Source organism: Zingiber officinale, chromosome 4B (genome assembly GCF_018446385.1).
Source record: "Zingiber officinale cultivar Zhangliang chromosome 4B, Zo_v1.1, whole genome shotgun sequence".
Lineage (NCBI taxonomy): Eukaryota > Viridiplantae > Streptophyta > Magnoliopsida > Zingiberales > Zingiberaceae > Zingiber > Zingiber officinale.
In genome coordinates this window covers 127231003-127303091 of record NC_055993.1, presented here as the reverse complement: position 1 = coordinate 127303091, position 72089 = coordinate 127231003, and the positions used below count along the sequence as shown (strand labels likewise).

General features: G+C 37.2%; 2 protein-coding genes and 1 long non-coding RNA gene across 4 annotated transcripts; 2 read left to right on the top strand and 1 right to left on the bottom strand.

Annotated features, from left to right (window-relative positions):
- The first annotated feature begins 38130 nt into the window (after nt 1–38130).
- LOC121976577 (probable pre-mRNA-splicing factor ATP-dependent RNA helicase DEAH5) lies at nt 38131–42563 on the top strand. Its single transcript, XM_042528788.1, has 2 exons — nt 38131–41361; nt 41929–42563. Exons 1-2 carry the CDS (start codon nt 38312–38314, stop codon nt 42320–42322), a joined length of 3444 nt encoding a protein of 1147 aa, XP_042384722.1. The 5' UTR covers nt 38131–38311; the 3' UTR covers nt 42323–42563.
- A 15608-nt stretch (nt 42564–58171) lies between these two features.
- LOC121976571 (BUD13 homolog) lies at nt 58172–60648 on the bottom strand. 2 transcript variants are annotated; one of them, XM_042528779.1, is made up of 7 exons: nt 59981–60648; nt 59775–59839; nt 59589–59644; nt 58968–59071; nt 58811–58883; nt 58533–58713; nt 58172–58368 (listed from the first exon to the last, which is right to left on the bottom strand). In XM_042528779.1, the coding sequence occupies exons 1-7, from the start codon at nt 60439–60441 to the stop codon at nt 58283–58285; spliced, it is 1026 nt and encodes a 341-aa protein (XP_042384713.1). In that variant the 5' UTR covers nt 60442–60648; the 3' UTR covers nt 58172–58282. The 2 variants fall into 2 exon arrangements, with proteins under 2 accessions (XP_042384713.1, XP_042384714.1); XM_042528780.1 differs by having other exon boundaries at nt 58533–58710.
- A 7166-nt stretch (nt 60649–67814) lies between these two features.
- LOC121976576 lies at nt 67815–69422 on the top strand. The gene is made up of 3 exons (XR_006110656.1): nt 67815–68281; nt 68369–68430; nt 69259–69422. It is a non-coding gene; the product is annotated as an uncharacterized LOC121976576 (long non-coding RNA).
- Nucleotides 69423–72089: the final 2667 nt, after the last annotated feature.

Genomic DNA, 72089 nt, shown 5'->3' with positions numbered 1-72089 from the left:
TCATCGATCTCAGTTTTTTTTAAAAAAATATCAATTATATTGATTAATTCAATTTGATTTCGATTTTAAAATTTTTTATTTGGTTAAACCGAATTAATCAAATCGATAAATTCGTGAGTAGTTGAACTTATAAATTTTAACGTATCGATAAATCTCATGTAAATTTGGTTAATTTGATTAATTACAAATTATTTATATTTTATTGATTCAGTTTTTTAATTTTTATTAAAAAATTTGATCTGTTTAGTTAGTTTGAAAAAAGTCTATAGTTAATTAGGTTTAATTTTACCCAAGTACTCGGTCTTTAATTCCATTGGTGTATCGTAGGCCTAATCCCTACTGTCCAAACCCTCGATCTGTCATCCTCGAGGGCTATATATTATTTTCACCCGTGCAAGGCAACTACACTACAAGTTGATGACTTTTTATCTACCGCCACAACCAGGGGTGAATTCAGCGACAGGTTTATTGAACGCGCCCCGCCTAATTTTTCAACGCGCCCCAGTCCGACCCCGTTCAAAATCCAATGGATTAGATCTGCTAACCCACTAAGCTTAAAAAACAAACATACAAGTCAATACTAAGTTATTATTATTGTATACACACACGAGACAGGTTTATTGAAACTCGTAACTCACCCTGAACCCGCTTCTAAATCCAATCAGCAGATTTAGATCACCCTGCAACCCATTTGGCATTTTGATAGTCATGTCTTTACAGTTGATCTACAGGTGTTACAGATGACTAAATTTGATATTATAAGATTGGTTGTTCGAGCATCATACCAACGTTGATTGTCGAGAAAAGGTGGTGGCTTTAAAATCTTCAAATCAATCTTCATGGGAATTTGTTAGGATAAGTAATTGAGAATAATTCTGTACAACTTTTTGATGTCCACATAATTCATAAATATCCTAATGTATTTTTAGAAAAACTTCCTGACTTGCCACCTCAATGATAAGAAGAGTTTGTGATTGAGTTGTTGACTGACTCAGCTTAAATACATAAAGCTCTATATTATATGACACCAAGAGAACTGAAAGAGCTAAAGTCTAGCTTAAATAGTTGTTGGACAAAAGTTTCATTCATCTTAGTGTTTCAGCATGGAGTGTTCTAGTTCTTTTTGTTAAGAGAAAAGATGACACTTTGAAGCTATATATTAATTATAGCAATTAAACTCTTTAACTATCAGGAGCAATGTAGGACTCTTTAAGACTATACATTGTTTAATTCTTCTATTTCTCTGTTTTTTATTTTCCTTAATATTTTATTTCTTTTTCATTGAACTGTCCATGACAACGTTTTGTTGGGATTATCCTTGATAATTTTGATTATCATCTAATATTATTAATGAAAATCATGTTTGGTTTGGTAATCAGCGATTCTCGAGTAATGATACGTATTCGACATGTGAAAATCACATAAAAGTAAGGGGAGTGTTTGGTTTGTGTGTTTTTCATTTTCATTTTCAAGAAAAAGCACATTTTTTAAAAAATAAAAAATGATTTTTTTGATATTTTCTATTTTTCTAAAACAAATGATATCTATTTTAAAAAAAAACAGACATGGAAAATACAAACCAAACATCATTTTTCAGAAACACGCGTTTTTCAGAAAATGAAAAATACACAAACTAAATACACCTTAAATTTTTTCTTGATTCGAGGTTAATAAAATATTTTTGTTAAAAATATCCTTAGTCTAAATAAAAAAATTAAAAATATGTAATATTTTATTTTAAAAATAAAGTTATATTTTTAAAAATATTATATATATATATATATATATATACACACAAAAGCGTTAGGCTGCGGTACTTATGTTGTGGTTTCGCGTGGTTTCGTCCACGTCATCCGCGTGAAAAAAAAAACACGTTTTGTTTACCTCAAACCTCTCCTGTGAGCCCTTGTAGAAGCGGCGCTCAACCCTTGCATATCGCGAGCCATCTCCTGCCGCGAGCTGCGAGCTCTCCCACTCTTCGCACACATTCCTCTCTGCGAACCCTAGCAGAAGCGGCGACGAGCTCTCCCACGCTTCGCACACCTTCCTCTCGGTGAACCCTAGCAGAAGCGGCGGCGAGCTCTCCGACGCTTCGCACACCTTCCTCTCCGCAACCCCTAGCATAAGCGACGACGAGCTCTCCCACTCTTCGCACACCTTCCTCTCCGCGAACCCTAGCAGAAGCGTGGACACTTGCCCATTACCGGCGGCCTTCGGCCACTTACCCTGATCCAAACTATAACATGAGGACGGTAAACACAGAAAGGGATCGTAACAATTGCAGCTGGATCGCAACTGTAAACTAATTGTAATTATAAGTAGTTTATCTCCTAATCTATTTTTTTTTTATAGACAAGGAGATTAACTCCCTTTAGGAAGAGGAAAGGCCCAGGGATGTGATCACTCGCTTTGGGATCGTTGAGATACTGAGGGAGGAGCTTGAAGCCAAGGTTTGCCTTCAATCGATTTAAGCTAAGCCATTCTTTTCTCATCCATTATTATATCATTGTGATATTCTCTGTAAGAGTTTGTATGTCTATGTAAAAGTCGGTGTTTTTGTAGTTCAGATCCTCTATCCCCATTTCTCTCTGTCCCCGTATCCCACTGTTGATCAGACGGACCAGATTACATCTCAATGTATCATGATATTTTTAAGATATGTGCAGTATCCTCATGATGTGTAAGGCATCCTTGAGATATAATCTAGTCCGTTCGATCGACAGTGGGACATGAGGACAAAAAAAAAATAGAGACAGAGGATCCGAACTGGTGTTTTTGTACATGCAAAGTCAGTAATTGATGATTCTTGGATTTTTATTTTAAAAATTTATTCTAATTATATGTGCTATTTGTATTAATTTGTTGCATTATACTGGTTTGCTTGGTTGAGATAACATCCAACAGATTCGATGCCGAATGGAAAGTTGGGGTGGTGAAATGGATGTGAATGACGGCTATGACTATTAGTAGTTCAGATTCTCTGTCTCTATTTTTTTCTATCCCTATGTTTCATTGTCGATTGAATGGATCAGATTACATTTCAATGCATCATGACATCTTTAAGATGTGTGCAATATCCTCGTAATGTGTAAGACATCCTTGAGATGTAATCTGACCCGTCCGATCGATAGTGGGACACGGGGACAGAAAGAAATGGGGACAAAGGATCTGAACTGGACTATTAGGGACTTTGTATTAGGTTTAAGCAAATGGAAATTGAAGGACCAGGATATGAAGATTTAGTCATGCTTAATTAATTGCTATGACCTATGCAGGGATGAACTTAGAAATTTTATATCAAAGGGATGAAAAGTACGTCGTTTTGCATTGCCTCTCTTTCACCCCGTATTTCTATACTCCATACAACTCTTACACTAAAAAATTAGGATGGCTCCGTCCTGGGACAATGAGATTATTGAAAAAAAATTAGTTGACACTAGTTATCTAACTTTGCTAATTAATCATGGGAGTGATCAGTCTATCCCTACAAAAATTTTCCATGACCACCAAAATAAATTGAAAAGTATTTATCAATCCAACGATTTTAGATTGATTGTCTATTAAAAAAATTTATCCGTTAACTTACCAATTGAAAAGTCGTCTTACTATTGCACCATTGCCCTAAGATAATGAAATTATTACTTTTGAACCTTAACAAATGAGAGGACAACATTTTATAAAGTATAATGTGTTTTTACTGGAGTACAGATCATCTGGTTCGTAATTTACATATCATCATCTATTTTATGGATTTGTTTATTTTGATAGACCCTATCACTTAAATAGATGATGCCCATTATAATCCACCAATCACAATTAACAAATTATCCTTTTATTTATAATTTATGAACTAGAGGATCGTTTTCATTTTTACTTATGTCATAAATTCCACTGCCTTTGTCACATCTTGTGCTGATAATCTTTGTTACTTAGGACTTGAAATACCCATTATCACAATTTATATGAGTAGATATGAACATAATAATGTTAACATAGAAAAAAAGGAAACATATACATGAAAACAATTATAACTTAAAATTTGAACAAAGTCAAGGGAGAAAATACTTGCAACCTGGCCATGGAGTTTGTAAAATATAGTGTCTCTTGATTTCAAAATTTTATTTTAAAATAGTTTTTACTTGTGAATGGCCAAATTGGTTTAAATCACATCGTTCGCCTCATTGTTTTGTTTATTTTCATATTGAAATTGGGCACCACCTAGGTAAATGACATATTTTGAAAATAAGATGATGAACTTCACCTAATTAATTAAGCTAGTAATGATGTGTCAAGGGGCAATATCGGGCTTCTTGTGTTCCGCTATACTTCTCAATTAGTTCACCAATTTGAATTTGATTTTGATACGCACAGGGCATCCTAACCATTATTTTTTTTAAGGCCTAAATATTTTCTTAAAAAATAAATATTAAAATATTATTAAAGACATTCTTATTAATAAAATTAAAAAAATAATTTTATAACATACAAAAGTTTATTTTCAAACTGTATCTTTTTCCAATCCCACTTTTTTTATTATTAAATTTTTTAAAATAAAAATTTATGCTAAATTTCAAGCATAATTTATTAAAATATAATATATATTGTCTAATGAATATTTTAATTAAATAAATAAAGTTAAAATATTGAAAATACTAACTTTGGCAAGGAGTAATAAATTATTACTATACTATTAATTATATTTTAATTAGTATTTTAAAAAAAATTATCATCAATTTTAAATGAAAAGAAGTCTTGACACAACGATAAAATTATTATTGCATAACTAAGAAGCTGATATAGCCACTACGTACAATAGATTTTTTCTCAAGATCATACATTAACAAAAGCTAACCATCGATAATGAATTATTTTTTAAAAAAAAATTATGCATAATAACTAGTATAGGATGAGAAAAAGAAAAATATAAAATTTTGAGATAAATAATAATATAATATTAAATATAATTTTGATTTTATAAAGTATTTTTTAAAAATAATATTAGTATAAGCAATAAATAATTTTATTTTATTAACCAAACTTAATTTTAATTTGTAAATTAATTTTTTATTAATAAAAATAAAAAATTATAAGGTAAATTTTAATAAAAAAATTATCAATCAAATATAACTTTAATGGTAAAAAATTAACCCTCTCGCTATAAAGGGTCACTATACTAAGATAAATCTCCCTCGCGATTTACATTTTTTTTATAGAGTGTGGGGTTACCCTAAAAAGACTGTTAAAATGATAACTTTATCTTTTTACTCTTACAATAAAAAAAATAATTAAAATTATCAATCAAATTATAAAAAATAAATCTGGACTAAAACTTATTCTCATTGTATTTTAAATACAGTGACATTAATATGTTGAGTTGACTTGATAGATATGATAGGCCACACCAACCTTGTAGGAAAGACCTAGTCATGTGATTCAGACATGAGTGCAACCTAACCCATGTCCTAAGGTATTAGGCATGATCAACTTTGGGCAAAGGATAAATTTTTACGAATGTATCATGTATAATTTTAGAAAAAAAAAATTCTCTCATCTCTTAATCAATTTAACGACCGACTATAAATTAATTTTATTATTTATCTCTCTTCATATAATCTAATAAGGGATGTCTCTAGTCTAATAATATTTTATTAAGAAGGAATGTATCATGTATAATTTTAGAAAAAAAAAATTCTCTCATCTCTTAATCAATTTAACGACCGACTATAAATTAATTTTATTATTTATCTCTCTTCATATAATCTAATAAGGGACGTCTCTAGTCTAATAATATTTTATTAAGAAGGTATGATCAACTTCAACCCCATAAATAATTACACACCACTAAAAAAATATTATTTAATTTTTTTTAAGGAGGATTCAAATATTATTGTGTCGTTGTTTTAGGATATTGATATATAAATCTTTAGTTGATTGAAATTATGACATTATATTTTATTTTAAATCAATTTTATTCGATTAAATCGAGAAAACATCGGGAATTTCTAAACTTTTCTTAAAATTTTAGTAAAAATCAATCTCCAAAAACAATGTTATTTTATCTTGCGTCAATAACGTATATTCTCGAATAGACTTTGTTAGCATGCAATAGACTTTGAGAAAGGAAATAATGGAGAGGGGTTTGGCAATTAGATTTAAGTGGGCAAAGATTCTCTTCGAATTGATCCCATCTCTTTTATAGTTGCTATATGAAAAAAAAACATAACAATTAGGATTCAATCAAAATTTTATATTAGCAAGATTTAAAAAAAATCATGAGTTTAAAAGAATGTAAAATATCTCTATTAGTATGAGGTCTTTTATGTAGAACCCAAGAATAAAATTATCAAGGGTTAGGCCTAAAGTAGACAATATTATGTCATTATGGAGATATACCAACATCCTTCGGTCCCAACTATTGGTGCAATTTGTATTAATGATTTAACTCAAGTTTTGATGAATGACAAGTGAATTAAAGTTAAAGTATTTGTTGTCTAATTACTTTACCAAATGTGCATAAGTTGAAGAATTTGAAGGACTTGACATCAAGCTGAAATTTAGCTAGGTCCGCGAGACCTGATATTTGACGGGAAGTTCGGTTGGGTCCACGGGACCTGACAATCGGTCAAAATCCAGTTGGGTCTTCGGACCTGACAATTGGCAGGAAGATATGGTAGGTCAAAGGTAAGTCAAACGACTGCGGTTGATAAGTAAGAGGTAAACAATTAGAGGAGAGATCCAGTGAGGACGCGTTCCCGGTTGAGGGAACTGTAGTCGAAGGTTCAACTTAGGTCTATCTGGGAAACCTAAGTTAAGACCTTAACTAAATTCCGGTCTCAAAGAGACAGGATCTAATTACTACTACTATCTTGTTGTATTGTGCTAACTTTGTTTTGCATAATAAATATATTTTTTGTTGCCTAGATTAACTTTTTTTGTACAGAAAAAGAAGAGGTTGAAAAAAAGTATCTGGGTGCCCGAACCAGCTTTGTCGGGCGAGTGCCTGGCCAGGCACTGGGGCGGTCCAAGTGCCCGGAGCTAGTCCAAGCGCTTGTACCAAAAATTTCATCCAGAAGTTAAGTTAGAGCGCGACGACTAGCTAAATCCACGTCAACGGTCTAGGCGCCCAGAGGGCACTTAGTGGTGGATAAACTTAACGGATCAAGTTTTGACGAGAGATTGCCATGTCAGCAACGGTCCAAGCACCTAGAGGGGTTCCGGGCGCCTGAAATGGGCTTATATAAAGTCCTTCGACTAGTAGCTTCAGAACAACATTTGCTACAACTTTCATTCCTTCGTGCTACTCCGAGAAAGCTCCTACAACGCTGTAACGCTCCACCAACAATCAGACATCAAGCTCTACTTACAGGGGTGTATTCAATCAAGAGATTGAATGACTTTTATGGACTTTTTTAATGATAGACTTTTGTGGAGTTGATAGATTTTTATTGACTTTTATAGAATATCATAGAGTTGTGAAAAGAATTCTATGGAGTCCTATAGACTTATTTGCAAGACTTTCAAGATATTTATAAATTTCATGGAAACTTGTAGATTTAAGGGTTTACATTCAATCTTAGAAAAGTGTAGGCGGTCATGATCTAGCACGATATTTATTTTCAAACAAAATCTAAAATTCTTAATTAAATTTATTTTTTAATAAAATAATGAATAACATACTTGTCCATAAAAAACTTTTTTCAACTTTTTATATTTTTATCTTATTTTAGCTAAAAATAAAGAGAACATAACGTCTCACTTTTAAAAAAACTTTAATAATATAATTTTAAATCCAATAATATTATAATAATTTTAAATATTTTTATTTTTAATAAATCCAACCCTTTAATTTGGTCAAACTTTTAATAAAATGTTGAATTGATAAATTTGATTAGTAATAAAATTAATAATAATATTATTAATTTGATTAGTAATAATATTATTAAAATAAATAGATATAAATATATAAAATTTATTTAGAAAATTTTAAAATTTAATAAATTTTATAGAATATTTTTAGGTTGCATTTCATTAGATTTTATTAAATTATCTATTAATTAAGTTGAGAATTAATTTAATTTATTAATATATATTTTATATTAAAACCTAATGTCTCAAGTTTCTCTTCCCTCTATGTATAGCGCCGTCGTCCAAATCGACTTTGACTTCGACTTGCTCGCAAGTAGTCGACGGAAGCATCACCGATCGCCTCAAATAATTTTTCTATTTGTTTTCCTCCTTTTCGGCACACCGCAGACTTCACCGGATGACACTCATTGTTTCCCATCACAGGCAACCAGAGAAAAAATCTCCGCCTGTAGCCTGCCGCCGTGAGCCGTTGCCGGAGAAAAGGCTGCAAGCGACTGTTGTTGCGTTCCAATCGTTCTAATCCATTCTTTTATCGTTATAACGTCGAAGAACAACATTTCAGAGGACTCTCATCTTCGCATAAAATGCATGCTGAGAGGTTGATGCAGGGCAATGAGAGGTTGAACAAGGACAGAGCCTTTAAGATCAAAGAAATAATCAAAATCGAGAAGCAGGAAGAGAAATGACTTATTTGTAAAATATTAAAGCGATTTAAAGTCTATAGAAATCTCAAGGATGAGGAGAAGACTTTTTATTTTATTTTTAAAATTGTTCCTAGTGTTTTAGAGAGCTCTTATTGATTGAAATTTATATCCAAGGATTTCTAAAAGAATCTATGAAAATCTATTGAAACTTTGGATACCAAAAGATTTTCATAGAGTTTTAAAAAGTCAAGTTTGCATACCACATGATTTTTTAAAATTCTATAAAAATCTAATTTGGATACTACTAGATTTCTATAAAGTTTATAAAAGTCTAGATTGAATATACCTAGACTTTTAAAATTCACAAAAGTCATTCAAAGTAATTAAAAGCCCAATATTGAATACACCCCTGTTATTTTTTTCTGTTGTCGGTAACCTTTCATTATAGTTCTTATACTTTATTATTGTAACTTTTAGAACTACTACTGAATTGCCCAACGAAAGTACTCAACAAGTATGAGCCATTGAAGACTCTGAACGAAATAAAAAATTACTTTGTGTTAGCGCATGTTTGTCTTCTTCTTTCTAGCTTCTTTCTCATTATCTTTTTATCCGCTGCGTATTCTCGATTTTCTAAAAAAGCAATGATCACTATTCAACTCCTCCTCTAACGTCTTTAAGATCCAACACCAACAAATGGTATCAGAACCATAGTCCAGACCAGATGTCATGTGGGACGGTCTTGAACGAAGTTGAGGGTAGGTCCGGAGCAGGTCAGGATGACCGGATGTTGTGGGCCTCGGCCTCGGAGCAGGCCAGCATGATCGGATGTTCACGGGGAGGCCCCGGAGCAAGTCAAGGTGACCGGATGTTCACGGGGAGGCCTCAGAGCAGGTCAAGGTGACCGGATATTCGTGGGGAGGCCCGGAGCATGTTAGAGCGACAGGATGTTAACGGGGAGGGTCGGAGTATCAGGGTAACCGGATATTTGTGGAGAGACCCGGAGCAGGTCAAGATCGTCGGATGTTCGCGGAGAGGCTCGGAGCAGGTCAAGAGTGACCGAATGCAAATGCTTGTGGGGAGGCCTGGAACAGATTAGGGTAATCGAATGCTAACGGAAAAGCCTGAAGCAGGTTAAAAATGATCGGATGCTTGCAGGGAGACCCCGACCACGAGAGTAATTATGGTCCTTGTTTAAGGAGAGGATTGTTGGGATTCAACCAAAGTCTCACAATGGAAAGATTTGTAAAAGATTATGGGTTTAAAAAGATGTAAGATATTTTCATTAGAATGAGACATTTTGAGAAGAGTCCAAGAACAAGTCATGAGAACCTAGGTCCAAAGTGCATGGATAATATCACACTATTTGTGGAGATGTGTGAATATCCTTTAGGCACAATATTCTTATTATAAATGTAACTTTTAGTTTGTTTGTTTTCTAACATAGGATAAGACAAAGATTGAAAGAAGGAGAAGGAAGTATTCGTCAAGTATAAGAGGATGATGATTACTATTTGTATATTTCCGTCCTTTTGATATCGTTTGGTACAATGAAATTAAATTTGTTGAACCATGAACTTTGTATATTTATGAGTATGATGGGTTGACTTGTATGAATATGTCTGTTTTGATTTGTTTATGTCATGGTCATTTGGGATATTTTATTTGGATTTGTTTGAAATGTTGAATATGTGACGTTAAATTTTGTATATAGGATGAATTGAAATGTTTAATTGTTGTGTATGTGATGCGTTGGATTTGTATATAGGATGTGTTGATGTTTAATTGTTGGGTATAAACTGATATGAAGATATTTGTAAACACGATAAAATGTTTAAATGGGAAGTTCTGAGAAAAAAAACTTGAGTTTGCTATGAATTTCATGACGAAAAATGGATTTATTGTAGATTTACAATAAATCTAAATTTGTTGTAAATCTGTGATGAATTTAGATTCGTTATAGATTTCGGATGAATAAGTTATTTGTCGCAAAATAGGTATTCCTTGTAAATTCGAGATACTTTTTCTTCGCAATTTTACAATGATGTTGACGACAAAAAAATAATTTGTCGTAGATTCTGCAATGAACCCTAATTCGTCGCAGATTTGTGACGAATTCGGATTCGTCGTAATTTTGCGACGAATTCAGATTCGTCGTAGTTTTGTGACGAATTCGGATTCGTCGTAGTTTTGCGACAAATATGTTTTTCGTCATGGATTTGAGATCATGAAATTATGCGCTGAATACATTTTTCATTGTAAACTTACAACGATTTTGGCGAAAAAAATATTCATCACAAAATTTGTGACGAATTTACATTATTTCGTTGCAGAATTTGGTGATGACTTATTCGCAACGAAAATAGTTTCATCATAGAATTCGTATTGTAACGATTTTTTTTTTTTTATTTTGTCACCAAATTTGTCTTAAAATGTCCTTTTTTTAGTTGTTCAATCTCATTGCCCTTAGGACAATAGTATGGTAAGACGTCTTTTCAGTTATCCAGACATTTAATAATCGAGTCTTCATTTCGATGAATTAATTGATAATTTTTTTTAATAGACGGTTGATCTAAAAATGCTAAGATGATGGACCGTCAACTACATGTACTTCTCGATTTATCCTGGTGGTTGATGGAAAATTTTTATGGATCGAGAAGACCGATCACTTTTAGGATTAATCAGCATATTTTTTTTAACAATCTCATAGGTCCATAGCAACTAATTAAGCATGACTAAATCTTATCATCGTCATTCTCCAATTTACATTTGCTTAAACCTAAAAGAAAGTCCCCAATGTAATAGTCATTGCATCATTCACATCATCAACCATTGCATCACCCCAACTTTCGGATTTCACAATTCCTTTCATCGAATCTGTTGGATGATATCTCGACCAAGGAAACTAGTTTAATGCAACAAATTAATACAAATAGTGCATGTAATTAGAATAAATTTTTAAAATAAAAATCCAAGAAGCATCAATTAACTAAACATCAACTAAATAAAAAACATCAACTTTTACAAAAAACATCAACTATTTAAACTTCGATTCGAACATAGCAGTTAATTGATATAATAAATTGTTATACTTAGGGCTATAAATAACTAAACATTCGTGAATAAATTTAGTGTTCAGCTTGATAAAGCAGTTAATTGATATAATAAATTGTTATACTTAGGGCTATAAATAATTAAACATTCGTGAATAAATTTAATGTTCAGCTTGATAAAAATTTATTTATATTCATTCAATATACAAAAATCAATTAAATAAATAAGTTTAAATACATATGTTTACTTCGTTAATATTCATGAATAACGTTTATAAATAATGTTCGTGAACAACACTCGTGAACTATGTTAGGACCAAAAGTAGCTAGAGGGGGGGGGGGGGGGGAATAGCTCGTCGCGTGCCCGGTATTCGGCGTTGCTTGTTTTTTCGAAGATGTGCAGCGGAAAATACAGAAACAAATCACACAACGCTAACACGGTTAGTTTACTTGGTATCCACCTCACAAGAGGTGACTAGTCCAAGGATCCACACAACGCACACACCCTCCACTAATGAAACTCTCCTTTATGGTAACTACCAAGGGCGGAGAAGCCCTACAAGACTCAATACAAGAAGAAGAAAGGGTAGTAAAGAAATACAAGCTTACAATGAGTGCACAAACCCTAACCCTAGTTTCTTCTTCTTGCTTTGATCCGCCTCTTGACTTGGAAGAGCCTCCAAGAACCTTTAAGAACTGGCGATCTCGAGCTTGAGAAGAGCTGTGGAGGAGCTGGTGAAGATCTGAAATGAATCTGTGAAGAGATGCCGAAGACAACGCTCGCCTGCGGCTCAAATATGACGCAACGGTCGGATCCCAATCGATTCGATTATTCCCAATCGATCGGGGAGGCTTTGGATCGATCCACGGATCGATCCAGAGCGCCTCTGTGCTCTGGATCGATCCACGGATCGATCCAGCGCTTATCGCGCGAGCAATAGCGTCCCAATCGATCCACCGATCGATTGGGACCTCTGGATCGATCCAGAGGCTTTCTGTTCGCTGGGAAAGGTCTGGATCGATCCACTGATCGATCCAGCACTTCGTTTTTGCCCAAAACCAAGTCCCAAACCTCCCAAACCAACATCCGGTCAACCTTAACCTGTTGGTACGTCATGCCTAGCATCTAGTCACTCCCTTGACCTGCTAGAACTCCCTCACCAAGTGTCCGGTCAATCCCTTTGACCCACTTGGGCTTTTCTTTCATGCCAAATATCCGGTCACTCTCTTGACCTACTTGGACTTTCACCTACCTTCACTCACTAGGGTTTTCAATCTGCCTAGCTTCACTCACTAAGTCTTTCACCTGGCTTCACTCACCAGGATTTTCCTTCTGCCTGGCTTCACTCACCAGGACTTCCATACTGCCTAGCTTCACTCACTAGGACTTTCACCTGGCTTCACTCACCAGGGTTTTCAATCTGCCTAGCTTCACTCACTAAAGTCCAGCTTCACTCACTAGGACTTTCACCTGGCTTCACTTACCAGGGTTTCTATCTGCCTAGCTTCACTCACTAGGACTTTCACCTGGCTTCACTCACCAGGGTTTCCTTCCAGTCAAGTATACCTACTTGACTCTTCTTCAATCACACTGATCAGTCCCTGATCAGAATCTCCCCATATGAACAACTGCACCTGCATTGTCCATGTGTCTACATGTATTGTCAAACATCGAAACTATGACCAAGACTCAAGCTTGGTCAAACCAGTCAACCTTGACCTAAGGGATATTGCACCAACAATCTTCCCCTTTTTGATGTTTGACAATACCTTTAAGTTTGGACCATTCTGAGTTAAGCTAATCTCATAGCCTTAACTCCATTCATGCCAAAGTATGAATGTTGGTTCCCTTCATTTTCCCCCTATGACCTCCCCCATAGGTAATGAAGGCCTAACTTAAACCACACATTCTCCCCCTATTGGCACACATCAACCCATCTTTGAGCACACATCAACCCGTGCCTCAATTTTGGGCACACTTCAACAAATGCCCCATTGTTGAAAAACTCTCCCCCTGAAGAGTTGCTCATCGTTGTTCACAACTTCACTCGTTGTGATCAACAAGATAATGAAGGACTCATTCCCTTCATTTTCAAATAATGCCCGCTCTGGAGCATTAACATGGTCTAATAACCCAAATGAAGGTCCCATACCCTTCATTTATCCTAAAATCTACATTCTCCCCAATGTAGTCAAATGCCCATCCTTGAGCATTTTGAACGTATCACAACTTGTAACCACTTGAACAATGAGGATATGCACTCCCCATTAAAGTTCCAACGCTCAACCTTGAGCATATTTTTAAAAGAAGGTTAACCACCTTCCAAGGTTCATGAAAAATAGGTTTCATGCCCTTAGTGAGTAACTCCCCCTAAAGACATGGTGGTAACTTCTGTCATTGCACCAACAATGACTTGGAATCCCTAAACCTTTAGGAAACCCAAAATTAGAAGTTTCGATATTCAAATATTCAAAATTTGAAACAACCTCAGCCTAAACTTCTTCTTAGTCTCACTTAGCCAATCCATCCTTGTTTTCAACATGAAAACACCCTTTTTATGTATACAAATGTATTTAGAGGGTTTGAAAAGGTTCCCTAGACTAAACATGGTTCAAAAGTGCTAAAATTAGGCTTTCCCAGCCAAAATCAGCAACTTGGATCGATTGGTGTTGGGTTCCAATCGATTGGACCACGCTGAATCGATTCATTGATCGATTCAGGCTTCCTGGATCGATCGACTGATCGATCCAGTGAGCTTCTGCTCGCGTAAACTGCCTTCTCAATCGATCCACTGATCGATTGAGGCACTCCAATCGATCGGGTGATCGATTGAAGCCCTGATATTTCTGAAATTCACTTTCAGTGAATTTCAGAAACCCCTAGAAAAATCTACAAAATTCCAAAAATCGTAAAAATTTGTGTAGACATTATTTAGGGTATAATTTATCATGGAAAAATAGTTTTCTAAGAAAATACTTCATATTTTCAAAGATTGACACAAACTTGAAAACTTGAAAAAACTTTAGTGTTTTCTTCAAGTTTGTGTCTAATTATTCAATGATGATTACTATCAAAAGATAGCCTTCACCAATGTTTTCCAAAAGCATTTTAAAAACATTTTCAAAACCAATATCCCACCATGTTCCTTGGGCTTAATGCACATGACTTGTACATTAGCTTTCCCAATGACGGGAAAACACATAACTATGTGTTTTGATGAACCTAAAACTAAAAAAAAATGCACTAAATCAACATCTTGAGTTTTATTCATCTTCCTAACATCTCACTTGTATCTAATGTGCACTAAAACACATACAAGTCTGTTGGTGCAACATCCCTCAGGTCAAGGTTGACCTGGTTGACCAAGCTGAGTCTTGGTTTGGGTTTAGATGTTTGACAATAAGATATTGATTGAAGAAGAGTCAAGTAGGTCAAGGATGACCGGATACTTGACTGGGAAGTCCTAACTGGGATGTTAGGCAGGAGGAAAATCCTGGTGAGTGAAGCCAGGTGAAAGACCTAGTGAGTGAAGCTAGGCAATTGGGAAGTCCTAGTGAGTGAAGCTAGGCATGAGAAAAATCCTGGTGAGTGAAGCCAGGTGAAAGACCTAGTGAGTGAATCTAGGCAATTGGGAAAGTCCTGGTGAGTGAAGCCAGGCAAGAGAAATACAGATGGGTCAAGGTTGACCAGACATCTGGTGAGAGTTCAAGTAGGTCAAAGGGATTGACCGGATACTTGGCACGAGGAAGAAAAGTCCAAGTAGGTCTTAGGGAGTGACCGGATACTTGGCAAGAAGAGAAAAGTCCAAGTGGGTCAAAGGGATTGACCAGACACTTTGTGAGAGAATCCTAGCTGGCCAAGGGTGACCGGATGCTAGGTCTTATGTACCAACAAGTCATGGTTGACTAGATGTTGGTTTAGGGGGTTTTGGGCTTGGTTTTAGGCAAAAACCAAGGTTTGGATTGATCCGTGGATTGATCCAGCAGGTTTGGATTGATCCGTGGATTGATCCAGCAGGTTTGGATCGATCAGTGGATCGATCCAGAAGATCTGGATCGATCCACCGATCGATCCGGTGAGTCCTCGCAGAATCTCGGATCGATCCGTGGATCGATCAGAGGTCCCAATCGATCGTGGATCGATTGGGACGCCGCTGCTATGGTCGGATCGATCCGTGGATCGATCCAAGTTTTTCCCAGCGCAGGCGCTCGGATCGATCCGTGGATCGATCCAAGCCTCAATCGATTGGGAGCAATCCAATCGATTGGGATTCGACCGTTGGCTGGTTATAGTCGTTGGCGTGCGATTTCTTCAGCAGAACTTCACCGATTCATTCCAGTTCAACACTCCTCCCCAAGACTCTCTAAGCTCCTCACCGCCAGTTCTTGAAGGTTCTTGGAGGTTCATCCAAGTCAAGAGGCGAGTTGCAACGAGAAGAAGAAGAAGCTAGGATTTTTACTGCATTTCTTGTAAGCTTTTGCTTATTCTTTACTACCTTTTCTTCTTCTTGTACTGAGAGTCTTGTAGGGCTTCTCCGCCCTCGGTAGTTACCGAAAAGGAGTGTTTTCATAGTGGAGGGTGCGTGCGTGGTGTGGATCCTTGGATTAGTCATCTCCGTTGGAGGTGGATACCAAGTAAACTCCTAGTGTTAGCGTGTTTGTGTTTGTTTATGTATTTTCCGCTGCGCATCACTTTGAAGAAACAAGCAACGAAGCACGACGAGCACACGCGAAGCTATTCACCCCCCCTCTAGCTACTTTTTGGTCCTAACAAGTGGTATCAGAGCGAGGCCGCTCTTCACCGGAATCATCGCCGGAAGGGTCAAGCATATCAAGAAAAGCTAGAGGGTGAAGAAGTTGGAGCAAATTCTTCAAGTTCAAGACTTTATCAAGCTCAACTTCAAGATGCAATTCCAAGATGGGCTTGGATTTGACACAAGGGTGGCTCCACCATACACTTCTACGAGTTTCGATTCTTGGAAATCAAGAATCGAAAATTTTCTTATGATGGAGATAGAGCAATGGTTTGCTCTAATGGAAGGCTTCAAGGCTCCAAGAAATTCAAAGGGCAAAGTTCTAAAGAAAAGCAAATGGAGCCCGGAGCAAGTCCAAAGGTGCGAGGCAAATGACAAAGTGACCAAGCTTTTGGTCAATTTATTGCCAAGTACCATCCTTTGCAAAATTGGAGAGTTTGAAGATGCAAAGGAGCTATGGAGCAAATTGGCCAAGCTTCATAAAGAGATCCCCTCCACTGTACAAGATCATGAAGAATCCAGAGAGGGTGACTCTTTGGAGCAAGACCAAGAGGAGGACTCCGAGGTTGAGAGATGCTCAACCTCCGAAGAAGAGGAAATCCAAGAAGCTTCATCCTCAAGGGAATGCAACGAAGGGAACAAGGAGGGAGCATACTCCTTGTTTCATGTTCAAGATGATGAAGCCTCCACCTCTAGGATTGAGAGGGAGCAATCCTTGGTGACTCCGGATCAAGAAGAAGGAGAAGCTTCTACATCCGGGTCAAGTGAAGAAGAAGAAGATGGTGCCACCTCCGAAATTCAAGAAATAGCAAATAGAGGAGCAAGTGCCATCCCTACACAAGAAGGTATAAATGTTTCAATTAAAAATAAAAATCATATAATATGTTTTGAGTGTAGGGAAAGTGGGCACTACAAGAGCAAGTGTCCCAACTTGGCCAAGAAGAAGGGCAAGGAGAAGCCCGAGGAGACCATTCCCGGAACAAAGAAGAGCAAGGAGCATATCATATGCTTCTCTTGCAATCAAAAGGGGCATTACCGGAGTCAATGCCTCAAGGGGAAGAAGATGGTCAAGGCTCAAGGAGGCATTAGTCAAGGGGGAGCCTCCAAGGTAAAGAAGAAGGTAATATTTATTGAGCCTACTCCTTTACATTATGGTAAAAAGCATGATAGTTCTAATTTTTATCATTTTAATGCGATTTACCATAAGAATAGGAAGCATGAGGGCTTTAAGGAAAAGCATGTGGCCCTACATGCCAAAACTACTACACCTAAGGCTAGGAATGTAGGTAAAAGTCTAGGCAAGAACTCTAAGGATTGTAGCTACAAGCCTAGAAACAAAAATGCTCATGGACTTAATGGAAAACCAAAAACTAAGGACTTAGTGATGGAAAATCAAGTCTTGAGGTCAAGACTTGATAAAATGGAAAAGACCCTAAGAAGGATGGAAAATATCTTATTAGGCCAAAATGAGCATAGCCTAGGTCTAGGAGCACAAAGGTCATCCAATGGTCATAGAGGTTTGGGATACAAACCCAAAGCTAAAAAGGATGTGCCTAGTTATCATAGGGTTCCATATAGCTATGGAACAAACCCTAAGTCTAGAGGTCAAGTCCAAGATACAAGGGAAGATATCCCTAGAAGTATCTTTGCAACCAAAGTGACTAAGACTTCTAAGAAGTCTAAGAAAGTCACTAACAAGGTCACAAGAGAGGCTATCCCTAGAGTTGACCTAGAAAATGTGACCAAGGCTTCTAAGAAGCTCAACAAGGTTACTAGGAAGGTATCTAGGGAAGTTATCCCTAGTGAGTACCTAGAGCATCCAAGGAGCACCAATAGGTGTTGGGTTCCTAGGAGCATCTTCTCTACCCCATAGATGGGTTAGAGAGTGTCAACTCCGATTAGAAGGGTAGTTAACCCAACTTTGAGGAAATTGACACTCAATGAGCATTTTCAAGGTTTTTGTTAACCTTTGAAAATGAAATGGAATTATTATTTACTCCTTGAAAGAGTAAAATGTGCCTAATGGTGGAAAATTGATTTTATCTTAAAAAGGCATAAATTGGGAAAATCTAGAGAAATACCAAGTTGGGATTTTGGTATTCTCTTATAAATTTTAAGGCACTCCGGGCCTTGATTTATGTGATTACTCTTGAGGAAAAATGGAATATGCCAACATTTGAGGATAAGCTTAATTTCAATTGGCATAAATTAATCAAGAGAATTAGAAATGCCCATTTAGGTTTTGGCACTCTCTTGAAGCACTTTGGGCAATCTAGGGTTTAAGTTTTAGGATTAGCTAAGATTAACGATACTTAGATAGGTAATCTAGGTATATTTTATTTATGCTAAACCTTGCCATGATTGTTTGCTCATAATATGCCATGACATCATATTTTATCTTATTTGTATTTTGCATTCATGACTTATCATGAAAAATACAAAAATACCATGTCATGCCATACATACATCATGTAGTTATAGGAATCTTTCTTTTGAAAGCTATTTTATTTTGATGTATGCCATAACATTATCATGCATTATGTTTATTTCCTTAAAAATTAAGGACATATGGCATTAGTTAAACAAGTGGCATTTATTTACAACAAGTGGGATAAACAAGTGACATTTGTTTAACAAGTAAATCAACAAGTAACATCCTTTGTGGATGTCTACCTCTCAAAATGCCTAGATAGATATGCATGATCCCTAGAATAGGGCAAAACCAAAATCTTACATCTCACAAAGACCTATAAGATGACTTGTATGTGTTTCAGTGCACATTAGATACAAGTGAGATGTTAGGATGATGAACAAAACTCAAGATATTGATTTAGTGCATTCTTTTGAGTTTTAAGTTCATCAAAACACATAGTTATGTGTTTTCCCATCATTGGGAAAGCTAATGTACAAGTCATGTGCATTATGCCCAAGGAACATGATGGGATATTGGTTTTGAAAATGTTTTTAAAATGTTTTTGGAAAACTTTGGTGAAGGCTATCTTTTGATAGTAATCACCATTGAATAGTTAGACACAAACTTGAAGAAAACGCTAAAGTTTTTGCAAGTTTTCAAGTTTGTGTCAATCTTTGAAAATATAAAGTATTTTCGTAGAAAGCTATTTTTCCATGATTAAGTATGCCCTAAATAATGTCTACACGAAATATCATGATTTTTGGATTTTTGTAGAATTTTCTAGGGGTTTCTGAAGTTGACTGAAATGGAATTTCAGCAACTATCAGAACTCCGATCGATCCATGGATCGATTGGAGTTCCTGAATCGATCCGTGGATCGATTCAGAAGGTAAATCTCGCAAGCAGAAGCTCGCTGGATCGATCAGTGGATCGATCCACACATACTGAATCGATCAGTGGATCGATTCGGTTGGTTCAATCGATTGGATCCCAACTCCAATCGATCCAAGTTGCTGATTTTGGCTGGGAAGGCCTGACTTCAGCATCTTTGAACCATGGTTAGTCTATGTAACCATTCCAAACCCTTAAAATACATTTGTATACATAAAAAGGGTGTTTTCGTGTTGAAAACAAGGATGGAATGGTTAAGGAAGACTTCATTGAAGTTTAGGTTGAGGTTTGTTTCAAATTTTGAACATTTGAACCTCAAAACTTCTAAATCTGGGTTTCCTAAAGGTTTAGGGATTCCAAGTCATTGTTGGTGCAATGACAGAAGTTACCACCATGTCTTTAGGGGGAGGGACTCTTTAAAGGCATGAAAATTATTTTTCATGAACCTTGGAAGGTGGTTAACCTTCTTTAAAGAAAATGCTCATGGACGAGCTTTTGAACTTGAAATGGGGAGTGGATATCCTCATTATTTCAAGTGGGAACTCAAGATGTTAGAAAATGCTCAAGGTTGGGTATTTGTCTACATTGAGGAAGAAGTTAAGGATAAATGAAGGGTATGGGACCTTCATTATCGTGTTGGTTCAACGAGTGAAGTTGTAACCAATGATGAGCAACTCTTCAGGGGGAGAGTTTTCAACAAAAGGATTTGTTGAAGTGTGCCCAAAGAGGGGGCATAGGTTGATGTGTGCCAATAGGGGAGAATGAAAGGACGTGTGAAAGGGAGTAAGTTAGGCTTTCATTATCTAAGAGGAGTTTTCCCTCTTAGGGAGAATGAAAAGCAACTTATGCTTTCATTACCTAGTGGCATGAAGAATGAGGCTATGGGATTAGCCTAACTTACATGTGGCATTGTAAGTGTTATTGTGGTATTGTCAAACATCAAAAAGGGGGAGATTGTTGGTGCAACATCCCTCAGGTCAAGGTTGACCTGGTTGACCAAGCTGAGTCTTGGTTTGGGTTTAGATGTTTGACAATAAGATATTGATTGAAGAAGAGTCAAGTAGGTCAAGGATGACCGGATACTTGACTGGGAAGTCCTAACTGGGATGTTAGGCAGGAGGAAAATCCTGGTGAGTGAAGCCAGGTGAAAGACCTAGTGAGTGAAGCTAGGCAATTGGGAAGTCCTAGTGAGTGAAGCTAGGCAGGAGAAAAATCCTGGTGAGTGAAGCCAGGTGAAAGACCTAGTGAGTGAATCTAGGCAATTGGGAAAGTCCTGGTGAGTGAAGCCAGGCAAGAGAAATCCAGATGGGTCAAGGTGTAAGACCGATAGGTTCGATAGAGGGGGGGGGGTGAATATCGATTCGAAAATATAGAGTATTAGCGCAGCGGAAAAGTAAAGTAGACACAGTTGTTTTTTACTTCGTTCGGAGCCTGTGACGACTCCTACTCGAAGGCCCGTGGTCCTTGACCACTTTCGTTGGGCAATCACTAGCAATTCGAATATAATTACAGAATGAATACAGGAAATGCTTAATGAAACAAAGTAATACCGACAAGAAAATTAACCAAAAGCGAAGAAGCACTTTGTCGGAGCTTTGTTAGCGTCGCAGGAACGTAGAGCAGTGGGACCAGCAGTCGAAAGTTCTCAGTTGATGATTGGTTCTGAAGCTCCTGCCTGGGGCTTCTTTTATATGCTGTCCCGGGCGCCTGAATCCCTTCCGGGCGCCTGGAATGTGACGTAGCTGCACAAACCATGATGCTCCACGTGGCGACGACTGGCTGGATGAAATTTGCCTTCCGGGCGCCCGAGACGCCTGGACCCCTCTTCTTCAGAAGTCCTTCTCCTGCAAGAAAAGGTTAGTCAGGGCAAATGTACCCTACAAAAGAGAGTTAGCACAGCATAGCAGATAGGGTAGTAGATTCGGAGACCGGAATCTAGTTACGATCTCGACTTAGATATCCGAAATGGATCTAAGTCGGATCGACGCCTAATGTTCCCTACCCGGGAACGCGTCCTCGCAGTCACTCCCCTCCAGTGACTTACCTCACTTACCTGCCAGACGTCCGGTCAGCCCGTCGACCCGTCTGGACTTCTCGCCAGCTATCCGGTCAGCCCGTCGACCTAGCTGGACTTCTCGCCAAGCGTCCGGTCAGCCCGTCGACCCGCTTGGACTTCTCGTCAGCTATCCGGTCAGCCCGTCGACCTAGCTGGACTTTTCCTGCACACTTGATAAAAGTGTCAGACGACAACAAACCTAACTTAACCTGATTTGTCATTCATCAAAACCTGAGTTAGACCGTTAGTGCTAACCGCACCAACACAAGGTTGACCAGACATCTGGTGAGAGTTCAAGTAGGTCAAAGGGATTGACCGGATACTTGGCACGAGGAAGAAAAGTCCAAGTAGGTCTTAGGGAGTGACCGGATACAAAATTAAGTAAAGTCAAATTTTTAAGAAGTAGACTCAGGACAATTTTCAAAGTAAAATTAAGTTTAAATCTTTACTTTTAGTTTTCAAAGGAGTCTTGGTAAACGTAAGATGAAATTTGTTTTTCAAAATCAAATTTTTCAAAGTTTAAAAGTATTAGATTCAAAACCATGGTTTAAAATACTTGAAAAGTTCAGTTTTCAAAGAATAGGTAAAGAGTTTGTGAGTTTAAAAAAATTTCACAATTTTAAACAAATTATTTTTAAACTCTGATTTTCAAAATTAAGTTTAAAATTCAATTTGGAAAACTAAAGTAGTTTATTTCTCCCCCTGAATTTGATATCTAACTTTAACCAGCTGTCTAACCAATTAGGTACTAACTAACTATTAGAAAATAGTAGCTTTCACTTGGTTAGTCAGATTAAGTTAATTATAATCAGTCAGTGTTTGACTTGACTGATGAACTTTAATCTGATTAATATTTGAATTGTATTTAACGTCCAGACTTATACTGATGCACTGAGATAAGCATCTTAAGTCCAGACAGATGGCCTATGCATCTCACCCCTTTCTATGTTTGTCAAACACAAGCAAGGTAAACCTAAGGTGTTGGTGAGATGCTCAAGAGCTAAACCTATGGGTACATGCTTTCTAAGGATGTAAAACTAGTCTAAGGCCAAAACTGTTTTTGAAAGTTTAAAAATGGAAATTTTGAAAACAAACAAGTTTAGCCTATAAGTTGATAAAATCAGTTTTGAAAGTATTTATGAATGATCCTAGTCTATTGAGCACATCCCTAATTGTCGTCGTAAGTTGCTAAATTCACTTTCAGGGAGTGGTTTTGTAAAAATGTCAGCTAAATTTGATTTAGACTCAATGTACTTGAGTTCAATATCACCTTTAGTAACATGATCCCTGATGAAGTGATGCCTAACTTCAATATGTTTGGTTCTTGAATGATGCATGATTGTTGGTTAAGTTAATCGAACTTATATTATCAATTAATACTTTTACATTTGTGATATTTAAGTTGAAATCTTTTAGAGTATGCATCATCCATAATATTTGTGCAACACACTCGCCTATAGCTATGTATTCTGACTCAGTTGTAGATAGTGCAACACAGTGTTGCTTTCTACTAAACCAGCTGACAAGGGATGGACCAAGTAGTTGGCATCCACCACTTGTGCTTTTGCGGTCTAATTTGCATCCGGCATAATCTGAATCAGAATATCCTATTAATTCAAAGTTGTTGGTCCTAGGATACCAAATACCTACATTTGTGGTTCCCTTGAGGTATCTAAAGATTCTTTTGACTTGAGTCAAATGAGATTCTTTAGCACAGGTTTGGTATCGAGCACACATACTAACTGCAAATAAAATGTCAGGTCGGCTTGCAGTTAAGTAAAGTAGACTACCTATTGCGCTCCGATAATGTTTTAAGTCTACTGATTTTCCATTAGGATCATCATCTAGGATTGTGTTTACGGCTATAGGTGTTTTTATTTCTTTAGTATTTTCCATTCCAAATTTTCTAAGTAACTCCTTAGTATATTTTTGTTGATAAATATAATTTCCTTCATTTGTTTGTTTGACTTGTAACCCTAGAAAATAAGTTAATTTTCCTACCAGACTCATTTCGAATTCGTGTTCCATTAGGTTTGTAAATTCGTTTAAAAATTCTGAGTTGGTTGAACCAAAGATGATATCATCTACATAAATTTGAGCTATAAAAATATCTTCTTTTATTGATTTCACAAATAGTGTTGGGTCAATTTGACCTTGATTGAACCCTTTAGAGGTTAAGTAAGAGGTTAGTCTTTCATACCATGCCCTAGGTGCCTGTTTAAGTCCATATAATGCCTTTTTAATTTGTAGACATAATCGGGGTGTTCTAGGCTTTCAAAACCTAGCGGCTGACCTACATACACTTCTTCTTTTATCAATCCATTAAGAAAGGCAGACTTGACATCCATTTGGTATAGTTTGAATCCTTTATGGGCTGCATAGCTTAGTAACATTCTAATGGACTCTAGTCTAGCTACCGGGGCATAAGTTTCATCGTAGTCAAGTCCTTCAACTTGACTGAACCCTTTGGCAACTAACCTGGCCTTGTTCCTAGTAATTTCTCCAGTTTCACTTAATTTGTTTCGAAATACCCATTTGGTTTCTATTATTTTCTTATCGGTAGGTTGAGGTACTAGGTCCCAAACTTCATTGCGCTCAAATTGAGCTAATTCTTCTTGCATAGCTATGACCCAGTCTGGGTCAAGTAGAGATTCAGCTACAGTTTTGGGTTCAATATTTGAGATTAACGAGATTTGACTTAGGTTTCTGAAAGATGACCTAGTTTGAACCCTCAGGTCTGGGTCACCAATTATTTGATTAGTAGGATGGTTTGGGTTGACTCTTATGGTTCTAGGAGGTTGACTTTCTTGTAGGTGTTCTTCTTCTTCTTCATTATTTTGGGTTTGGTTTGTTCCCTCAGAATTGATATGTTCGTGAACAGAGTCAACTGGTTGAGGTTGGGCTTGTTCTAGGTTTTGATTGGATTCTTTGAATTTTACATTGGTGGTTTCTTCAATTCTTAAAGTGACTTTATTATAAATTCTGTAGCCTCTGCTATTCAGAGAGTAACCTAGAAAAATTCCATTCTCTATTTTGGAAGTGAATTTGCCTAGGTGTTCTCTAGTATTTAGGATAAAGGCTGGGCAACCAAATACCTTAAAGTATTTTATATTAGGTTGCTTGTTGTAAAATATTTCAAAAAATGTTTTATTGTGGTTTTTGTTTAGTGTTGTTCGGTTTTGTACATAGCAGGCTGTACTAACAGCTTCTGCCCAAAAATATTTAGGTAAGTTGTATTCATTTAGCATAGTTCTAGATGCTTCAAGTAAGGTTCTATTTTTCCTTTCTACAATTCCGTTTTGTTGGGGAGTTTTAGGGCAAGAAAATTCATGATGGTAGCCATTTTCAAGGCAAAATTTATCAAAATTATGATTTTTAAATTCTCCTCCATTATCACTTCTGATTCTTTTAATTTTTATGCCTTTTTCATTTTCAATTTGTTTGCAGAAATTCGTAAAAATTTCAAAAGTTTCATCTTTATGTTTTAAGAATTTGACCCAAGTGAACCTAGAATAGTCGTCTATTATAACTAAACAGACAGACTTCCATTTATTGACCCCGTGGGAGTCAAATAAATCTAAGTGTAAAAGTTCTAGGACTGAGTTGGTTTGGGATTCATTAATTGGTTTGTGGGTAGATTTTGTTTGTTTACCTTGTTGACAAGCATTACATATTGTTGAATCTAAGTTAGGTAATTTTGGTAAGCCTCTAACTAGACCGTTTAATTTACTTATGTTTCTGAAATGGGTGTGTGACATTCGTCTGTGCCATAACCAGGTTTCTTCTTTTTGCGTTAAATAACACTTGACTGAAGAAGTGGTTAAGTTGATGGCATAGATATTGTCTTTTCTAAAGCCTTTTAGGCTTATAGTTGGATTATCTAGATGTTTGATCAAACATTCTGTGGATAGAAATTTTACCTTATACCTAGTGTCACATAATTGACTTATACTCAGAAGATTGTATTTAAAATTTTCAACAAGTAGAACATTTGAAATTATGAAATCTATGTTTAATTCAATATTACCTATACCAATTACCTTGAGTTTACCGTTGTTTCCAAAGGCAACTGTTCCTAGGCTTTTGTAGGTTAATTGAGTGAACTTGGTGTGATCTCCAGTCATATGTTTGGAGCAACCACTGTCCAAAATCCACTTGGTTTCCTACAACACGTAGGATTTATGTTAGTCTTAGTTTATCAATTTTTTAATCAATCATTACTTAAGAAATTGATTTAAGTTTTAAAATTAAAATTTTTGAAAATAATTTTTAAGTTTTAAATTAAAATTTTTGAAAATAATTTTTAAGTTTTAAAATTAAAATTTTTGAAAATAATTTTTAAGTTTTAAAATTAAAATTTTGAAAATAATTTTTAAGTTTAAAATTTTGAAAATAATTTTTAAGTTTAAAATTTTGAAAATAATTTTTAAGTTTAAAATTAAAATTTTTGAAAATAATTTTTAAGTTTAAAATTAAAATTTTTGAAAATAATTTTTAAGTTTAAAATTTTGAAAATAATTTTTAAGTTTAAAATTTTGAAAATAATTTTTAAGTTTAAAATTTTGAAAATAATTTTGAAGTTTAAAATTTTGAAAATAATTTTGAAGTTTAAAATTTTGAAAATAATTTTGAAGTTGAAAAATAATTTTTAAGTTGAAAATAATTTTTAAGTTGAATATAATTTTTAAGTTGAAAATAATTTTTAAGTTTAAAATTTTGAAAATAATTTTTAAGTTTAAAATTTTGAAAATAATTTTGAAGTTTAAAATTTTGAAAATAATTTTTAAGTTTAAAATTTTGAAAATAATTTTTAAGTTGAAAAAATAATTTTTAAGTTGAAAATAATTTTTAAGTTTAAAATTTTGAAAATAATTTTTAAGTTTAAAATTTTGAAAATAATTTTTAAGTTTAAAATTTTGAAAATAATTTTTAAGTTTAAAATTAAAATTTTTGAAAATAATTTTTAAGTTTAAAATTAAAATTTTTGAAAGTTTAAAATTAAGTTAAGCCTTATTCATCTCACCCGATCTATATTATCAATCAGGGAATCCTATGATTTTGTGAGATGAAATTGGTTTGATTACAGACTTTTGGTTTAACTTGTGTTAGATTCAGATTTAGTTTTGGTTTCCACAAATAGGCATTCTTCGGATAAACTTCTAAGCTTGGTGAGTCACAGGGACATCATTAGAAGTAACCAACCTTTCGAAGTTTTCCGAATAGTCCTATCCACGGAACTTAGTACTAAATCTTGGTCTAACTGGTTAGGATTCGTTTAAGGGTAGCTTCGGTCAGTTCCACTTGGCCAAATGCACCAGATCGAAGCCATATCTTTCTAGACATGCGATGCCCAAGCTTCCCTAACGTACTATCATCCAAAAACTTCACCAGTACCATGAGTCAGGTTAACCTCGGTCTCTTTTTAACTAATCCTGATTACCCTGTCGGGTTAGTTTGTTTTGGGTTACCCTGTCGGGTATGTTAGTTTTGGAGGTGCCAGCTATTCTGGAGCCTCCCCCTGAATTATTGGCCATTAATTTAGATTTTGGGTTTGTGTCGATTCTTTTTATAGTTATAATCAACTTGGTGATAGTCTAAATTTTGTTGAGTTTTGAATTTTGATTTTAAGTTAAATTTATTTTTTAGTTTTGATCTGATTTATTCAAGTTTATATAATGTATTTTATCTTTAGGTATATAGAATTGATTAAGTCCTACTTGCGTGGTTAAGCACGCTTTCGGAACCCAAGCTTGTTTAGTTGCTTTGTGTTGGGTTAATAATGATTTAAAGGTTTTGTTTGATTTTGACTTATATCCAAGTCCGGTTTTATTATAGCATGCCTTTTGGTTATTTAGAATTAAATCTAAATTTTTAGATCTTGTTGTGAATTTTTCCAACAATTCTTTTAACTTATTAATTTCACTTTTTAATGATATATTCTCCTCCTCAAGTGTTCGGTCTTGAGTTGGATTCGAATTTTTTAATTGTTCCTTGAGGTTTTGGTTTTCCTCAAGAAGCGATTTATTTCATTTTCCAATTTAACTAATTTTTATTTAAACACGAGATAATTCTAAAGAATTTATGATTTAAGTTTAGGTATACCTCTTGAACCTTCGGAAACGAGTGCGGACTCGTGGCTCGATTCGGGTTCGGACCCGTCTTCCGATTCCTCTTCGCGAGCCATCAGCGCGAGGTGACTTTGGTGTTTTGCCTTTCTCCCTCCGATTCGTCCGAGGAGGAATCGTCCCATGTTGCTTTGAGGGCTTTCTTCTTTGTTGACTTTGGTTTGTCAAGTTTCAATCTTGGGCATTCGTTCTTGTAGTGCCCTTTTTCCCAACATTTCTCGAGTCAGCTGGTGAACTGATCTTCGAAGATCCTGTTTGTTGAAGCTTCTCTTTTTCTGGTGAACATCTTCCTTACCGGGTTCACCAGTGTTCTTCGTCCTCCGAGTCTTGATCGGAATCTTCTTGATTCGGGCTTGTTCTTCTTTTCTTTAGAGGAACATGCAATTAAAGCTACACCTTTCTCGCGCCGTTAGTTTGCTCATGAAGTTCTAATTCACAAAGAGTTCATCCAATTTTAATTTAGATAAATTTTTTGAAATTTTGTAGGCATCTACAATTGATGCCCACAAATTATTTCGCGGAAAAGCATTTAACGCGTACCTTATTAAGTCTCGGTTCTCCATTTGGTGTCCTATCGCGTGGAGACCGTTGAGGATATCTTTGACCCTCGCGTGGAGCTGACTTGCCGTTTCTCCTTCCTGCATTTTTATATTAAAAATTTTATTTAACAACAAATCTCTTTTTGTTACCTTCGCGTCGCTTGTTCCTTCGTGCAGCTCGATCAGTTTATCCCAGAGCTCCTTAGCGTTTTCATGCGGTCCGACCCGGTTCAGTTCTTCTCGTGTTAGTCCGCAGTGTAGAGTGTTGATGGCTTTGTTTTCAATTGATGCCTTTTTCTTTAAATCATTTGTCCATTCTTCAGGGTCTATTATTTTCCCGGAGTTGTCTACTGGAATTTTATAAGCCTTTGTGACGCTCATCCATTGGTCGTAGTCTGTCTTCATGTAGACCTCCATTCTTCTCTTCCAGTACGAAAAATCATCCCCGTTGAATAGGGGAGGACGAACTGTGCTGAAGCCTTCTTGTTGAGACATCTTATCCTGCACACACTAAATTAACTAGAAAAAATTCCAAGACTTCGTCTTGGATTAGGAGTGCGGGAAAAAATAGAAACTCTAAGTGTAACGAAAAAGATCTTCAAAAGATAATAATATCAGTTTGGAATTAAAAAATATTTCACCCCTGTCGATTGGTGGTTGCACCAAATCAGATATGTCTCTGATACCACTTGTAAGATCGATAGGTTCGATAGAGGGGGTGTCGATTCGAAAATATAGAGTATTAGCGCAGCGGAAAAGTAAAGTAGACACAGTTGTTTTTACTTCGTTCGAGACTGTGACGACTCCTACTCGAAGGCCCGTGGTCCTTGACCACTTTCGTTGGGCAATCACTAGCAATTCGAATATAATTACAGAATGAATACAGGAAATGCTTAATGAAACAAAGTAATACCGACAAGAAAATTAACCAAAAGCGAAGAAGCACTTTGTCGGAGCTTTGTTAGCGTCGCAGGAACGTAGAGCAGTGGGACCAGCAGTCGAAAGTTCTCAGTTGATGATTGGTTCTGAAGCTCCTGCCTGGGGCTTCTTTTATATGCTGTCCCGGGCGCCTGAATCCCTTCCGGGCGCCTGGAATGTGACGTAGCTGCACAAACCATGATGCTCCACGTGGCGACGACTCGGCTGGATGAAATTTGCCTTCCGGGCGCCCGGATCCCTTCCGGGCGCCCGGACCTACGGGCGCCCGGACCTACGGGCGCCCGGATCCCCTCCTGGCGCCCGGACCCCTCTTCTCCAGAAAGTCCTTCTCCTGCAAGAAAAGGTTAGTCCGAGGCAAATGTACCCTGCAGCAAAAGAATGTTAGCACAGTTTTATAGATGAGCAGAGTATGACTTAGATTCCGTCTTTCCGAGACCGGAATCTAGTCACGATCTCGACTTAGATATCCGAAATGGATCTAAGTCGGATCGACGCCTAATGTTCCCTACCCGGGAACGCGTCCTCGCAGTCACTCCCCTCCAGTGACTTACCTCACTTACCTGCCAGACGTCCGGTCAGCCCGTCGACCAGCTATCCGGTCAGCCCGTCGACCTAGCTGGACTTCTCGCCAAGCGTCCGGTCAGCCCGTCGACCCGCTTGGACTTCTCGCCAGCTATCCGGTCAGCCCGTCGACCTAGCTGGACTTTTCCTGCACACTTGATAAAAGTGTCAGACGACAACAAACCTAACTTAACCTGATTTGTCATTCATCAAAACCTGAGTTAGACCGTTAGTGCTAACCGCACCAACACAAGGTTGACTAGACATCTGGTGAGAGTTCAAGTAGGTCAAAGGGATTGACCGGATACTTGGCACGAGGAAGAAAAGTCCAAGTAGGTCTTAGGGAGTGACCGGATACTTGGCAAGAAGAGAAAAGTCCAAGTGGGTCAAAGGGATTGACCAGACACTTGGTGAGAGAATCCTAGCTGGCCAAGGGTGACCGGATGCTAGGTCTTATGTACCAACAAGTCATGGTTGACTAGATGTTGGTTTAGGGGGCTTTGGGCTTGGTTTTGGGCAAAAACCAAGGTTTGGATTGATCCGTGGATTGATCCAGCAGGTTTGGATTGATCCGTGGATTGATCCAGCAGGTTTGGATCGATCAGTGGATCGATCCAGAAGATCTGGATCGATCCACCGATCGATCCGGTGAGTCCCACGAACAGAATCTCTGGATCGATCCGTGGATCGATCCAGAGATCGATCAGTGGATCGATTGGGACGCTGCTGCTTCGCGCGATAAGTGCTGGATCGATCCGTGGATCGATCCAGAAGTTTTTCCAGAGCACAGAGGCGCTCTGGATCGATCCGTGGATCGATCCAAAGCCTCCCCAATCGATTGGGAGCAATCCAATCGATTGGGATTCGACCGTTGGCGTCGTTTATAGCTGTTGGCGTGCGATTTCTTCAGCAGAACTTCACCGATTCATTCCAGATTCAACACAGCTCCTCCCCAGCACTCTCTAAGCTCCTCACCGCCAGTTCTTGAAGGTTCTTGGAGGTTCATCCAAGTCAAGAGGCGAGTTGCAACGAGAAGAAGAAGAAGCTAGGATTTTTACTGCATTTCTTGTAAGCTTTTGCTTATTCTTTACTACCTTTTCTTCTTCTTGTACTGAGAGTCTTGTAGGGCTTCTCCGCCCTCGGTAGTTACCGAAAAGGAGTGTTTTCATAGTGGAGGGTGCGTGCGTGGTGTGGATCCTTGGATTAGTCATCTCCGTTGGAGGTGGATACCAAGTAAACTCCTAGTGTTAGCGTGTTTGTGTTTGTTTATGTATTTTCCGCTGCGCATCACTTTGAAGAAACAAGCAACGAAGCACGACGAGCACACGCTCTAGCTACTTTTTGGTCCTAACAAAGTCACCTTATAGTCCTTGTGAGATGTGAGATTTTGGTTTTGCCCTATTCTAGGGATCATGCATATCTATCTAGGCATTTTAGATATATTAGACATCCACCTAGGATGTCACTTGTTAATAAGTGTTGTTAAATGTCATTTGTCCTTAATTACAAGGAATTAAACTTAATGCATGATTATGTTATGACATACATCAAAAGGAAATAATTTTCAAAAGAAAATATCCTATAACTACATGATGTATGAATGTCATGACATGGTATTTTTGGATTTTTCATAATAAAACATGAATGCAAAAATAGACATGATGTCATGGCATATGATGGGCAAACAATCATGGCAAGGTTTAGCATAAATAAAATATACCTAGATTTCCTTTTTAAGTATCCTTAACCACTTAGCTAACTCAAAATATACCACTTGTTTTAACTTAAAACGTTAAACCTAGATTGCCCTAAATACTTCAAAGAAATGTCAAGACCTAAATTGACATTTCTATTTCTCTTGATTTGTTTATGCCACTTAAAAATTAAGCATATCCTCAAATGTTGGCATATTCCATTTTTCCTCAAGAGTAATCACATAAATCAAGGTCCGGATTGCCTTAAATTTCTAAGAGAATACCAAAATCCCAACTTGGTATTTCTCTAGGTTTTCCCAATTTATGTCATTTTAAGATAAAATCAATTTTTCCACCATTAGGCACATTTTACTCTTTCAAGGAGTAAATAATAATTCCATTTCATTTTCAAAGATTAACAAAAACCTTGAAAATGCTCCTTGAGTGTCAATTTCCTCTAAGTTGGGTTAACTACCCTTCTAATCGGAGTTGACACTCTCTAACCCATTTATGGGGTAGAGAAGATGCTCCTAGGAACCCAACACCTATTGGTGCTCCTTGGATGCTCTAGGTACTCACTAGGGATAACTTCCCTAGATACATTCCTAGTGACCTTGTTTGGCTTCTTGGAAGCCTTGGTCACATTTTCTAGGTCAACTCTAGGGATAGCCTCCCTTGTGACCTTCTTTGTGACTTTCTTAGACTTCTTAGAAGTCTTAGTCACATTTTTTGCAAAAATACTCTTAGGGATAACTTCCCTTGTATTTTTGGCTTGACCACTAGACCTAGGGTTGGGTCCATAACTATATGGAACCCTATGGTAAGAGATTACATTCTTCTTAGCCTTTGGTTTGTATCTCAAACCCCTATGGCCATTAGATGACCTTTGTGCTCCTAGACCTAGCCTATGCTCATTTTGCCCTTTTAGGATATTTTCCATCCTTTTTAGGGTCTTTTCCATTTTATCAAGCCTTGACCTCAAGACTTGATTTTCTATCACTAAGTCCTTAGTTTTTGGTTTTCCATTAAATTTATGAGCATTTTTATTTCTAGGCTTGTAGCTAAGGTCCTTAGTGTGATTGCCTAGATTTTTATCTACCTTCCTAATCCTAGGTGTGGTAGTTTTAGCATGGTAAGCTGCATTATTTTCCTTAATTTTACCATGCTCTCTATTCTTATGGTAAATAGCATTAAAATGATATAAGTTAGAACTAGCATGCTTTTTACCATAATGTAAAGGGGTAGGCTCAATAAAAGTTACCTTCCTTTTTACCTTAGAGGCTCCCCCTTGACTTGAGCTTCCTCCTTGAGCCTTAACCATCTTCTTCCCCTTAGGGCATTGACTCCGTAATGCCCCTTTTGATTGCAAGAGAAGCACACAATGTGCTCCTTGCTCTTCTTTGTTCCGGGGATGGTCTCCTTTGGCTTCTCCTTGCCCTTAGGTGCCACTTGACCCTTCTTCTTGGCCAATTTAGGGCACTTGCTTTTGTAGTGCCCATGTTCCCTACATTCAAAACATATAATATGATTTTTATTATTAATTGAACTATTTATACCTTCTTGTGTAGGGGTGGCACTTGCTCCTCCATTTGATATGAATGTAGAGGCTTCCTCTTGATCCGAAATCGATTTCCCTCCAATTGATTTATCTTGACTTGTGGAGGTGGAAGCTTCTTCATCCTCTTCTTCTCTTGACCCGAATGTGGAGGATTCTCCTTCTTCTTGATCCGGTGTCACCAAGAGTTGCTCCCCCTCAATCATAGAGGTGGAGGCTTCACCTTCTTCTTCATCCTCTTGTACATGAAACAAGGAATATGCTCCTTCCTTGCTCTTTTGATTACACTCCCTTGAGAATGAAGCTTCTTGGATTTCCTCTTCTTCGGAAGTTGAGCATCTCTCAACTTCGGAGTCCTCCTCTTGATCTTGCTTCAATGAGTCACCCTCTTTGGATTCTTCATGGTTAGGTACAGTGGAGGGGATCTCATGAGCCTTTTCCAATTTGCTCCATAGCTCTTTGGCATCTTCAACTTCTCCAATTTTCTCCAAGATGTTGCTCGGCAATAGATTGACCAAAAGCTTGGTCACTTTGTCATTGGCCTCACATCTTTGGATTTGTTCTTGGCTCCATTTGCTCCTTTTGAGAACTTTGCCCTTTGAATTCCTTGGAGCCTTAAAACCTTCCATTAGAGCAAACCATTGCTCTATCTCCATCATCAAGAAATTTTCAATTCTTGATCTCCAAGAATCGAAGCTTGTGGATGTGTATGGTGGAGCCACCCTTGTATCAAATCCAAGTCCATCTTGGAATTGCATCTTGAAGTTGAGCTTCTTGAATTCTTTGACTTTGATGAATTTGCTCCAACTTTTTCACCCTCTAGCTTTGCTTGTTATGTTTGCCCCTTCCGGCGGTGATTCCGGTGAAGAGCAACCTTGCTCTGATACCACTTGTTAGGACCAAAAGTAGCTAGAGGGGGGTGAATAGCTCGTCGCGTGCCCGGTGTTCGGCGTTGCTTGTTTCTTCGAAGATGTGCAGCGGAAAATACAGAAACAAATCACACAACGCTAACACAGTTGGTTTACTTGGTATCCACCTCACAAGAGGTGACTAGTCCAAGGATCCACACAACGCACACACCCTCCACTAATGAAACTCTCCTTTATGGTAACTACCAAGGGCGGAGAAGCCCTACAAGACTCAATACAAGAAGAAGAAAGGGTAGTAAAGAAATACAAGCTTACAATGAGTGCACAAACTCTAACCCTAGTTTCTTCTTCTTGCTTTGATCCGCCTCTTGACTTGGAAGAGCCTCCAAGAACCTTCAAGAAATGACGATCTCGAGCTTGAGAAGAGCTGTGGAGGAGCTGGTGAAGATCTGAAATGAATCTGTGAAGAGATGCCGAAGACAACGCTCGCCTGCGGCTCAAATACGACGCAACGGTCGGATCTCAATCGATTCGATTATTCCCAATCGATCGGGGAGGCTTTGGATCGATCCACGGATCGATCCAGAGCGCCTCTGTGCTCTGGAAAAATGCCTGGATCGATCCACAGATCAATCCAGCGCTTATCGCGCGAAGCAGCAGCGTCCCAATCGATCCACTGATCGATTGGGACCTCTGGATCGATCCACTGATCGATCCAGAGGCTTTCTGTTCGTTGGGAAAGGTCTGGATCGATCCACTGATCGATCCAGCACATGGTTTTTGCCTAAAACCAAGTCCCAAACCTCCCAAACCAACATCCGGTCAACCTTAACCTGTTGGTACGTCATGCCTAGCATCTAGTCACTCCCTTGACCTGCTAGAACTCCCTCACCAAGTGTCCGGTCAATCCCTTTGACCCACTTGGGCTTTTCTTTCATGCCAAGTATCCGGTCACTCTCTTGACCTACTTGGACTTTCACCTAGCTTCACTCACTAGGGTTTTCAATCTGCCTAGCTTCACTCACTAGGTCTTTCACTTGGCTTCACTCACCAGGATTTTCCTTCTGCCTGGCTTCACTCACCAGGACTTCCATACTGCCTAGCTTCACTCACTAGGACTTTCACCTGGCTTCACTCACCAGGGTTTCTATCTGCCTAGCTTCACTCACTAGGACTTTCACCTGGCTTCACTCACCAGGGTTTCTATCTGCCTAGCTTCACTCACTAGGACTTTCACCTGGCTTCACTCACCAGGGTTTCCTTCCAGTCAAGTATACCTACTTGACTCTTCTTCAATCACACTGATCAGAATCTCCCCATATGAACAACTGCACCTGCATTGTCTATGTGTCTACATGTATTGTCAAACATCGAAACTATGACCAAGACTCAAGCTTGGTCAAACCAGTCAACCTTGACCTTTTACTTCGTTAATATTCATGAATAACGTTTATAAATAATGTTCGTGAACAACACTCGTGAACTACATGAACCATGCATGTTCATTAATAAAACTCTTATCAATGTGCTAAATAAATAATAAAATAAATAAATTTGAATTATCAAGCTCAATAACCAATCAAACAAGTAAAAATTTCAAACACTGAAAGAAGTTTAAATCGAGAGCTCAATAACATTTAAACGAATCAAGCTCAAACCAAGTTTTAATTGAGAACTCGATAATATCTAAACAAATCAAACTCAAGCCAAGATTCAAATAAGTTTAAGCTCATAAAAAATAAACCAAGTTAAGCTTGAACAATCATTTTAAATACTTGATTCATTTTAAGCTTGGTTTGGCTCGTTATCTTATCAAACAAACTTGAACATTCTAAAACTCGACCGAACTCAACTTATTTACAACCCTATATTTACCCTATCATCCGATTACTAATAACATAATAGTCGACTAATATATTTAGTTTAGTTAGTTTAAAATCAAAACTAAATCAATTAAACTGAATTAACTATTATATTTTTTAAAAATAAATTTTTAAATTAATCAAATCAAAATTTTAAATTCGATGGATTAATTCAATTTAATTAACATTTTGCTCACTAAATATTTAATACTAAAAAAATAATAATTTTAATTATATACATGAAAATTTCAACATTAATAAATTTAGAAAAAGACCGTTTTATCAAAATTATTATAAATAATTTTAATAATAAAAAATTGAAAATTAAAACCCCTGGCTACAATATTTATAAAAATAATAGATACAACCAATTAAAGTGAATTAACGGATACTATTGAAATAATTGAACTAAACTTTTAAAATCAATTATTTGGTCGATCAATTAGATTTAGCCGACCTTGTAACTCACCCTTACATGGAACGTGTTAACAAGTACCAGTGTCTTTTTGGAGGTCTAATGACTAGCGCATCAGATGTTATTATCATAAAATCTAAGATTTTAATCTCAGTAAAATCGGGATAAATATCTTCCTTATGTGCTAGTCATAATTTTAAAGGCTAGTAGTCGTCCGTGATTTACCTCCTATATGTTGGCCCTGAGACGGGTTGGCGGGGCACTGGGGGCGAGCGTATTCGCCTTTTTATCACTGTGTTCACAAGTACTAGTGTTATCTCGGGACGATTTAGTGGCTAGCGCATGAGGTGTTACTACCATGAGGTCTGAGGTTCAAACCTCGGTAAAGTCGAAGTAAATGTCTCCCTTGTATGTTAGTCACTATTCCAAAGACTAGTAGCCGTCCGTGATTTACCTCCTCCGTATTGATCTTGGGATGAATTGATGAAGATGCTGGAAATGAACGTATTCATTTTTTATCACCGTGTTCATAGGTACTAGACAATTAAAACCCGTAGCTACAACATTTATAAATTTCATTCCCAATTAAGGATTATTTTTGAATGATACAATCCTAGTAGACATATTCAAATAAACTTTCAAAACTTTGTCTTTATTTTTGTTAGAATAGATTATATTTAATTTTCCTTTTAAATAAGTTACTAGATTTTTTTTCAATTAGAATAATGGTTAGACTTTTTCTCTTAAAAACTATGCTATCGTTACATGCCTATTAGAATAAAAATATAATTAGTTAATTAATTCTGTTTAATTATCATTGGTCGATTTCTTCAATCTCCATGGTTCCTATCAAAAATATCTGTTCGGATGGATCTAGTGATTAACGCATGAGATATTGTGACAATGAGATCTGAGATTCGAATCTTAGCAAAGCTGAAATAAATATTTTTTTTATGTGCTAATCATTATTCCAAAGATTAGAACGAATATATTCACTTTTTACCATAATAATTCCTATCAAAAATCTTAATTTTTATGAGCGGACATAAAGAGATGGAGACCATGAATCTAAAAAATGGGAATACTTGACGCTGCTCTCCAATGTATGCAAAGAACGGGAATTCCATCGAGCATAACAGTCAACTGCTAAGAGAATATGTATTAATTTAAATATTAATATATATTACTTTTTTTTATAGATGGCATGTTACTATATGTCCATCGAGCATACGAGTCAACCCTTTCTTTCTATTAACGCACGTTTATATTCATTTTAATATTAATTATTTTAAATTTAACTATGTATTTATTTATTTATTTTTATTTTTATATTTATTTATTAATCGTGTTTAAATAATTGAACGTTGTTAATGTGAATGTTATAATATCTATCTATTAATATTAATATTACAGTGGCTGATATGTTCAGTTTATTCATTTAATCGAATTTATACTTTTTAAAATTGAGACGGAACAAACAGAATTAATTAATATTTATTTTAAAAAAATAAACGTTCAAATCAAATTTTTAAAATTTTAAATTAATCACGTTTTACTGGAACGCATTCACAGATTAAAATAATTATTTTTAATTATTCAACATTAATAAATTTAAAAATTCTGTTTTATCAAAATTATTTTAAAACAATTTTAATAATAATAAACGAAAAATTAAAACACCTCGCTATTTCAGATAAACATATTCAAAAAAATCTTTGGAGATCTTATCTTTATTTTTTCCTTTTTAAAAATAAAATTATATTTAATTCTTCTTTTAGATAAGTTATTAGATTAGAATACTTTGTTTAGATTTTTTTTCCTCTTTAACAGTTACCGTTAGTTACCGTTAGATGCCTATTTAAAGAGACGTTAAATAATATAATTGATTAAGGCTAATCCCTCGAAATCAACATTCGATCTCCCACCTCGCTATCGCTCGTTCTCAAAAAAACCCTAGATTTCGTCGGCGGTAGGTGATCCTCGTTCTCAAAAACCCTAGATTTCGCCGGTCTCGTATCTTTTCTCCGTTCTCTTTCGCTCGTTCTCAAAAGCCCTAGATTCCGCGGCGGGTGGTGATGGAGACTTTGAAGGAGCTGGAACGCTTGTCTTTGCTCTCCAATATATGCACGGAACTCGAGTCCCACGTTGGCTCCGGCGACAAGATATTGGCAGAGTTCATCGCCGATCTCGGCCGCAACTGTGAGACCGTCGATGAGTTTGAAGCTAAGCTAAAGGAGTTTGGGGCTGGCGATCTGCCTGACTACCTCGTTCGCTCCCTCATCACCATGATCCACGCCATCCTTCCCCCCACGTTCAAGACCAGCAAGAAATCCACTCCTGATGACGACGAGAAATTATCCGCCTTCCCCGCTCTCTGCCGCCCAGATGACCGCGATAGGGGTCGCGAACGTGACCAGGGTGAACTACACAGAAATGATCGTGATAGGGAAAGAGATAGCGGCAGAGATAGAGATCGGAATCCAGATTGGAACAGAGATCGGGACAGAGACAGATATGGACAAAGGGATAGAGACAGAGAGAGGGGTCGTAGATGGAAGAAGCACAGCTACTATAGAGTTCATGACGAAGATGAAGAGGAGGAGCAGCACAGAGAGAGGAGGCATCCAGCTCAACCGCGCAGAACTTCTGATGAACCAAAGCTTTACGCAGTCTACAAAGGAAGAGTTTCGCGGGTTATGGACGCTGGGTGCTTCATCCAGCTGAACGACTTGAGGGGAAAGGAAGGTCTGGTTCATATCTCCCATATTGCCAATAGGAGGATTGCCAATGCAAAGGATGCAGTTAAGAGGAACCAAGAAGTTTATGTGAAGGTCATTTCAGTGTCAGGGCAGAAGTTATCCATGAGGGATGTAGATCAGAAAACTGGAAAAGATCTTCTTCCGATGAGGAAGAGCTCACAAAATGAAGCTTATATGGCAAATCCAGCAAGTGGAAATGGAGACCCGATGAGGAGGTTAGGTCTTTCAGGGATTACTATTGTAGAGGAGAATGAAGACAGACTATCAAGGCAGCGACTCAAGAGAATGAGCTCACCTGAGGAATGGGAGGCAAAGAAGCTCATTGATGCTGGTGTTATGAACGTTCATGAATATCCAATGCTCAATGATGATCAGGATGGAATCTTGTATCAGGAAGAGGGTGCTGAGGAGGAGATAGAGATTGAGCTCAATGAGGATAAACCTTCCTTCTTGCAGGGGCAGAGTCGTTATTCAATTGACATGTCACCTGTCAAAATTTTCAAGAACCCGGAGGGATCTTTGGGAAGGGCAGCTGCGCTGCAGTCGGCCCTCATCAAGGAGAGAAGGGAGTTAAGGGAGCAGCAGCAGAGGACAATGCTAGATTCAATTCCTAAAGATCTCAATCGTCCGTGGGAAGATCCAATGCCGGAAACTGGCGAGCGGCATCTTGCACAGGAACTTAGGGGAGTGGGATTGTCAGCATATGAGATGCCGGAGTGGAAGAAAGATGCTTATGGAAAAACTGTAACGCTTGGGCAGAGATCAAAGTTGTCAATACAGGAACAAAGGCAGAGCCTTCCTATTTATAAATTGAAAAAAGAGTTGGTTCAAGCTGTGCACGACAATCAGGTTCTTGTTGTGATTGGTGAGACCGGCTCAGGGAAGACAACACAGGTGACTCAGTATCTTGCTGAGGCAGGATACACAACAAGAGGGAAAATTGGGTGCACACAACCTCGAAGGGTGGCAGCTATGTCTGTTGCAAAGCGGGTGGCTGAAGAATTTGGTTGTCGCTTGGGTGAGGAGGTTGGTTATGCTATTAGGTTTGAAGACTGTACTGGCCCTGAGACTGTGATCAAATACATGACAGATGGTATGCTTCTCCGGGAGATTTTAGTTGATGAAACTCTATCACAGTACTCAGTAATTATGTTGGATGAAGCTCATGAAAGGACCATCCATACTGATGTTCTCTTTGGGTTGCTAAAGCAGCTTGTGAAGCGAAGACCAGACCTTCGGTTGATTGTGACATCTGCTACTCTGGATGCAGAGAAATTCTCTGGCTACTTCTTTAACTGCAACATTTTCACCATTCCTGGAAGAACTTTCCCAGTGGAGATAGTTTATGCCAAGCAACCGGAAATCGATTATTTGGATGCAGCACTTATCACTGTTTTGCAGATACACTTGACAGAACCTGAAGGAGATGTACTTCTCTTCTTGACTGGCCAAGAAGAGATTGATCATGCCTGCCAGTCTCTGTATGAGAGAATGAAAGGGTTAGGAAAAAATGTGCCTGAGTTGATAATCTTGCCAGTATACAGTGCACTTCCCAGTGAAATGCAGTCCAGAATTTTTGATCCTGCTCCTCCTGGGAAGCGGAAAGTGGTTGTGGCTACCAACATTGCAGAAGCTTCCTTGACCATCGACGGTATTTACTATGTCGTGGATCCTGGCTTTGCTAAACAAAATGTCTACAACCCGAAGATTGGGCTTGATTCACTGGTTATTACACCCATCTCACAAGCTTCTGCAAAGCAGCGAGCTGGTCGTGCTGGGCGTACTGGTCCTGGTAAATGTTTCCGACTATATACAGAGAGTGCTTACTGCAACGAAATGTCTCCAACAACGATTCCAGAAATCCAGAGGATCAATCTTGGTATGACGACTCTCAATATGAAGGCTATGGGTATAAATGACTTGCTATCCTTTGATTTCATGGATCCTCCATCACCTTCTGCCCTCATATCTGCGATGGAACAACTATATAGTCTTGGAGCCCTTGATGAGGAAGGGCTCCTGACAAAATTGGGTAGAAAAATGGCTGAGTTTCCATTGGATCCTCCTTTATCAAAAATGCTTCTTGCTAGTGTGGACCTTGGATGCAGTGATGAAATTTTGACTATTATAGCAATGATTACGACTGGGAACATTTTCTACAGACCGAGAGAGAAACAAGCCCACGCAGATCAAAAAAGAGCAAAATTCTTTCAGCCAGAAGGGGATCACTTAACACTGCTTGCTGTATACGAGGCGTGGAAAGCTAAAAACTTTTCAGGGCCTTGGTGCTTTGAGAATTTTGTGCAGTCCCGTTCGCTTAGAAAGGCTCAGGATGTGAGGAAACAGCTTCTTACTATCATGGACAGGTATGTCATTCATTATCTAACTGACTTGTTTGTCATTTCTTTCACATTCTTTGTTAATTCACCACTAAATGTCTATTTTTCATTGTTTTTTTATTACTGCAATTATATTTGTCAAAATTGGCACATCCCTCCCATGAGATATAGAGAAATCTTGATTTTTTGAGAGAAGAATCTGATATTTGACACTGATGCAGTTGATGTAATTGAATTCCATGTGATTGATTGGAGGCAGCCATTCATTGACTGGATTCAATATAGAATAGTAAATGCTTTTAGAAAGGTCTTTGCCTTAGTTTACATGGTTTTCCTTCATGGATCAACTCTTTTGCAATTTGCAAATGATTTGTTACGAGGTCTTCGCTAAATATATGTGATAAACTACATTTTGATTTAAGCTTGCAACTCACGTAGTCTATGCAAACTGTCATTTGAGAAAGTCATGATTCATATACTACTAGATGTAAATATTTTGGGTTTCGATTGTCCTTGTCAAACTGTGATATTGTTCTCAGTTTGATGTAGCTTGTCATTGCCAAACTTCAACTGATAATTTACCTCACATTACAGATACAAGCTTGATGTTGTTAGTGCTGGAAAAAATTTCACAAAGATAAGGAAGGCGATTACAGCGGGTTTCTTCTTTCAAGCAGCCAGGAAGGACTCCCGAGAAGGCTACAGGGCGCTAGTGGAAAATCAAACCGTGTTTATCCACCCCAGCAGTGCTCTATTTCAAAGGCAACCAGACTGGGTGATCTATCATGAGCTTGTCATGACAACCAAGGAATACACGAGGGAAGTTACGGTCATCGACCCTAAGTGGTTGGTGGAATTAGCTCCAAGACTGTATAAGTCTTCAGATCCAAATAGGATGAGTAAACGTAAGCGCCAGGAGCGTATCGAACCGCTGTACGACCCATATCACGAGCCTAACTCGTGGCGTTTGAGCAAGCGCCGAGCTTGAGGCTGTCTGGCAATTTCTACTGTCTCATCTTCCAGTTTTAGGAATTCTTTGGTTTCATTTTGTAATGTGAGCTATGGAGCTGAAGTTTGAGCCTTTTTTATCTTCTTTGGCTCTCCCTTCCCAACTGTAATACTGTATTTAGTGAATTAGTAGCTACAGACTGATTTGTTATAGCCACATATGATTGGAATTCTATTCCGAGAAAAGATTCTTGTGGTCAATAGAGGAGAAATTGCAGTCAGTGATCCGCAGAATTGTTTTGTTTCTGGGTGAAGGCACATTTTAAATTTGTTGGTTCTATCTTCTGAAATAAAACTCGCAAACTTGATTCAGTCAAACTCGAATAAAAGAGCTAAGGTAACACATTTGATTTCAAATATATTAATTTTTTTTAAGAAAAAATACTAACCCGATTCAGTTTCCAATTGTGTTTATTTGATCTTAAAAATAAAAGTTGTATAATAATGAGAAATAATTAAACAAAAAAAATCTGAAACCTGACTTTTGCTTTGAATTTTTCTCTCGTAGGGCCGATGAATTACCCATAATCTCGTATACGAAGTTCATTTAAATTTTTCTCCAATTTAACCTCTTTCTATCATGTTTCTGTAGGTTCTTACTGACAAATATGGTAATGTTGGAGGCCGGATCCTCTTGACAAAGATGACAATGTTGAAAGTCGGATCCTCTAGATCGCAAAGTGCGATTCAGAGGATGAATCATTTCATTTATAGGTAAAATTTTATGGACCTCACCTGTTATATAGGTAAGATATATAAGATCTCACCTATTAATAACTCTTGGTCGTTACGGTTCATAGGATCCCGACTTTGTCATTATTATAGTATTCATGTACATATTTTAAAATATATATATATATATATATATATATATATATATATATATATATATATATATATATATATATATATATATATATATATATGTTTTTAGGAGCCTAAAGCTAATATACCAATTGTCTAAATATGAGAATAATATGTTTTTTTTAATTAAGAATCCAACTATATAAATTAACTAATTCTAAAAATGATCAATTTGATTTATAGAAATTTTTTATTGATCATTAAAATAAATCTAAAAATACTTCATAGGCTCATCTAAACAGTCAATATTCTTATAAATATCATCCCACTACAATGCACCACAGTTAAGATTCAATTTTTAAATATCTTATTAATCCTTTATTTCATACGCCTCTTTTATCCTGATGGCAAAATGATGAATACGTTCGCCCCCAGCGCACTCGTCAATTCATCCCAGGACAAACACCAAGGAGGTAAATCACATGCGCCTCTTTTATCCTGAACAATATTGAAATGATTAGAATAAGCCTATAGTTAATTAAATCAAGTCAAGTTGTAAATATATTTAGTATGTCCAAATATAATAAAATGTAAGACGATACTTGTTAAAATAATTTCGAAGTATGAAACTAATAATGTTCCAATCAATTTCGATTGAGTTGACCACTTTTCTCAAACTTGACGGCCGGGTGGATTTACACTATGCGCCCGACGATCGCAGCTACTCCTGCGTCACACAAGAGGAGAACACCGAGGGTAAGGTCGGCGTCGCTCGCTCCAAGGACCTCATGGTCGTCGCCGGCAATATGCCCTCAAGGCCAACATCTCCACCCTGGGCCCCATCGTACTCCATCACTCCTCCCCTACTACGAGGCCAAGGCAAGGATCAAAGCGGGCGACAAGTGCAACAGTAGTGCGGTGTAGAGGTCCTTGAGAGCGATCAAAATTAAAGTGTGAAGAACATGAGAAATAGTAATGCCTAGTCGGATGAGATCGACAGCTTTCCCATTCAAGTGCCCAAACTGGTGCCACTTATGCCATAGATTACAAGATTTCATATTACCAAATTGATATGTATCATGATGTTTGATTATTTATTTAATTACTTGGCTTGCATGGCATATGCATGTTTAATCTGTTTGATCATGTATAGAGATAGTCTCGTGGGTTGCGTTGATCTCTTTGATGAATTATGGATCCGGTTTCCATCCAATATATCTCAAATCATTGTTGATGCTTGCATTGGTGTGAAGAAAGCAAAATTTGTCCTTAAGCAGCCACACTCCAGAGATAATATTTCTAACCCACCATTTCCATTGAAATCATGGACCTTGATATGACGTATAACGGGGTCCTAGGGATAGTTTGGGGTCAAGAGGTAAGGTAATGTGACGGTCAAAAGTCAAGAGAAGATGACAGTCAAGGTCGGATATCCGGGTGGCTCCAGTACCAACCGGGATTCTAGGCTTAACCCCTCACGTCTCATGGATACGACTCCCACTCTATCTCCGTCGGTTCCAATACCGGTCGGGATTCCAAGGCTTAGCCTCGCATGTCCAATGGGTACGGCTTCCACTCTAATCCTGGTCAGCTCCAGTACCAACCGGGATTCTAGGGCTTAGCCCCTCACGTCTTATGGGTACGGTTCCCACTCTATTCCCGATCGACTTCAATACTATCCCTTCACGTCTCATGGGCATGACTCACAGTTTATTCTAAGTTGATTCGTAATGTCAGTCAGATCCTCAGGACTTAGTTCCCCTCACACCTCATGGGCATGACTCTCAAGCTATTCCCGACCAACACCTAGCCGATCAGGTACATAGGGATTAGTCCCTCTTGGACATGGTTCTCATTCCACTCTTGGCCAGTTAAAGCCAATTGGGTCCCAGATTCTCGCTCCAGTATGAGTTATAAGTGCGCATGGCTCACACGTTCAACGACTAGCCGGTCGAGTCTCAGACTCTTCCCCTGATGCGAGTTATAAGCGTGCATGCTCACGCGCCTCCTAAATTCTCGACCCAACCCGCTCTCGATGGGTCTCAGTGTCGGTCGGATCTTTAAAATAGTCATTTTTCATGGGCAAAACTCTTAATCTATCCTCGATCAATTCAAGTGCCGATCAGATATCCAGAACAGTCATTTCTCACGGGCAAAGCTCCGAGTCTACTCCTGGTCAGTTTAAGTGCTGATTGGATCTCCAAAACAGTCACTTCTTATGGGCAAGACTCCTATAGTATGCTCCCGGTCGATCGCAGTACCGGTCGGGTCTCCAAGATAGCTCATTTCTCATAGGCATGACTCATAGCCTACTCCCAGTTGGTCCCAACACCTAGCCGGTCAGATTTCTTGGACTCATCTCGCTCAGGGCACGACTCCCAGTCCACTCCCGGTCGATTTCAGAGCCGACTAGATTATCGTCAAGGGACAGCGCCATCAGGAATCACAACAACCTGTAAGTGAATAACAATCATTTGTTAGGGAATATTCTGATGCTCCGCCATATACATGCCGCGGAACCTTCCTTCACCTAGTCCGTCGTACATCCTACATCACCCGACATACTCTGATACCAGACATTCTCTCACCGCCTCATAATTGCAGAGGTTACAAGAGACGATATAAAAAGTTATCCTCTCCATTGGCCAAGTACACGCACATATACACATTTACTATCGTTCTACTTTTTCATACGCTTTTCGCTCAACCTCTTTCTGACTTAAGTATCGGAGTGTCTGCGCTAAGGATCGCTTTCCAAGTTCTCGCTCTAACGCCCCCGTGTGAGTTGTATGTAGTGTGCGTAGGTCCGTGGATACCATTTTCCACCGTCTCCCCCGGCTCCGCTTGAGGGCCAAAAGCTTGTAGCGTATCTTTCATTTCCAACCCCAATACTCTCTCCGTCAACACTTTTGCTATTATCACTTGTCCCCCATTCGACTCGACTTCTGGATAGAATCAAACCTAATCAGCTCACTCAAAGCACATTATATCAATCAAGAAAGAAAATTAAATGCACTCATATCACAACACTAAACATAGAACATATCCTTTAATTTAAAGAATTTTATTTCATCAAACTTTTAATTTTTCTCTTTTGATAAGATAATAATATTAACTTTAAATATTCTATTTATTTTTTAATTATTATATTTTTATTATTAAAAGTTATATGCATTATATAATAATTATTTTTATTATTTAGTATGTTATCTCCCTAAATTTAATATTCTACAACCGCCCTAAACTTATTTACTAGGATGCGAGTACAGTTTGTTTCATCAGATCAAAAACATATTGGATTACGTATTCAATAAAGATAACCTCAGTAGATATATCAATATTTGTTTTAACTTTTCTTCTTTTTTTTAATCTTTTTAGCTAATATATTCCCCTCTAAAAAAAAATTAGATTTTGAAAATTCCAAACATACTTAATACGGTAATGATGAAGAACCCTACCCTACTACCACGCTAGAGGTCAAAAAAGATCAAAGTCATGACAGTCAACGTATAGATGACATCGGCCGGTCGGGCGAAGTATGCCCCGACTAGGAAGAAGTCTTCGACCCGGCGTCGCCTTCAACACAGGGAGCAATCAAACAACTGACGCTCAAGGGAAACAATATGTAGAAGCCGAACCGAGCGGCTACCCCGCTCGTCTAGACAACAGAGATGCAAAGTTCAACTTTGGTCGAGCGGCTATTCCGCTCGGCCTGGCAATAGGCTTCGATTGAGCGGCTATCCCGCTCGGCCTGGCAGCAGGCTTCGGCAATAACAAAGTGAACCTACGGGTGAGCAGACACACACTGAGGAACGACGAGGTTCTTGTCGAACGGACGGGGCACTAGGGCGGTGGAATTCCGGCCGAGCGGCCAACCCTCTCGGTTTAGACGTACACTTCTGATGATATCTAGTGATATCCTTTTGGGAGTTGGTGCCGCCAACACCGGGCATAGACTGCCAGAAGATCGTACGGTGGAAGCTTACACTATCACTTCAGAGATATGCTCAGTCTGTTGAGATACTGTGTCAGGGACACTTTCTTGACAGATCTTTTCAGGAAAAGCTTTGAGAAACGTGCATGTCTTGAGAAGCGTGCATGCATGCTACCGGAACTCTATATAAAGGGGTTCCAAACATCGGCTTAGGTACGCGATACATGCGATATTCACTGTTTGTGCTATAGTAGTCTTCTTATTGCTCCACTTCATCGTCGGTGACTAACTTGAGCGTCGAAGGGCCAATGCCAAGGGGCCCCTTCTCTGGCTCGGCACTGATGCAGTCTATGTTGTAGGACCGCGCGGAGTCCACTAGAGGTCAGCGTGAGCGCCACATCCCCAGCTTTCCATCTCTTCGACTTTCGGACAGGATCAATACTCATGTAGCTAAGACTTATATATCAAATATTTGTTAAAATTTACAAAGTCATAACAAATACTTAACAAATTATATCAAGCTTATCGTCTTAGGGAGCAGTGTTGTCAACTTCTGTGAAATCTTCAATCACTATTGAATTTAAGTTTGTAGCTGCTACGAAAGGAAAAACATCAATTTCTATTGTAAGCAAGGTGTCACATACTGTTGGTGCGGTTAGCACTAACGATTTAACCCAGGTTTTGATGAATGACAAATAGGTTAAGTTAGTTTTGTTGTTGTCTAACACTTTGATCGAGTGTGCAGGAGAAGTCCAGACAGGTCGACGGGTTGACCGGATGTCTGGCACGAAGTCCAGCTAGGTCGACGGGCTGACCGGATAGCTGGCAAGAAGTCCAAGCGGGTCGACGGGCTGACCGGACGCTTGGCGAGAAGTCCAGCTAGGTCGACGGGCTGACCGGATAGCTGGCGAGAAGTCCAGACGGGTCGAAGGGCTGACCGGACGTCTGGCAGGTAAGTAAGGTAAGTCACTGGAGGGGAGTGACTGCGAGGACGCGTTCCCGGGAAGGGAACATTAGGCGTCGATCCGGCTTAGATCCATTTCGGATATCTAAGTCGAGATCGTGACTAGATTCCGGTCTCGGAAAGACGGAATCTAAGTCATACTCCTTTTTGCTAATTCATACTCACTTTTGCTTTTGCTAACAATCTGTGTTGCAGGGTAAATTTGCCTCCGGACTAACGTTTGTCTTGCAGGACGGATTCTGCGGGAAAACAGGGTCCGGGCGCCCGGGAGGGAAATTTCATCCTGATCGCGCGTCGCCACGTGGAGCTCGCTGGTTGGACTTGCCACGTTTCACCAGGGCGCCCGGAAGGCATCCAGGGCGCCCCGAGCCTCATATAAAAGAAGGGTCAGAGGAGAGCTTCAGAACTACAACGAAAAGAAAAGTCTTCCACTGCTCTGCACTTCTGCGACGCTAACAAAGCTCCGACACTACGCTCCTTTCTTGTCTTTATTGTCGGTATTTGCTTTTCATTTTCATTAGCATTCATTGTACTGGTTTTTGTAATCATTATTTCGAACTGCTAGTGAATTGCCCAACGAAAGTACTCACGGAGTACGGGCCTTCGAGTAGGAGTCGTCACAGGCTCCGAACGAAGTAAAACCACTGTGTCTATTTTACTTTTCCGCTGCGTATTTATACTCTTGTTTTTTCGAATCGATATTCACCCCCCCTCTATCGAATCTAACGGTCCTACACATACAACCTGCCCAACTTGGAGAATTTTAGGGCAACCTGAAAGGATATAGTGGTGAGGAGGAGAGGGGTGCGTCGCGGCGAAGAGCTCGCGAGGAGGAGAGGATCGCGTCACGGTGAGATAGCTCGTCGCGCCGAAGGAGGTCGTCACACATCGCGACAACGCAAGGCTAGGAACGTCACACGTCGCGAGAGAGGGAGGAGCGGTTGCGAAAACCTAGTTTAGCGGGAGAGGGAGGCGGCGGGCAGGAAAACCCTAGCTTCGACGGAGAGGGAGTAACGCGTCACCGACGAGAAAGGGAGGAGTGATAGAAAACCCTAGATCATGGCAAGAGAAGGAGGAGTGACAAAATACTTAGCTCATGGCGAGAGAGGTGAATAAATGATGGGTGGCATTTTTTTGTTTGGCCTTAATGCTGTTTTTTTTTTTTGCTTTAACGCATTTGACATGCCGCGTCTAGGTCAGCAACGCCACACGATTTTGCATGGAGCATTCCATAGGAGAATAACTTTGTATGTGTGTGTGTGTGTCTATATATATATATATATATATAATTAAAAAATTTGGATATTCACGGGGTATATTATATGTATTTAGTATTTAAGATTTTAGGATTTAGGGGTTGAGTCATAATAAGTTTAATCTAATAAGGTTTTTCCACTAAGATTCAGGCTTTCATTTTAGGTTATAGTGTTTAAGATTAAAAATTTTATAGTACTTGAAAGGAAATGTTGATTTAAAAAAAAAAATCTAGCACTCGATCATTGTAGGAGCGTACAGTCCGCAACAAAGGGTTATATATAGCAAAATTTGCAGTATGTTTCCAATTTATATGAATGAAAGTAAATTACTAGATTACTTAGAGCCGATTACCAAGTGCCTAGAGATATGAGTTTTTCCCCAAGGTTATGTATCCATCGAAAATTCTTCTCTTACCTTATTGTAGTAAATCTGACACTCTTTAATACAGTAATGCTATGTGATACAACACATGATAGTGGGGTAGGATAGCGAACGTGGTCGGAAATCAAGCCCACGGAACAGTCAAATGTCAAGCTCACGTGACAGTCAAAAGTCAAGCCTACGTGGAGGTCAAAAGTCCGGCCTACGTGGAGGTCAAAAGTCCGGCCTACGTGGAAATAGAAGGGCCAGGCTACGGGATGGACCTGGTCGAATACAAGTGGCATTCCGGAGTTAAGCCTACATGTCAAGTAGGAACTCGGAAGGTAAGACCTACAGGTCAGGATTTACATACTCGCGACACCGGAGATACAAGGACTAAAGCGTACAGGTCGGGATGTGCAACCCAAGGATGACATATCAGGATTTACAGACTCACGACACCGAAGGTACAAGGACTAAAGCGTACAGGTCGAGAAGTGCAAACCAAGGATGACAGGTCAAATTTACAGACTCACGACACCGGAGATACAAGGACTAAAGCGTGCAGGTCGGGATGCGCAACCCAAGGATGACAGGTCAAGATTTACAGACTCGCGACACCGGAGATACAAGGACTAAAGCGTACAGGTCGGGATGTGCAACACAAGGATGACATGTCAGGATTTACAGACTCACAACACTGGAGATACAAGGACTAAAGCGTACAGGTCGGAATGTACAACCCAAGGATGACAGGTCAGGATTTACAGACTCGCGACACCGGAGATACAAGGACTAAAGCGTACAGATCGAGATGTGCAACCCAAGGATGACAGGTCAGGATTTACAGACTCGCGACACCGGAGATACAAGGACTAAAGCGTATAGGTCAGGATATGCAAGCCAGGGAAGGCAGGCCAAGATTTATAGATTCACGACACAGGAGATACGATTAAAGCGTACAGGTTGGGATATACGAAAGACTCATAGGGCAGGATATGCGGAGCCAAGACACAGGTCGAGATATGAGGACTAAGACTTCCAGGTCGAGACCTATATGACAAGATATGCAGAACAAGATACACGGACCAAAGACGTACAGGGCAGGATAGGTGGACGAAGACGTACAGGGTAGTAGGCGCAGGTCTGGATCTACTGAGATAGTCTGAATAGCATATGCAGGGTGGGACGTACAGATCCGGATTTATAGGACAACAAACACAAGTTGGAGATTACGCTAGTGAATGCAGGTCTGAGCATACAGGTCAAGCTTTACAGGTACGAAGACCCAGTATAAGGTTAACAGACCAGAGCAGACAAACACTACACGACAATCAAGCTAGAGAGAATCGTAATCTCTCCAATCAGCTATAAATGATTTTTTTTAAAAAAAAATTATTATGATCCTATCAATACATCGCATTGAAGTATAAAAATATATTGTCTTTATTATTAAAAAAACAGCCAATCACTTTTTTTAAGGAACATATACATCATTCAGGTCGTCTTAATGATTCCTAAGGCCTTAGGCGAGAAAAAAAACTTAAGATCTTAATATTTTTTTAAAAATAAATATTAACAATATTATTAGAGATATTTTATTTTATTAGTAAAATTTAAAAGAATAATTTCATACATCGCCAATAATTATTTATACAATTGGAATGAATGACCAACTAGGTCACGTAGTAATACCTTTATATTGGTCAAATCTCACTTCTTTATTAGTAAAGTTTAAAAAATAAAAAATATTTTATCTTAACTAATTTGACAATGAGTAATAAATTATTATAATACTATTAATATATATTTTAATTACTATTTTTTTAAAAAAAATATCATTTAATTTTAACTTTGATAAAGTAAAGTCTTAACGCAACATAAAAATTATTATTGTGTGATCTACATATAATAGATTCGAGTAGTAGATATAGGCACAACGTACAATAGATCCTTCCCTAGGATCCTATATTGCAAGACCTTCGTGAACTAAGTTATCTTTTTATCAATTTTAACTTTAATAAATTATCAATTAAATTTATTTAGTCAAAGATATTTAGCTAATAAACATCAACGGCAAATTATTACAAAAAAATGTGCATAATAACTCGTTGAAGAATAAGGACACAATAATAATGATATAAAAATGATAATAAAATAGAAGAAATAAATAAACATAAAATTTAGAGAGAAATAATAGTACAATATTAATGATAATAAAATATGTTCTTGACTTTCAAAAGTCATGTTATAAAAATATATCAATTAAGTTAACCAATAAGTATTTTTAATTTATTTAACAAACTTAATTTTGATTATTAAATTAAAATTTTATAAGTAAAAAAATTAAAAATTATGAGTCAAATTTTAATAAAAAAATAAAAATAAATTATCAACCAAATCTAACTTTAATATTAAAAAATTAAAATTATCAGTCAAAACTAACATGAGGAAAAAAATGAAAATAATCAAATTTAACTTTAAACTATTAAAAATTAAAATTATTAATTAAATCTAAAAAAATAAAAATTATTGATCAAATTACTAGTAAAAAATTTAAATTATCGATGAAAATAAATTTTAGTCCAATCAAATTTAACTTTAATCTATAAAAAATTAAAAATTATTATTTAAATATAAAAATTTAAAATTATTAATGAAATATAATTTAGCTAGTAAAAAATTAAAATTATCGATGAAAAATAAATTTTGACTAAAATACATAGGGGACATAGGCATAGGCCATTATGGCCTAGCTTTTGAGACGGCCTTGACATTATTAAATCTTATATTTTTATTTACTATTTTTTTAAAATACAAATCTTAAATCTAGTACGCATGATAATTTGAATTTTTTTATCCAATTTTTTTTATTTCACCGACATCTTCAAAAGTTTTGTTGTCACCTATGTGTTCTGAGGCTATGGTATATAACTATAGAATAGGGATGTAAACGAGTCGAATCGAGTCGAACAGTATTAGGCTCGAGCTCGGCTCGTTTAAGTTATATTCGGGTTCGAGTTCGATTTTAGAATTATCAAGCTCGCGAACAGTTTGAGCTCGGCTCATTATTAGCTCGATTATCAAAGTTAACGAGCCTAACTCGTTAAGCGAGATTGAGCTCATTTTAGAATTCATTTTTTGACTCATTTTAAAAACTCATTTTAAGGCTCGTTTTAGAGCTCGTTTTTTTTTGGCTCGTTTTAGAGCTCGTTTTTTGGCTCGGTTTAAGGCTCGTTTTTTGGCTCGCGAGCCTATAAACGAATATGTTCGTAAGCTCACGAGCCGAATATCCTTAAGCTCGAGCTTGGCTCGATAAAACTGTCGAGTTCGAAATCGAGCTCGAGCTCGGCTCGATAAGATAAACGAATGAACTCGAACGAGTTTTTTTATCGAATTGAGCTCCGAATAGCTCGCGAATCATTTGGTTCATTTACATCCCTACTATAGAGTATTTAAATTATCATCCAAATTTTTGTGGTTCAATCTCAATTATGATAAATTTATAAAAAAAAAAATTCTTCAAATGAATGTGCAATTAAAGAATATTAAATTTATTGACAGTTGACTGTGAGCATTTTCTAATTTTTTTTAATAGTTAGACAATTTTTTATAGAGCTGTATCATCACACTAAGATTCATCAACGAGACTAATTAAATTTTTTTTTGTTGCCACCTATGTCTCCCGCTGGTAGGCTCATATAATTTATATGCAGCGCACCGATTTAAGTTTAATCTTGCTTTAAAAGTTACCCACTTGTTGACTGGATATAGATCGTTCGAAATCGATGGTTTTGACCGTTCAGACTGTTTGATGTTCGACGGTCCAAAACCTCCGATCTAACCATTGTTGATTGGTCAATTCTTAATCTTAACCCTGTAAAACTGTTACAGTTTCAAAATCGCCGATTCATTACTCATCACAGTTTGTTTACTGTTGAAGATTATTATTTATATTTTATTTTTAAAAAAATATTTAGAAGTATAATTTAAATTTTTTATTAAATTTTTTAATAGATAAAAATAAATCAATTAAATCCTTGAATGTAAATTAAATTTAATTTAAATTAAAATCCAATTTCGAGGTAGACCTCACCTCATGTGAATTTAAATTTAGATCATTTTAAAATATAAGAATTAAGTTTTAAAATTCATTCATTTAAAATAAAAATTCTCAGATGCGATGTCGGGACCGGGCGCGTCACTCGCCTCATGCTTGAGGCACTCTCCCTCGCGGCCTCAACCTCCTCCCGGTGCTTACTGCAATCTCCCTCGCTGGCAACAACCTCTCCCGTGCACGGCCCATTCCGCTCGGGCTGACGGGCTCTCCTTCCCATGTGCTTTGCTTCCTCGACCTTAGCCGCAACACCTTCTCCAGATGAGTCATGCAAGACCCCGCGCTCCTCCCCTCGCTCCTCTTTAGCTCTTCCTCAACCTCTCCTCGGGCGAACCCGGTTCGGCCCAGCCGCTATCAGACCAAAAAAAGTTTAGACCCGACAACATGGATCAAAATCTAATTATGTGCCCGAGCCGTAATCAATTACGACCTAGCCCGTGTTTTGGTCTAGCTGGATAGGATACCCATCATAATTAACACACTAGCTATTTTAAATAATAATTATTATAAATAATAATAATAAAAAAATTTAAAACCTTTAAGTTTTGAAAATGTAATTATATTCCATCTTATTTAATTTATAATAATAAATAATAGTCATCGATTCAATTTTTTGTTTATAATTCCACTCAGAATGATCGATCGTGATCAATCTTAAGTCCAGATAAAAAAAAAGGATTACATTATATTATCAATTAATGTTAAAATTATGATAAATATAATTCAATTTTAAATTTTATGCACGTGCATATAACAGTGAATAAAAACTCAATTAAATTTAATTAATTAAAAAAATCCATTTTTAAAAATTTTTAATTCAATTTTGATTTTTAATTTGATAAATAAATTAAATTGAAACATTGTCGTCGTGTTATCAATCAAATGACATCATAAATCGATGGATTGATATTAATTCATTAAATTAATTAATTTTATATAGGTTATATTTGTTTTAAAAAAATCGGTTTAATCAATTTTGAATTCGACTATGATTCACTTTTAAAAAAATTGATGATTAAACGGATTCACTGGTGATAATAAATAATAAATGAAAAACAATTGAAAATAGTTTTATATTATGACCCGTATGAAAGTGAAATATTATATTTACTCAGATATTATTGAAAATTACACGCAATGGCTGTGAGAGCATCGGGAGGGTGATTAGTAACTTTTGAGGATTTTTTCTGAATAATATTTTTTGTAGTTAGACGTCAAAATCTCCCCCAAAAAAAATAAAATTTTTGAAACTTCGATCGAATCTTTAAAATGATAAGAAAAGTAAAGAAGGATTCCAAATGTTTCTTCGCTCCGGTATTTGTTTAGAATTTTTTTTTTTTCATTGTTTGGGCGTTTAAATGTTGCTCCAGTTAATTCCAAATGTAATTTCTTATCTGACATGAAGATAATATCCGAATTGAATATGAAAAATTCAGATTTGGTTTAAGTTTTATTGGGTTCGGATTGACTTAAGTGACCCAATTTATAAATTGGTCAGGTTTGATCAATCTGAACGGACCCAATTATAATCCGTGAACTCATTTATAAATATTTTTAGATCGGATTTTAATTGAGTTCAGATTAAAATAAGTATATTTTTATAAATTGAGCCTTTTCGAGTTAAGTTCGGGTTGAGTTTAAGATAAATGTATTTTTATAAATGAGTCATTTCGGATCGGATTCGAATTGGATTTGCGTTGTGAGTCATTTTAAGTTGGGTTCATATCAAATATAGATAAATGAGTCAGGTGTAGATCGAATAATCCAAAATATTAATCAGATGTGATTTAAATTTTTGATGATCTATCAATCCGTCGAATCTCCAGTCAGATCTAAGCTGACTTTAACCAATGCGTGCAGCTCAAAAATTTATAGTTTCTAAGCTGACTTTACAGTCGAATCTCCAGTCAGATTAACACTGCTAGGAAGATCGCCAAGTGAAATTGGTCCATCTTAGGCAAGACCAAGTGAAGTACATATGGCAAGTTCCAGATTTCCATATCTATTTTATTTTGGTGGGATTCATACAGTGTATCAAATTGCTGATAGAATGTTCTGCCACATGGTCTGCAGCCGTAGAAATGCTTAGAGAACAAAAATCTTGGAGCAACCAAATATTATTCTAGATATGAGGTAGATATTGTTCGCTAGGTAACACCAAGGAGATCAATGGAAAGAAAGGTAAAGCCACCACCATCTAAGCCAGGTTAAGTATCTTCATATTGAGTATTCCCATACCACCAATTTCAGTGGGTTGACAAGTTTGATACCAAGCCACAAGGTTTCAAACTGCATAGATGAAATTAAAACTGGTTTTCCAAAAGAATGATCTCCAATTTTTCCCTTATCTTTTGAATCACCCTAGATGGGATGAGGCATATTTGGTACTGAGTAGACAATAATTTTGGTTAGAACATTATGAATAAAGCACATGTTGTCCACCTAGAAATGCCTTTTGCTAAGGCTTATATTCTCTTGAAGCCACTTGATAAGTGCTTGTCTCAATGCTCTCTTTTGCCTGCTAGTACCAAGCTAAAAACCCAATTACTTGATTGAGATCCATTATTGGAAAGTGAGATTTTTCCAGTTTATTGATTTTCAAGCCCCACTGAAAGCCTAGAAAGTAGAAATAAGTATTTTTTTGGTTGCCAACAGCTGACTAGTTCGATTTAGAAAAGATAAGCATGTCATCCACAAATTGAAATTGCTGAAAACACTATGTGTGCAATGCCAAGCAAATATGATGCAAAGCATCAGTAAGAAGCACAAATCGATGCGAGGAGAGTGAGTTCCCCTGCCCAAGCCCTGGATGAAACTAAAGATCAATTTTTCCATTAACCATCATAACACCTAGGTTGTGGAGATGATAGTACTGATAATGCAATTGACCCATATGGTTAGGAAGATTCTTAGAGAGAAAAAAAAAATGGATCATAGCACTTTGCTTAACATTGTCAAATACTTTTTGGTAATCAGCTTAATTACCAGAGTTCTCACCTCTGACACATGACCAATTTATTGCTTTAAAGGCACACATACATGCTCTGCACTATTCTGACACTTTATGAAAGTAATTGCAGGAATAAACTTTTGCAGGCAAAGAACCAAGTTATTGAAATGAACTTAATAATTAAGTTTTAAGTGCGATCCATCTGAAATCTACATCAGGTAATGAAGATATATGTAAGAAATGGTTGAAACTACAAAGAGAAGCTCTTCATGACTAAAAGTCAGGAAAAAAAATCCTGCACATACATATGAGGTGGACAATTTAAAATGGAAGTGATGTCATTAGGGGAGGGTGATTTGTCAACAGAGCAGAAAATATTCAGAGTGGGTTCATTGTCTGATACACTAGAAAGTAATGCTTCATGTGCCATCTAGTTATCTCAGGAAAAATGATTTAGGATGGATCCTGGTTTCAGCAAGAGGAAGCATTACAGATTTTTGATGCAACTACACTGAAATGGCCATCACTCATTAGAAAGTGTGTATGTTGTTCTGTTCTGCATTCTGGTTTGCAGGCATTTGAAAAGATATGGTAAGAGAGAACGATTTAACTTCTAAACATGAGCCTGTTATGATGCATGTAGCAGGGAAGAGGACACATACAGGTTGTCAAAGTAATGATTTCTTTGAATCACACCTCACACTTTGTTCCACTCAGGAGGGCAAATTCATACATGTAGTTACAAGATGACTTATATTACTTGCAGACCATTGAGATTGTGAAATTTGTCAATGAACAGGATGTTTCAAGAGAATCATAGATATTCTCAATGGTTGCTTTTATTTCAATTGAAGAGCAAGACAAATATGACTATCTTTTCTAGTATAGTTGCTTTTCTCTGGCCTCTGGTGAGAATGTTTTACTCATCATTTACTCGACTGTCATTTTACTGCTTTTAGCAAGATGGCTGCATTGAATTCCTCTGCAGTATTTCTTGAAACAGACAACTATTATTTTGGGACAGAATTTGATAAGCTTTCATTTAGACTTTGGAAGAATTTTGATAACCTTGGAGTGTTAACAAATTATTCTTGGGGATCTCTTTGCTGTCTTCTGAACAGGCAATTGGCCCCTCTTGGTCCAGATGGCTGCCATTTCATGAATTTGATCTCCAATATTTTGACAGAATGAGGGAGGGACTTGCAATGTATATTGTCAATGGAGGATACCAGATTAGAATTTGGAAAAGCTTTGACCATCCGGTTTACAAGAACTCTCACACAAACATAAGTGGTGACTGGTGATTAGTTTCATCTTCAAGTTGACAAATAGGTGAAGATAGGGTCATCATTTAGGTGATAACAATGTCAAAGACTGTAGCAACTGAACAAAACTTATTGATTTTTTTTTTATACACAAGCATGACAACTAGATCATGAGCTCTAAAGAAGAAAGTTACAACAAATTCAATGAACACTCAAGATTTCTTTCATAAACCACAAAAAGTAGGCCTTTTGTTCACAAACTACAAAAAAGAAAACTACAGAAAGGCCCTCACATGTCGGAGACGGACCACAGGTATGCCTCTCTCTCGGTGGCTCGCTTCTCATTCTGTCTCTTGTAGATGTCCTTCTCGAACCCTTCAATTACCATGAAAACCAAACCAAGTTCAATCAGTCACAAAATGTTATGTTTATTGACTTTGTGCAAAAAATACAAGTTTACAACTAACTAAGAAAACTACAAGATATGAGAACGAGAAAATGATTAAAAAATCTGAAATTAAGAGAACAAACTGACATACCGTTACTGCGGTCCACTCCATCCCAATGCCGACCAGGTTTGATTCCATAACGATTTGGAAGACAATCTACTCCTCGTTTAAGGCAACTGTGAGCGGGAATCGTCTGAGGGATAATAAATCCAGATTCCTTCATTGCTTTATTTTCACCAAGATCTTCTAATGTTGTTTCTGAATTCTTCTGCTATAACATATTAAGAGATAAGTAATTATACTGTAAAGAATGGATAGTAGCTGTACTAATAAGAATGCACACTCCAAAATCTAAATAAAAAATATACCTGGACCAAATGTGCCATGGGATCGCCCCATCTAACTCTCTCTTTTAACATCTTATCAAGGTCAGGATCATCCCTGGAGGTCAAATAAGTAAGCAAATGAAGATGATAAAAACATGTAAGAGTGCAACTAAAATATTTGTTTAAAAAAACAACTTACTTCGTACGAGCAAAAAGTTTGTCTTTCTCGATCTCTAAGTCTCTGGTGTTAGCTTCAGCTTGTCTCTTCTGTGCCAAGCCTTTACCCCATTCCAATTTTTTTTCCTGGACATGCAAACAAAACAGTTGGTAGAAATGTAAAAAGGAAGATCACAGAAGAATATTCCTGATAAAAGTTAACTTTCTTTAGTAGAAACAACCAATAGCGCTATAACAAATCCAGGAACAGCAACCAACCATTAGTCACTAATATATGAAGAGATTGCAAATTGAAGTGAACTTAAAGAAACAAAAAGAGCAAATAAAAATCAACTAGACAGCAATGGATCCAACATAAAAAATTGTGCAAAAACTAATAAATAATAATAAGGGTTACAAATCACTCCTACACAATCAGCACTACACTTGCTTCCAACTAAGAGAGCCTATAATTAAACAATCAAAAGTGTACCAATAATTCTCCTTTCTGATAAATAGCTGTAATAATAAAATCAAAAGCATAGCATGTTGTGCTCATATAGCTAACAATAAAAGTGAAACAAAAAAATATAGCTCTTGGGAATTAACTGACACGTATGGTAAACATGACCACCAAATCAAAGATGAAGTGTGTGAAAAATACCTTTGGTTTCTCTTCCTCCTTTGGTTTCAGTAGCTCTTCCTTTGAAATAGCTTTCCCTGCAGAAAATAATTCAGTCACTCAGCAGTCAGAAACATGCAAATATAAAACTACAAAACCGGTAGAATCTGGGCTTCCAAATGTACATGAAAAAATTTCAAATTCAATGCTGTGTCAGAGAACTCAAACCTTTTGCATCACGATATACTGGTTCTGCACTTTTACCACTCAAACTAGGATCCAAGGATGCAAATCTGGGACAAAAAAACATATCACACATGTCAAACAAAATGTCATAAAACCATGTTCAATTGAACAAAGAATTCACAGTTGTTATGTGCACGTAAATAAGCAAGGTACAGCTAAATTTAAAGACCTCATAGATTAACCATCACCTTGACAGTGCTTCCTTCCTCGTCCTGTCATTCTCTTCTCTAAGCTCTTTAGCTGAAAGTAATCCACCCCTTCTAGGCTCCTTCTCCACAAGAACCTTCCTGGTCTTCCTCGGTGGAGAAAGGTCACCAGGAGAGGAATTACGGCTTCTAATAGCTTCAGGAGACTGTGGGCGAGTCCGGCGTGGAGGAGAGAGGTCACTGGACAAGGCTGTCTCAGATTCTGACCCTTCTTGTTCAATTTGGACAGGTTTTTGCCACACGGGATCTTCGTCCACCACTAGGATGCCGCCCATAAAGCTGGGCTTGACCTTTTCCTTTTTCTTCCTCTTCTTCTTTTTCTTCTCGTCGTCTTCAGACCCATATCGCTTGAGGAAATCTTTGCGGGAGAGAGGAGCAACCATATGATTATCCGAAAAGCTTGTAAAGGAACGAGCAGGGACCGGTGCAGCGACGAGCAGCATCCCGCTTCGTGCGCGGACAGAGGAGGGGAGGTGGTTGGTGTCGGCGGTTCGCGAGGACGACCGAGCGACGCCGACGGCCGGGTGAGCAAGGGGCGTTATCGGAGGAAACGAGGGTTCGGTGCAGGGGAAAAACCTAGTCGATAACAATATATATATAGGATAGTAGCAATTGGACTGATTTAAATTTGGCAATTCGTTCCGTTCGGGTCAGATAAAAATTTAACACATTGATTGGTTATATATATCTAGATATTATATAATATAAAATATATAATTATCTATGGTTAATCTTATTGGATTGGCTACGGACCCATCATCTTTTAAACGGATCGGAATTCGACGGATTAAAAAATTAGACGAGATGGATCTGAATTCGATCCAATTTTTTCTGATAAAGGAAGAATTTTAAGATTATCAAATCCGACCTAAATTCGTCTCATTATAATCCTAGTCACCTCCCTAAATTTATTTATCCTATTTTTTATATTCGTTTTTCAACTCCAAACAAATCTATTAGAATATTGTATAATAGTCACTTTCTTAAATTAATTTATCTTATTTTTTATATTCTTTTTAAACTCCGAAAAAATAGAATCTTATATATTCATATATATTTATTTTACACATTATAAATATATTATTATTAATTTAATTATTAAAATTATATATATATATATATATATATATAATTTTTTTATGTCAATCAGATTTTGATTTAGAAGTTAAATTATTGTATTAAGTATAAAAAAAAATTTAAGTGCTGGATGTGCGATGTAAGAGTTACAACGTATCAAAACTATATATATGTTTTGATATACTATATCTCTCATAAATTGTGCTCACCACGTGTATAATGTAAGGGTGCAACTTAGATATTTATTGATTAGTTTATTTATTTGATTTAATAAAATAAAAAATATTAAATTCAAAATTAAACCAAATTAATCTATATAAAAGATTTTTTTAGAAAAAAAATAAAATTTTAAAATAATCTAGTTGAATGATTTGATGGATTTATTCGATTTAATTGAACTTTTCTCACCTCTAATCTTGCCAACCCCTTTCTTACCTTTTGAGTGTGTTTGGTTTAAGTTATCATGTATAATTTTAATTATATGATTATTAAATAATCACATAATTAAGATGATAAGTAATAAAATATAACTTAATATTATTTAGTTCAACCTAAATAATACAACTAAAATTTATTTATTTAAAAATTTTAATTTATAATCTAATTTAATATTTTAAATGTATTATTTCATTTTTAATTTATCTTTTTACTAAATACTATAAACCAATTGGGAAGCCTGAACCCTAGAGATAAAATTTTTAAAAAAATAACTTACAAATTATCACCCAATTAATCTTAAAAATATATTTTAATTATTTTTTAATTCAAGTTTTTAAAAAAAAAATAATACAAAAGAAAATTTTAAAACAAACATGATATCTTGCACGGGCACAGTCACGTACTGTGCACATCGTGCAGGATATCATTTTCGATATATATATATATATATATATATATATATATATATATATATATATATATATATATATATATATATATATATATATAATTTTCTTTTTTAACTTTACATTGTTGGAGCTTTAAGTTTTGTTATATATATATAATATTTTCAAAAATATAACTTTATTTTTTTAATAAAATATTACATATTTTTATTTTTTATTTAGTTTTTATAATTTAAAATGAAAATTTTGTTATAAAACTTTTATGAGTATTTTGCCCGAAAGTGTAAATATCTAAGGATACTTTTATCCAAAAAAAATTTTACTAACCCCGAAATTAAGAAAAAGTTTATTTTTATAAGATTTTTCACGTGTCGAGCATGTATCATTACTCGAGAATTGCCGATTACCTAAAACAAATATGATTTTTATTGATAATCTTAGATGGATAATCAAAATTATCAAGGATAATCCCAACCAAATACTGTCATGGCCAAACATTGAACAGTTCAGCTGAAAAGAAATAAAATATTAAGAAAGATAAAAAAAATAGAGAAATACAAGAAATTAAACAATGTATAGCCTCAAAGAGTCATACATGTTCTTGACAGTTAAAGAGTTTAACCGCTATAATCAATGTATAGCCTCAAAGAGTCATCTTTTTTTCTTAACAAAAAGAACTAGAACACTCCATGCTGAAACACTAAGATGAATACAATTCTTGTCCAACAACTATTTAAGCTGGACTTTAGCTCCTTCAGTTCTCTGGGTGTCATCTAATATGGAACTTTATGTATTTAAGTTGAGTCAGTCAACAACTCAATGATAAACTCTTCTTGTTGTTGAGGTGGCAAGTCAGGAAATTTTTCCAAAAATACATTAGGATATTCATGAATTATATGAGCATCATAAAGTTGTACAGAATTATCCGAAAAGCTTGTAAAGGAACGAGGAGGGACTGGTGCAGCGACCAACAACATCCCGCTTCGTGCGTGGACAGAGGAGGGGAGGCGACTGGTGTCGGCGGCTCGCGAGGATGACCGAGCGAAGCCAATGGCTGGGTGAGCAAGGGGCGGCGCCGGTTAGGTGAGCATTATCGTGAGGAGGGACCAGTGCAGGCGTGGACAGAGGAGGGGCATTCTGCACATGTTCAGAAAAGTTAGATCGAACATCATAGCTAACGGTACAACACGAATGCAAAACAACAGTTTCAAATCATATTTTGAAATTTACAACAAAAACAATACATTTTGATTATAAACAATATGATGAAATTTGTCGATATTACACAAAAGGAAAACAACAATTTCAAATAACAACAGATAAAGCTACAGTCTCAAATAACAACATAAAAAGCAACGGAAACAATAAAATTTCTAAAAATGAGCTTTTACTTGCAATGAAGTTTGTTGCGTCGAGAGAAATCCTAGATTCGTTGGGGAGACGAGTGACGGAGGTGCTTGAAACCCTAGATACACCGGGAACTTCGTTGTGCAGGGAGCTTCTGGATGAGGACGGTTGCGGCAAAAGAGGGACGGGAACCCTAACTCCATCTCGCCGAGGGACGCAGCCTATGAGAGACTTGTCGGGGAGAATAGCGAGAATAGGAGCCTAGGGCATTAGAGCATCGTATTTGGAGAAATATCTTTCTCCAAATACCATCACATTCTAAATATATATACTCTGGCCGGTGAAAACGGGAATATTAGAAATCATCGTGCACAACTTTGCGCCCAGTGATTTCTATATATATATATATATATATATATATATATATATATATATATATATATATATATTGATCCTATCCGAAATCTGAGTCAGACAGAGGCTAGCGAAAATGGCGTTGGTGTTGACGAAGAGGCGACTTTGACACACCCGGTGTATGCACGTCCAAAAAGCAAACCCCCACGTGGAACTCCTTGGTCTATAGTATGAGGATTGGTAGTAGCTGAACTCTACACACACTCAGATAAGCACCCGGAGCATTAGAGACGAGAAACCAAGGAAAAAGTCCCCAGCGCAGGCCCTCCGATGCTCAAGTTAGGTCATTTTTGTTGGAACCTCAAGGTTATTTTTGATGTTATCAACCAAGTTAAGTTAGGTCCTATTATTTTTTGATCCATGTGTCTAAGTTTGCAAGAACTTAGGAGTATAGGAAGTCGAGTGGAAGACTCAGCCAGTGAGAAGGACGACACGGGAGAGAGCCGACAGGCTCGGTGCGTCCGAGGGACGAGACGTTGTGGAAGAGTACGCCGGTGGACGAGAAGGACATGCACGACGTTCGAGGGACAAGAAGCCAGAGCGGAAGCCTACTCGAGGAGATGGCCAAAATTAGGTTCGGGTGAGCCTTATTTCTGTTGGCCGAAATCACTTAGACGATCGGAGCAACAGAAGAGCTAGAGTGGAGCTATGGAGCTGCTAGAGGCGCCTTCAATAGGAGTTGAAGGCGCCTCCACGACCTTAAGGTAGAAGACGCCTTCAATGGCTGAAGGTGGCTTCAACTAGCTATGGAAGGCGTCTTCCATGGCTATACATGGCTATGAAAGGTGCCTTCGACCAGGCAATCTGGTCGTTGGTGGAAAGGATAAAGTTTTATTCTTTGCCTCGCTAGAGGTGCCTTCCAGCCCTTTGGAAGGCGCCTTTAGCCTGCGGACAAGGTTTTCCAGGGGCTATAAAAAGACCTCTGGACCTAGGAAAGATGTAACAACTTTTGTATTAATTTCCTAGCAATAGTCTAAGCTATTAACGAGTGTAAAAGGCTTCTCCGCCTTCAGTGAAGGAGACTTTTTAAGAGATTTCATTTGACTTGGATTAACAACCATCTAGGTTGTAACTAAGTAAATTCTGGTGCTTTTTACTGATTTTATTTAAGTTGTTAATTCTATAATATTTTATTTGCTATTGCTGCTAACCTAAGTTGGAAGATCGAGAAAAGCATTTTAGTGTTTCAGACAACTCAACCCTCTCCAGCCGACCGATCGGACCAACAAGTGGTATCAGAACGAGGACGCTTCAGGAGGACTAACCGCCGAACGAAGCACACGAGATGACCGGAGCTAGCATCTATCCACCAGTATTTGAGGGGAAGTTCGCTTTTTGGAGAGATCGAATGGAGGTTTATTTTAAAACTGATTTTAATATTACTCTAACAATTAAGTATGATTTTGATATGCCCAAAAGCAAAGAAGGAAAAGAAATTGAGAAGCATCAATGGACTGAAAAGCAATGCAACGACTTCATGGCTAACAGTAAGTCTGAGTTCCACCTTCTGAGCATTCTACCTGCCCAGGATTAGGGGTGAGCAAAAGTTCGGTCAAACCGAATAAACTGACCGAACTGGCCGATTTTTTAAATTTGGTTCGGTTAATTCGAAAGTTCGGTTAATTCGGTTAAATAATTCGGTTTGTTTGGTTTTTCCGGTTCGGGTTTAGGTTTAAAGTCGCCTATTCGGTTAAACCGAAAAACCCGAATTACTTAATACGTTTAGGTTTTAATCCAAAAGTCACCACTGTCACCACACGGTCCACAGTCCACACAGATTTATTTAGCTAGGGTTTTCTCATTCACTCGCCGCCGCTCTCGCGTGACCGTGTCTCCCCCCTTCCCCACCGCGTCACTCGATCTTTCTGACTCTCGCCGTTGATCATCTGCAACTCCACCTCTCCGCCTTGCTCAACCCTCTCTCATCTCTCCTTCCATCTCGTCTTCCGTCGGTCCTCCTGTGGCCGAGCACCTGCAAGGCTGCTGCGACTCAGGATCTCCGTCTATCCTCCCTGTTCAACCCTCCCTCTCGTCACTCTCACCAGTTGACTCGAGTGCTCATTGCTCCAGGGAATCTCCTTGTCCTCACGCTAGGACCGGACTGCTTGCATAAATTAGAGGTATAGTTACTACATTTTAAGGGTTTAGGGTTTTCTGTGTATGGATTTTGGCTTCCTGTTTTTTCTTTTTGTTTTCAGAATACACAAATTATTAGTTTTAATTCTTCCTTTTTCTTTTTTAATCTCAGTTACAGACTCACATCTTGGGTCTTGGCAACATTAGTTAGTAATCCTTGCATTGATCTTGTGTTGACATATGAATTTTTATTGAACTCAAGTAGTTAACAGTGTTTAGATATCCTGATAAGTATTATCATGCTTAGTTATAGTTGAGTTTCATATTTTTTTTAGTTTTAGTTAATTATATTTTAAACAGTGTTATTACACTTGCAATTTTTAACAGTGTCTGTGATCTGTGAAGACTGTGATCAGTATTTATCTGGTATTTATGCAAGGAGATTTATCAAATATGGATGTTAATAATAGTTGTTCAATACAAGAATCTGAAGTTGGTCCTTCAGTGGGAACAAAAACTACGGTAGATTATAAAGGAAAGGCAAATAAGAGAAAAGCAATGAAACCAAGAAGTGAAGTATGAGATCATTTTATAAAGTTTACTAATGATGCATCAGATATGAAAGCCAAATGCAAATATTGTGATAAAGAATTTTTTTGTGATCCATATAGAAATGGGACAACAAGCTTGAGATCTCATATTACCTCATGTAAAAAACACCCTCATGTTGTTGAAACAACTCAAGCACAGCTAAGTTTACAACAAAGTTTAAAAGAGGATGAGGTGTGTTTAACTTCTTGGAAATTTGATCAAGATGCATCTAGAAAAGCATTAGCTAGAATGATCATAATGGATGAACTCCCTTTCAAATTTGTAGAAAGAGAAGGATTTAAAACATTTATGGCTATGGTATGTCCAAAGTTTCGAATTCCTTCAAGATGGACGGTTGCACGTGATTGTGTTGAATTATATGTCGTTGAAAGGGAAAAATTGAAAAAATTGTTACATGATTCAGCACAAAGGGTTTGTTTGACCACTGATACATGGACATCGATTCAGAAAATCAATTATATGTGTCTAACAGCCCATTTCATTGATAAAAATAGGAATTTACAGAAAAGAATTATCAATTTTTTTCCAATTACAAGTCATAAATGTGAGGCTATTAGTTTAGCCATTGAAAATTGCTTGAGGGGTTGGGGAATTAACAAAGTTTTTACTACTACAGTTGATAATGCAAGTTCAAATGATGTTGCTATCAATAGTTTTAGAAAAAAGATGATTAATTGAGATTCCACTATTTTAAAGGGAGAATATGTCCATATGAGATGCGTAGCTCGTATAATCAATTTGATTGCTACTGATGGCTTAAAAGATATAAATCAATATGTGATGAAGGCTAGGAATGCAATCAAATATGTTAAGCAATCCCCCTCTAGATTAAGCAAGTTCAAAGAATGTGTAGAGATTGAAAAAATTGAAAGCAAGAACTCATTATGTTTAGATGTACCAACCAGATGGAACTCAATTTTCTTGATGTTGAATACAGCTCAAAAATTTGAAAGAGTTTTTGATAGGTTTGATGAACAAGATCCATGTTTTAAATTAGATCTTCAATATATAGAATGGCAAGTTATTTTGAATGAGAATGAAGAGATGATATTTGAATCAGATGGTAAACCTAAAAGAGAATTGAAGACTTTTGATGGGAAACCAACAAGTGCAGATTGGAATAATGTTAGACTTTTTGCATCTTTACTGCAAGTTTTTTATGAACTAACATTAAAAGTTTCAGGATCTTTGTATGTCACATCCAATACTTTTGCACACGAGATTAGTTATATCCATACCATCTTGAAGGAGTGGCAACAAAGTGATGATATTGATGTGTATTCAATGGGAATTAGAGTGAAAAATAAATTTGACAAGTATTGGGGAGATCCCGAGAAAATGAATAAGTTGCTTTATATTGCTGTGGTGCTTGATCCAAGGCATAAATTAGATTTCGTAGAATTTATGTTGATTGAATTATATGGAGATGAGAAGGGTGCAAAAATGGAGCCTCAATGTGGTACGTCAATAGTTTCATCTATTCCAGAATCAGTTGACAATGATAATACTTCAACAAATATGAGTGATTTGAAAAGATAAGCAATCATAGCGAAGTATAAAAAACAAAAGGCACAAGTTTTTGGTGATGGCAATATGTCAGAATTAGACAAGTATCTTAATGAAATAGTTGAAGAATATTGTGATACTTTTGACATTTTGGGATGGTGGAAGCAAAATTGTCACAGATTTCCTATCCTTTCTCAAATTGCTCATGATGTATTAGCTATTCCGATATCGACAGTTGCTTCAGAATCCGCTTTCAGTACTAGTGGTCGGGTACTTGATTGTTTTAGGAGTTCATTGACTCCTAATGTGGTAGAAAGTCTTATTTGTACTCAAGATTGGCTTCGGTTAAATTTACAATCACTCAACGTTGAAGAAATTTTAGAGGATGTGGAAAAACTTGAAAATGGTAAGTTTTCCTTTTTAAAAAAAAATATAATTAAATTTTTATTTATAATTATAAACTTTATTTACTTAACTTGCATGTTTTTACCAGATTTCTCAAAAATCATAATGGACTCGTCTTCTTCGACAACACCGGTGACATAAGGATCAATGGTATGTTTAAATATTGTATTTTATTTAAATTGACCTCGATACTAAGAACATGAAGCTATATGATGATATAAGTGTTGTTGTTTCTAATTTGCTCACTTTCTAATTTACTCACTCTATGTAGTATTGTTATTCCTCAATTTTTGTGGTGTTTGCAGCTATATAGAATCACTTGCAGAAAGAAAAAGGTATGTCAAATTTTAAAAAAAAACACACACAATCAAATCTCTATCAAAAGCTCTGGTGCTCATTTGTGTCGTTCATTGTTGGCAACCTTACCATCCAAGCTAGCAATCTAGCTCAATAGGACTTGATCAATTAATGTTGACTACTTTATGGTAATTTTGACTATGTTTTCTTTCTTGGAACTGGTTACTCTGTTTAAAAAATTCTAGCATCTCAAACTTTTCTAGTGAAATATGAATTCTTTCTATGTTGTTGATTGAACTCGTAAGTTTCTAGCAGGACAAAAGTGGAATCTGTTGACATAATCCACCATGAAGTAGTCCAAAAATTGAGAAATATGAGTTAGTGATCAGAAACTCTACATAACTTGTTTACCTCCAATTTCTTGGATTGGCATCAGCTGTAACATTTAATGGCCTTCATTTAAAGTTTGAAAAGCTTTCGGTTCTTGAACTTGTGAGGCTTTGTTGGCTACATTTGTTAGTATAAGCTTCTCCCCTTATCCATTTCAAACTCTAACTAGGAGTCCTGTGAAATAGTTTTCTTTGTCCATTTACTACTTGGTCTTTCCAAAAATTTACAAATTTTCTTAATAGTAGTCCTGTGAAAAAGTTGAATTTATGCAGTTTGATATGTATAATGCAGGTTTATTTGGAAAGGATTGCTAAGGACACATAGCTATGTTGGGGTTGACCTTGCTGCTTTCTGTTTTGATGTTGCTCTCTGCTGTATACGTGAAAGCTGCCATCCAAATTATGAATTTTTTATCTTGATGTAACCAAACAATTGTGTGAAGTTTTTTGTATGTCTCAAACAAGTAGACTTTGATGTTTTTGTGGTGTTTTCTTATTGACAATTTTCTTTAGAGTTCTCTTTTGTGACAACACAATTATGTGATTGAGTGAAATGTATGTTTGGTTTCATCTGAACTGAATGAGGATATGTGTTGGTTTCATTCATGTCAGTATGTGACTTGTTTGCTTCACTTTTTACACTATTCAAAATTTATGGTTTGTTGTAAGGTTAGACCTCCAAATTATAACCCATGTAAAACATGTCTGATGATTTCTGCTAGGTTAATCTTTGATTGGATTTCTTTTTCACTAATGCAATAGATTGTCATATGATGCTTGCCAATTTCGTAAAACTTATAAGTGGAATTTCATATAGGTTGTTGGAACACCCAATTATATGTGTCAAGAGCTCCTTGCAGATATTCGGCATATTCCTTGTGTCCAGAGTGTTGGGATCTTGACGTCCGCTAGAGGGGGGGTGAATAGCGTCTCACCCAAATCGTCGCTTCCTACAATGGTTAGTGTGCACAGCGGAAATACAAGATAAACACTAACAATAGAAAGCAAACCTAACACGTTGATTTAACGTGGTTCGGAGATAAAGATCCTACTCCACGGCTGTCCGTAAGGTGGACGATCCCGATCCATCGGTGGATGATTCCCCGGAGAACTTCCGGCTAGCTCGCGTAGTTCCTTGTGGGTGGAGAAACCTCGCCACAACCTCGTACAAGCACGCTAGATCACTTGGGCACTTGGAGACTCTAATTAGGGTTAACCACCACTAATTTCGTCAACTTTAACCAAGCTTCCAATGCTTGGTTATATAGGCCACGGGTTAGAAAACCCCGCCTACCAGTCGATTGCCAAAACATACAGTCGACTGCCCTTCATGGAAATTCGACCGTTGCATCCCAACGGCTCGATACCAACCCTCTGTTCGCTACCAGTCGACTGATGAAACCACCAGTCTACTGCTACAGTACTGCTACAATAACACTACAGTACTGCTACAATAAACCTAATTTTGAGATTTTACCCCGAGTACATTCACTCAGCACTCGTTCTCGCCCGACCAATTTAGACCTAGCCTTCTAGCCTTCTCCATCAGCCTTGCGTCTCTCGGATGCCTCCCATCCTTCATGTCTTGCCTTCTGGAGCTTCCATCGGCCTTGTCATTGTTGTCGGGTCTTCCTTTGCCAAGAGGTCGCGCCTCCGGGACTTCATCCATTGTCAAGTCACACTTGGACTTACGTTGCCAAGACTACATGCTTGGACTTACACCACCAAGACTCATCCTTGGACTTTCCTCCTTTGCCAAGATCACACTTGGACTTACGTTGCCAAGACTACATGCTTGGACTTACACCGCCAAGACTCACCCTTGGACTTTCCTTGTTGTACTTGTATCCTGCATACTCACAATGCATATCAAATACAATAATAAACCTAACTTAAACATTTGCCCAAACATCAAAACCTAGGATACCCAGATTGCTCCAACACAGAGCTCCAGCATATTCCTTATGGATTTAAGTCAGATATCTGGTCCTTGGGTATGACTGCTTCATGAATTTCTATACCAAATGCTTTCTGGTGGATTATGCATACGATTAATTTGGAAATCATCGGGAAACAATATAGCAATACATATGCAAATAAATATATGTAATCTACACATGCATAAATCATGGAACCTAATCCTAGGCTCCCCCTTCACCTAAGCTCCCCCTTGAGCTAGGATTTCTTGCAAAGATAAACTTCTCCCCTTTTGCTAATAAATGCGCAATCACTCCCCCTTCACCTAAGCTCCCCCTTGAGCTAGGATTTCTTGCAAAGGTATGTAAGTTTTCCACTTAAACCTAAACTTCTCCCCCTTTGCCATACATCAAAAAGAGCTCCAACAATATCCCAATTATTGGACTCTTTGACCTCTAATGACCATAAACATCATGTATTAATCCCCCATAAGATTACATACATGTTCATCACTCTTTTGGTCATTTTCTAATGCTTGAAAAACATTTTCAGACCGTATCAGTCGACTGCAAGAAGTACCAGTCGACTGCCCCCATGAAAATGAGCTTACAGAGACATTCTGTGCTCGTGAACAGTGTTACCAGTCGACTGGTAACTGTACCAGTCGACTGGTACACTATTCATGAAAAAATCAACCTTTTCTAGCCAACTTCAGAAATGCGCCAGAAATTCCACAGACCTCCAAAAATCCCCAAATTTTGTGGAGAGGTCTATTATATCAATATCTACTTGGGAAAAATATATATAAAAATATATCTATCACCAATCCTGAGATTGACACAAAACACAAAACTAGCTAAAAAGTTCAATTGAACCTTGACCTAAAGTCCTAGTTTTGGCTTCCTCTTGATGTATCTGTCCATACTAAACCATAATGCATCACTAGCATTAGTTTATATGGCATCTATACATCAAAAACTAATTTTCATGCAATATGAACCCAATTCATATTTCTATGCATGAAACTCAACTCAATTGTGTCAACCCACTATGTTATAGACTTAAGTCCGTCTCCTAACCACTTGGCACATTTGATAACCCATCTACCATGGGTCCCAAAGGCTCTTCCTAACCTTAGGAATCTTAACCTTAGTCACCTCCCTTGGTGACTCATCCACTATGGTTAGGCCACTTCGGTGCACCTCG

Coding starts and splice junctions, on each gene's coding strand:
- LOC121976577 (XM_042528788.1), top strand. CDS start 38,312: ATGGAGACTTTGAAGGAGCTGGAACGCTTGTCTTTGCTCTCCAATATA. Junction 41,362..41,928: donor CTTCTTACTATCATGGACAG/GTATGTCATTCA, acceptor CTCACATTACAG/ATACAAGCTTGATGTTGTTA.
- LOC121976571 (XM_042528779.1), bottom strand. CDS start 60,441: ATGCTGCTCGTCGCTGCACCGGTCCCTGCTCGTTCCTTTACAAGCTTT. Junction 59,840..59,980: donor AGGAAGGAAGCACTGTCAAG/GTGATGGTTAAT, acceptor TTTTTGTCCCAG/ATTTGCATCCTTGGATCCTA. Junction 58,369..58,532: donor TGGAGTGGACCGCAGTAACG/GTATGTCAGTTT, acceptor TGGTAATTGAAG/GGTTCGAGAAGGACATCTAC.